This window comes from Echiichthys vipera, assembly GCF_963691815.1.
Source record: "Echiichthys vipera genome assembly, chromosome: 19".
Taxonomy (NCBI): Eukaryota; Metazoa; Chordata; class Actinopteri; order Perciformes; family Trachinidae; genus Echiichthys; species Echiichthys vipera.
Window position 1 is genome coordinate 24,341,403 of NC_139844.1, and position 72,089 is coordinate 24,413,491.

General features: G+C 47.3%; 1 protein-coding gene across 1 annotated transcript; it reads left to right on the top strand.

Annotated features, from left to right (window-relative positions):
* Window positions 1-2,163: 2,163 nt before the first annotated feature.
* Window positions 2,164-46,770, top strand: ptchd4 (patched domain containing 4; the record flags this gene model as incomplete). Its single annotated transcript, XM_083933988.1, has 3 exons — window positions 2,164-2,763; window positions 22,509-23,004; window positions 45,095-46,770. The coding sequence occupies 3 exons, from the start codon at window positions 2,164-2,166 to the stop codon at window positions 46,768-46,770; spliced, it is 2,772 nt and encodes a 923-aa protein (XP_083790114.1).
* Window positions 46,771-72,089: the final 25,319 nt, after the last annotated feature.

Consider the following 72,089-nt stretch of genomic DNA (forward strand, 5'->3'; position numbering starts at 1 on the left):
ACACACACACACACACACACACTCAGAGCCGTCTCTGCACAGGTTTAAACTACAAATACAAAATAAGGCACTCTGCAGCTTTACAGACATCAGTCTGAACTGAATCTGACCTGATTTATTTACTCAAAATCCTGATTTTTAAAGTGAAATTCAGGCGTAAAATCATCTCAGGGTCTTTTTTTGCCAAATAAACTCATCAGATAATCCATTAAAACAGTTTTTTCCTGTAACAACTATTAATGGAGAGATGCTAACAGCCGGACGTGGCTAACAGTGATTAGCTCGGGGCAGTACGGTGAAGGCATTCAAAGGTCTTTTTTAACCACTAATGCTGCTGAAAATAACAGCAAACCTCTGCAGCAGCATGAGAAGAGTCCCTACACACACAACAAAGCACCAATGGGCTCCTTCCACTGTAATGGACTTTACTATGAGAGGAGCTGGTACAGGGGCCAGTAGGTAAGTCTTTAATGCCTTCACCTAATGCTCTGAGCTAATCACTGTTAGCCGCTGTTAATAGTTGTTACCGTGCGTTCACACCACGCTTCAGACGCTTGTATCGTGCTGCTTAATCATTTTTTGGATCTATTCATGTCTTCCGCGTCATTCGCATCATTCGCACTTGACGCCGGGGGGTAATTCTCAACTAGTGATGCTAACATTTCATAAAGAAACAGGGCCAGCGATGTAGTAAAACAAGCCACGGATCGCTTATAAAACTGACCGGGGAGTCCAGACTCCTCATTGACCTCCACCATCGGGAGAAGAGGCGGTGGCGTGGTGGAGCACCGGTGCCCACACACAGCTACAGTTCGCTTCTCCTCCATGTTGGTCTGAATGTGAACAACAGCACGTGAGGGAAGTGACGTCTACTTCCTGCTTGAACTCGTCACTGATTGGATGTTGTGGCGCGATGTAACTTTTAATACTTTCATCTTTATTCGTGTCACTTCAGACGCTTCTGACGCTCCATTCACGCCGCCTCCACCTGAATCCTGTGTCATCGCGCCATTTACATTGACTTTCGAGTTGTCGCTCAATTCACGTCTACAGCGTTTGGTGTGAACGCAGCTTTATACGGATAAAACTGTCTTAATGGATGATTTGGACTTGTGCTTATAAAGCGCCTTTCTAGTCTTCTGACGACTCAAGGCGCTTTCACACTTGTCACATTCACCCGTTCACACTGACGGCGGTGGACATCTACATACCATCTAATTTAACCATTCACACCACATTTACACACCCATGCACAATTCAGGGTTCAGTGTCTTGCCCAAGGACACTTGGACATGTGGACCGGGGGAGCTGGGGATCGAACTGACGACCCATATATTTGCTGAAACAGACCCTGGGATGATTTTATGCTGGAATTTCACTTTAAGCGTGTGTGTGTGTTGTTGGTTGGAATGATCATGACCTCTTACTGGGGGCTATCTGAAACCTTACCCTGCCCCTGCTCACCACCGTGCCCGGCCTGTAGAGCCACTGTGGCTGAAGCACAACACACGGTGGGTTGTCCCCATTCATGAACACTGACTCATCCCTGCTGTGAGCGCGTTTGGTCATTTCACAACTCACGTCGCCTGTTGCCTGTTCCTAAAATAACCAACCCCCCCACACACACACACACACACACACACACACACACACACACACGGTTACAGTTCAGTCCGTGGCTCAGGCGCCGCCGCTGTGAGCTGTGGAGGCGCACAGACAGACAGCGGGCGCACACATGCACCTCACGCCGCCGCGGCTCGTCGCTGCAACTGCAGCCGGTGCGGCGAAGGAGACTCGCGGCTCGCCCCCGTCACACGGAGGCGGAATGGCTTGAGATCACGCGACGCGGACTCGTCTTGATTCGCCTGATGCGCGACGGTTTTTCTGACTGTCTGCCCGTCCGTGCGCGTCCGTGCGCGTCCGTGCGTCTTGCAGGGAATTGCTGCAGTGCTTTTTTTTTTCTCCAGGTGTTGTGGTGTGTGTGTGTGTGTGTGTGAGTGTGTGAGTGAGTGAGTGAGTGAGTGAGTGAGTGTGTGTGTGTGTGTGTGTGTGTGTGTGTGTGTGTGTGTGTGTGTGTGGACGAACGTGTGTGCATGGTGGTGAAGCCCGGTGTAAATTCTCTTACGAATGGGACTAACGCCGGGGAACGGAGTCTGATGTCACATGTGCTTCATCGGAGGAGACGGGGCATCTGCGAGCTGGATTTTGTGGAGGATGCTGCGGCAAGTGATCCACAGAGGGCTCAAGGCTTCGTTCTACTGGCTGGGCTTATTCGTTAGCAGGCACCCCGTTTTCTTCCTCACCGTCCCCGCCGTCCTCACCATCATTTTCGGATCTACCGTGCTCAGCCGATTCAAGCCGGAGACGGACCTGGAGGTGCTGGTCGCCCCGACTCACAGCCTGGCCAAGATCGAGCGGAGTCTCGCCAACAGCCTGTTTCCCATCGACCAGTCCAAGCACAAGCTGTACTCGGATCTGCACACCCCGGGCAGATATGGCAGGCTCATCCTGCTGGCCAAGTCCGGGGGGAACATCCTGGAGCTGGCCGACCAGGTCCTGCAGGTCCACAAGCGGGTGCTGGATCTGCGCGTCAATTACAAGGGGTTCAATTACACGTTCGCGCACCTCTGCGTGCTGAGCCACAGGGACAAGCGCTGCCTCCTGGATGATATCATCACCATCTTCGAGGACATCAGACACGCCGTGCTCTCCAACAGCACTTTCCATAAGGTGCCCGTGAACTATCCCAACACGACATTAAAGGTGAGATCTGATTGAACACATGCTCTCTCCCTCTGAACACCCTACATGTCAGTCAGGCCTGTGCACACTGAGCCCCCCCTCCCCTCCCCTCCCTCCCCCCCCCAGCCACGGTGACAGTGCAGCAGCAGCAGCAGCAGCAGCAGCAGTGTATAGCTGTAGCCTCAGAAGTGGCCATCATTTCTGAATGAACGCAGTGTGCTTGTGTTGCGGGGCTGCAGATTGCTGCATACATCAGCCGGCGGAGGGAACCCTCTCCATAACACACACACACAGCCCTGCAGTTTTTTCACCCTTCTTTGCAGGTGAATTGATTGGCTGCATGTAGTGCCTGCTCTCTGCTCCTACACACACACACACACACACACACACACACAGAGAGAGAGAGAGGGAGAGGGATATCCTGTTTTTTTTTTTTTTGATGCAGTGTCTCCCTCCTCTCTCCTTCCTGGCTGCACATGCAGCATGACATGGCTACAGTAGCTAACAGACTCCCAGGTACAGACTCGCTCGCCTGGATTCCTCCTCTCAGTGTCCCAGATGTGACCACGTACGAGTAGCTGTGTCCAACGCACACACCTTTAGCAGCAGTGACACACAACAACACACTTTAAGATGCTGCATGGAGAGTAGTGATAGACTGATACAGCAGCAGGCCGATATTATAGGCCGATATTTGCGTTTTTAGGCGATGTGGGCTTCTGCGTCCGCTGACAGGCATGCACAGGAAGCTCCATGTCGCTGCAAACGCCTTTTTTAAGTTCAATAAATGTTCCTTTGTTTAAAATCAAGACTCGTAATATTTGTTATCATCATTGTGTAGTTTTTATGATGACTTGAGGGAGCAAAAGTAACATCGGCTCAAAAAAACCGTCAGTCCGTATCGGTCATCTGTGAAGGCTGATGGGATGAAACAGTATCAGCATCGGCCCTCACAAATCCATATCTGTCGACCCCTAAAAGGAAACGTCGCCCGCCTGGATTCTTCCTCTCAGGGTCCCGGTGAGATGCGACCGCATACGTGCAGCTGTGTCCACCTCACACGCGTTTAGCAGCAGCGACACACAACAACACGCATGTGGAGATGCTGTGTGCAGACACACAGGTGCACGTTCTGAAGGCCGACGAGTGCAGATGTGCTCTGCAGACGGAGCCCGGTGCTGCTGGTCTGATCAGGTGTGAGGTGAATCTGTGGCACACATGCATCAGCTGCAATAGTTTTGTTTTGTGTGTGTGTGTGTGTGTGTGTGTGTGTGTGTGTGTGTGTGTTAATGCAGATGAAACCCATTCCTGTGTGTAAGATCACAGTTTTATTTTGAATTTGCTGCATGATGTGTGTTTTTTAGGGCTTTCTCCAAACAGTCGATCAAGCATTAGTCGAACGAAATTGATTTGGTCGATCGGTCGCAGGACAAAAAAACATTTGGAGCCGTGTCTTCAAAATTAAGTATCAATGTGACTGACAGATGGCCTAAAAGGCTGGAGGGCTTTTAATTTGAAGGGCTAGATACAGGAAGTCGTGATAGACGGCGGGTCCCTTTGACATCGGGGTTAGACAGTTAATAATTATTATCATGTCGGAAAGACGTCTAAAATATGGGTGAGGATGACCACAAGAAGGTCACATGACCTACCACCTTAAATATGTAACGTTAGACGAACATGACGTACCACCTTAAATATGTAACGTTAGACGAACATGACGTACCACCTTAAACATGTAACGTTAGACGAACATGACCTACCACCTTAAATATGTATCGTTAGACGAACATGACCTACCACCTTAAATATGTAACGTTAGACGAACATGACCTACCACCTTAAACATGTAACGTTAGACGAACATGATGTACCACCTTAAACATGTAACGTTAGACGACCATGACCTACCACCTTAACCATGTAACGTTAGAGGAACATGACCTACCACCTTAAACATGTAAGTAACGTTAGACGAACATGACCTACCACCTTAAACATGTAAGTAACGTTAGACGAACATGACCTACCACCTTAAACATATAACGTTAGAGGAACATGACCTACCACCTTAAACATGTAACATTAAACGAACATGACCTACCACCTTAAACATGTAACGTTAGACGAACACGACCTACCACCTTAACCATGTAACGTTAGAGGAACACGACCTACCACCTTAACCATGTAACGTTAGAGGAACACGACCTACCACCTTAACCATGTAACGTTAGAGGAACATGACCTACCACCTTAAACATGTAAGTAACGTTAGACGAACATGACCTACCACCTTAAACATGTAAGTAACGTTAGACGAACATGACCTACCACCTTAAACATATAACGTTAGAGGAACATGACCTACCACCTTAAACATGTAACATTAAACGAACATGACCTACCACCTTAAACATGTAACGTTAGAGGAACATGACCTACCACCTTAAACATGTAAGTAACGTTAGAGGAACATGACCTACCACCTTAAACATGTAAGTAACGTAAGAGGAACATGACCTACCACCTTAAACATGTAACATTAGACGAACATGACCTACCACCTTAAACATGTAACGTTAGAGGAACATGACCTACCACCTTAAACATGTAAGTAACGTTAGAGGAACATGACCTACCACCTTAAACATGTAAGTAACGTAAGAGGAACATGACCTACCACCTTAAACATGTAAGTAACATTAGATGAACATGACCTACCACCTTAAACATGTAAGTAACGTTAGACGAACATGACCTACCACCTTAAACATGTAACGTTAGACGAACATGACCTACCACCTTAAATATGTAACGTTAGACGAACATGACGTACCACCTTAAACATGTAACGTTAGACGAACATGACGTACCACCTTAAACATGTAACGTTAGACGAACATGACCTACCACCTTAAATATGTAACGTTAGACGAACATGACCTACCACCTTAAACATGTAACGTTAGACGAACATGACGTACCACCTTAAACATGTAACGTTAGACGAACATGACCTACCACCTTAAATATGTAACGTTAGACGAACATGACGTAACACCTTAAACATGTAACGTTAGACGAACATGACCTACCACCTTAAATATGTAACGTTAGACGAACATGACGTAACACCTTAAACATGTAACGTTAGACGAACATGACCTACCACCTTAAATATGTAACGTTAGACGAACATGACGTACCACCTTAAACATGTAACGTTAGACGAACATGACCTTCCACCTTAAATATGTAAGTAACGTTAGACGAACATGACGTACCACCTTAAACATGTAACGTTAGACGAACATGACCTACCACCTTAAACATGTAACGTTAGACGAACATGACCTACCACCTTAAACATGTAACGTTAGACGAACATGACCTACCACCTTAAACATGTAACGTTAGACGAACATGACCTACCACCTTAAATATGTAACGTTAGACGAACATGACCTACCACCTTAAACATGTAAGTAACGTTAGACGAACATGACCTACCACCTTAAACATGTAAGTAACGTTAGACGAACATGACCTACCACCTTAAAAATGTAAGTAACGTTAGACAAACATGACCTACCACCTTAAACATGTAAGTAACGTTAGACAAACATGACCTACCACCTTAAACATGTAAGTAACGTTAGACAAACATGACCTACCACCTTAAACATGTAACGTTAGACAAACATGACATACCACCTTAAACATGTAACGTTAGACAAACATGACCTACCACCTTAAACATGTAACGTTAGACGAACATGACGTACCACCTTAAACATGTAACGTTAGACGAACATGACCTACCACCTTAAATATGTAAGTAACGTTAGACGAACATGACCTATCACCTTAAATATGTAAGTAACGTTAGACGAACATGACCTACCACCTTAAACATGTAACGTTAGACGAACATGACGTACCACCTTAAACATGTAACGTTAGACGAACATGACCTACCACCTTAAAACATGTAAGTAACGTTAGACGAACATGACCTACCACCTTAAACCTGTAAGTAACGTTAGACGAACATGACCTACCACCTTAAACATGTAACGTTAGACGAACATGACGTACCACCTTAAACATGTAACGTTAGACGAACATGACCTACCACCTTAAATATGTAAGTAACGTTAGACGAACATGACCTACCACCTTAAATATGTAAGTAACGTTAGACGAACATGACGTACCACCTTAAACATGTAACGTTAGACGAACATGACGTACCACCTTAAACATGTAACGTTAGACGAACATGACCTACCACCTTAAAACATGTAAGTAACGTTAGACGAACATGACCTACCACCTTAAACCTGTAAGTAACGTTAGACGAACATGACCTACCACCTTAAACATGTAACGTTAGAGGAACATGACCTACCACCTTAAACATGTAACGTTAGAGGAACATGACCTACCACCTTAAATATGTAACGTTAGACGAACATGACCTACCACCTTAAACATGTAACGTTAGACGAACATGACCTACCACCTTAAATATGTAACGTTAGACGAACATGGCCTAGCACCTTAAACATGTAAGTAACGTTAGACGATCATGACCTACCACCTTAAACATGTAAGTAGCGTTAAACGAACACAACCTACCACCTTAAAACATGTAAGTAACGTTAGACGAACATGACATACCACCTTAAACATGTAAGTAACGTTAGAGGAACATGACCTACCACCTTAAACATGTAAGTAAAGTTAGACGATCATGACCTACCACCTTAAACATGTAAGTAACGTTAGAGAAACATGACCTACCACCTTAAACATGTAAGTAACGTTAGACAAACATGACCTACCACCTTAAACATGTAAGTAACGTTAGACGATCATGACCTACCACCTTAAACATGTAAGTAGCGTTAAACGAACACAACCTACCACCTTAAAACATGTAAGTAACGTTAGACGAACATGATCTACCACCTTAAAACATGTAAGTAACGTTAGACAAACATGACATACCACCTTAAAACATGTAAGTAACATTAGACGAACATGACCTACCACCTTAAACATGTAAGTAACGTTAGACAAACATGACCTACCACCTTAAACATGTAAGTAACGTTAGACGAACAAGACCTACCACCTTAAACATGTAAGTAACGTTAGACGATCATGACCTACCACCTTAAACATGTAAGTAACGTTAGACGATCATGACCTACCACCTTAAACATGTAAGTAATGTTAGCCGAACATGACCTACCACCTTAAACATGTAAGTAACGTTAGACGAACATGATCTACCACCTTAAACATGTAAGTAATGTTAGACGATCATGATCTACCACCTTAAACATGTAAGTAACGTTAGACGAACACGACCTACCACCTTAAACATGTAAGTAACGTTAGACGAACATGACCTACCACCTTAAACATTTAAGTAACGTTAGACAAACATGATCTACCACCTTAAACATGTAAGTAATGTTAGACGAACACGACCTACCACCTTAAACATGTAAGTAACGTTAGACGAACACGACCTACCACCTTAAACATGTAAGTAACGTTAGACGAACATGACCTACCACCTTAAACATTTAAGTAACGTTAGACAAACATGACCTACCACCTTTAACATGTAAGTAAAGTTAAACGAACACGACCTACCACCTTAAAACATGTAAGTAACGTTAGACGATCATGACCTACCACCTTAAACATGTCAGTAACGTTAGCCGAACATGACCTACCACCTTAAACATTTAAGTAACGTTAGCCGAACATGACCTACCACCTTAAACATTTAAGTAACGTTAGCCGATCATGACCTACCACCTTAAACATGTAAGTAACGTTAGACGAACATGATCTACCACCTTAAAACATGTAAGTAACGTTAGACAAACATGACCTACCACCTTAAACATGTAAGTAACGTTAAACGAACACGACCTGCCACCTTAAATATGTAAGTAACGTTAGACGAACATGAGCTACCACCTTAAACATGTAAGTAACGTTAGACGAACATGATCTACCACCTTAAAACATGTGAGTAACGTTAGACAAACATGACCTACCACCTTAAACATGTAAGTAACGTTAGACGAACACGACCTACCACCTTAAAACATGTTAGTAACATTAGACGAACATGACCTACCACCTTAAACATGTAAGTAACATTAGACGATCATGACCTACCACCTTAAACATGTCAGTAACGTTAGACGATCATGACCTACCACCTTAAACATGTCAGTAACGTTAGACGATCATGACCTACCACCTTAAACATGTAAGTAACGTTAGACGATCATGACCTACCACCTTAAACATGTAAGTAACGTTAGACGAACACGACCTACCACCTTAAACATGTAAGTAACGTTAGACGAACATGACCTACCACCTTAAAACATGTAAGTATCGTTAGACGAACATGACCTACCACCTTAAAACATGTAAGTAACGTTAGACAAACATGACCTACCACCTTAAACATGTCAGTAATGTTAGACGAACATGATCTACCACCTTAAACATGTAAGTAACGTTAGCCGAACATGACCTACCACCTTAAACATTTAAGTAACGTTAGACAAACATGACCTACCACCTTAAACATTTAAGTAACGTTAGACAAACATGACCTACCACCTTAAACATGTAAGTAAAGTTAAACGAACACGACCTACCACCTTAAAACATGTGAGTAACGTTAGACGAACATGATCTACCACCTTAAAACATGTTAGTAACATTAGACGAACATGACCTACCACCTTAAACATGTAAGTAACGTTAGAGGAACATGACCTACCACCTTAAACATGTAAGTAATGTTAGACGAACATGACCTACCACCTTAAAACATATAACGTTAGACGAACATGACCTACCACCTTAAAACATGTAAGTAACGTTAGACGAACATGACCTACCACCTTAAAACATGTAAGTAACGTTAGACGAACATGACCCACCACCTTAAACATGTAAGTAACGTTAGACAAACATGACCTACCACCTTAAACATGTCAGTAGCGTTAGCCTAGCTACCTGTCCCACTGGTGACAGAATCACTATACGCACTACTGTAGACTGCTTCACACACACTGGATGCTTAAACTGACACAGGCACATATGTAATGTATGACAGGCGGAGTCTCTCCAGCACGGTGGGCTGTAACATCCACTGAGAGCTTCCACAGCAGAGTGAGCTAGCCGAGCTGAATCAGTGTCTGTGTGCAGCAGTGAGGCCATTTATCTTCCGGTTGCAGACTGTTTGCCTCCTCATATCCAGGTGACGGGATGCAGAGTGTGTTTTTGTTTTACATGGAAAGGGGGAGAAGCAGTTTTTACCCAATAAGCCTCTTTTTAATCCATCTGAAAGAACGATAGCATTCTCTCAAACTAGCCATTAATAAATTAGAATAGCTGTCCAGTGAAACTAAAGCACTGAGTGTTCGTTAATGGGTTTAAGGAAATTCGACCTCTTGTAATAAATAAACCATTTAAAATCTCAAAAGGCAGCGACACAAATATTAATCCGTTCAGACGAAGACGATCTAGAAAGGAAACGCAAAAGTGCCGTTGTGTTCTCACTTTTTATTCCGCGTTTAGACAAGTGTCTTTGGGGGGAAGTCTGTGTGCACACGGTGACGCAAAAGTGTGTAAATTGGATGTAGTGTGCACGTCAGGTGTGTAGGTGGAGCTGTGAAGCGCTGCCACACAACAGCGCCCAGAGCTGGTGCATGCTGGGAAACGCCCTTCTTCTCTCCCTAACAGCGGAGAAGGAGGACGCCGTCCAGTGTGACAGGGATCTGCAGCACGATCTGCAGCCTCCCACCGCCTCGGCTCCCAAAAACGCAGCCGCCGTTGTGGCCGTCGTTGTGGCCGTCGTTGTGGCCGTCGTTGTGGCCGTCGTTGTGGCCGTCGTTGTCGCCGTCGTTGTCGCCGTCGTCGTCGCCGTCGTTGTCGCCGTCGCCGTCGTTGTCGCCGTCGTTGTCGCCGTCGTTGTCGCCGTCGCCGTCATGCTCGTACACCTGCGCACGCTCGTGCTCGTACATGTGCAAACGTGCTTTACAAAAGCCCACCTCTCTCAGGCGGGCTGTGGACGGCCCGCTGGCCGCAGTTATGCACGGAGTGGTTGCACTCACACTGATCAAACGAACTGGGCTTGACCCGAAAAAACGGTATTGGTGCGGAAGGACAGTGTAAGTGCGCCCTAAGTGTGGGGGGGCCCTGTCCCCTTGCTCAGGCTGTTGGGTCGATCGAGCTCCTTCCTCTCTGGCTCTCAGGCGTCTGCACAGACTCTCTGCACTCCCCGTGTCCATGAATCCTTCTTCTCTACGTCCCCGTTTGACGAGCCGTCTGGGCTAATTCATCCGCCTGACTCCTCGTGCCTCATCCTTCTCTTTGATGACACAAGCTGAGTTTATTTCCGTGCTTGTTATCCAGACATAGCCTTCAGAAGAAGTCCTACTTTTACGCTGAACTGAACTTTAGCTCCGTTCCCGGGAGAAAAGGCTGAAAATATAAACTCTTTGTTTTGCTTTGACTGCCGTATTTTTAGCCGTGTGTTCTTTTTTAAACTGTCAGGTATTGGAAAAATAAAAATAGATTAAATAATAAGAAAAGAGATCAAAACAGAGCAAATGGGGCTTCATGAACAGATGCAGTTGGACAACTCAACATATAAAGGAGAACTATATCTTATATAGAAATGGATTGAGACCAAAGTACAAATGAGCGGCAAAATCTTTACCTGCCAGCTCCTGTATTCATCACTACCAGCAACCGCATGACATGCTAATGTGTGATGGTCAATTAGAGCGTGTTGGTCGCTAGGTGATGTGCCAAAGTGGTTAACAGGACAAATGGCAACGCTGGTTTGTGTTTTTCTGACGGTCAAAGGACCCAGATAATGGACAGTCGGGGCATACAAATACAGATTTCTGTTTCCCAATGTTAAAGAACATGGATAAAAAAAGCATTACAGTGAATACGGAAGCCCAGGAAGGCCATGCTCCAATGTATGCTAATATAATATTACAAGATCTCAATTTTAAAGAGATATTTTGCTGATTTAAATCCAGCACAGAGCTCAGAGCATCAGAGGATGACCGAGCAGATCTGCACTGTCCTGCTGTTTGCATGGATTTCTGCATAAATACATCATGGACTGTATAAAAAATGGACGGAGCATTATCGTAGGGGTCCGTTCCAATCGTCTTCGCCCACAGGAGTCTCCATCTGATGATTCTTTGACTCCGCCTTGTTTCCTCTGACCAAAAAAGGGCATGTATGTGACGTTTGGGGGAGGGGCGTACGTCGATCTGGCTGACGAGGAGACCTCCGAGGAGAAGTGAGGGACAGAGGCTAGCTGTCACTCAAGAGGCCACGCCCCTAATTATTCATCAACTTTAACCTCTAATAAAATAAAAACTACCCGTTTGGGAGAGGTGGGGTTTTGTAAAGCGCGTTTGCACGTGTACGAGCACGAGCGTGCGCTCGTGTACGAGCACAAGGCCTACGGCGGTTCTGAGGTCATTTCCTGTGCGCCTGTTGGGACGTAGAAAAAAGAAGGAGGGACCATGCGCGGACATTTCTAACAATGGCGGTGAAAGGTTCACGTTGGTGTGATGCGGAGGTGGAGTGTTTACTGCAGATTTGGTCGATTGAAAGATTCAAAAACAGTCGACAAGACGCACAAAAACTCCGAGGTCTACGGAAAGATCTGGAAACAAAGCCACGCATCGCCATGACGTCATCAATGCGTGTGACGTGTTACGGCGTGATGACGTATAGGCAGCAAGAAGCATTCTCCGAGGCCCAGGTAGTGTGAGTACAAACGGGCCTGGAGGGGGGGACAAGGACCCTAAAGCACGGGGCACGGGACGGAGGCACAGTGGGAGGGCGCTCTAACTGTTCCAGTCTATTATCCTGAGATACCAGTTTGATGTTTCAAGATAACGAGATGATTAAAGACGTCGTCTATAATAAAGGACCTTATAAAAGAGCTGGGCCTCCGTAGATAAAAGCTCTTATGGTTGATATAAAAAGGCAGAGCTGTGCGTCTTCTGCAGTACGTATATATCCTCACACTCATACTATCGTGTACCATTGAGCGCTGGATTGAATTACGTTATTGGGTAGTTTGGGTTGTATGCTGCATAGCAATGTCAGTCTGAGGTCAACGTTTGATTTACCCCCCGTTCTCTTTAATAAATCATAAAATTGGAGGTGAGAGTGGCGGCGGTGAGGCAGGAAAACAGCTGATGTGCAGAAGGAGACGGTTAAAACGCTGCAGGAGAGGAGATGTGATTGGAGACAAGCACAGGAATCGGCTGACGCTGTAAGTTACACGCCTGTCCATAAATGGCTCGCCCCGGGGTGCATTTACGAACATGGCAATAAAAAGCAGTCAATACAATCCTCACATGTCACCTGGAACCGCATTAAACCCCTTAATTAAGAGTTTTCAGCATGAAATACTCTTTAAATTCCTTGTGACGTTGTCGTTGGAGACGCCCCATTCTGCCTGTTTTCAGGGTCTTGTTTGTATTTTGCTTTACATGCTGTGATCTGTAATTAACACATTATGTTTCTCATGTCGTCCGTCGCTGCAGCAGCTCTGTGTGAGCCTCTGTAATGTTAATAATGCTAAATCACGGCCCAGCCCGGCCTCAGTAGACAGAGCGATGCATGGCTCACACTGAAAGAGCATGAGATGAAACACTGCTGTGTGGGGAGCGTCGCGTCAGGGTCATTTATTAATGAAAGACAGAAATCAATAAGAGTTTGATTCAGTGTGATGTCATCAGAAAATGGAAGCACCCAAGGGTGTTTTGGGCTTTGATTGGGCTTTTCAGGCTGTTCTGATCCACGGTCTGGGATCTGGAGTATAAATACTACTACTTTAATCGCAGACGGTCAAATCAAAGTCAAAAAGTGATGTTAATAGAAGAAGAAGAAGAAGAAGAAGAAGGAGAAGAAGAAGAAGAAGAAGAAGAAGAAGAAGAAGAAGAAGAAGAAGAAGAAGAAGAAGAAGAAGAAGAAGAATTCCTTTATTTGTCCCGCAATGGGAAAATTCAATTTTCACTCTATTTTTTCATGTTACACACACACACACACACACACACACACACACACACACACACACACACACACACACACACACACACACACACACACACACACACACACACACACACACACACACAGACAGGACCTATATACATGCAATTAATGGAGAGATGTCAGAGCGAGGGGGCTGCCGGTGCCCGGTGCCCTGAGCAGTTGGGGGTTCGGTGCCTTGCTCAACAGTGCCCAGGAGATGAACTGGCACCTCTCTCAACAGCCACCAGTCCACGCTCCATTCATGGTCCACACAGGGACCCGAACCAGCGACTCGCCAGCTCCCAGCCAAGTCACCTATGGACTGAGCTACTGCCGCCCACAAATATCACCCCTGAATCAGCAGAGGGTGTATCGTACGACGTCGTATGATGGGGTCATGTGCTGCTCTCATTGTATACCCCAGAGTCCCCAGAGTGGGGTTTCATGCTACTTCCCCTTGATTCAGTCCTGAATAGGAGACTCCTCCAGTGCTATTGTTTCAGATGATCATCAATTTACCTTTGAAAAGAGAGCTGAGGAAGGCAAAGCTCTGGATCTACCGCTCAGTCCTGGTTCCTACCCTCACCTGTGGTCATGAAAGCTGGGTCAGGACCCAAAGAACCAGGTTGCGGGAACAAGCGGACGGAGTGTGGGGACAAGTACCCTAAAGCACGGGGCACGGGAACCTGGAGGCTTCTATCTCCACCTCTCTCCTCCATCCTTCCTCAGGAAGCTGGAGAGACGTCACTTCCTCCCTTTTACCGTATCACTCAACTTCTCACAGCAATCACGTAAACACACACTTGCTTTTGTGTGGAACCCCCCCCACACACACACACACCTACTCTCTCTCTCTCTCTCTCTCTCTCTCTCTCTCTCATTCTGCGTCTCTTTCTCTCATTCTGCGTCTCTCTCTCATTCTGCGTCTCTCTCTCTCTCTCATTCTGCGTCTCTCTCTCTCTCTCTTGCATTCTGCGTCTCTCTCTCTCTCTCATTCTGCGTCTCTCTCTCTCTCTCTCTCATTCTGCGTCTCTCTCTCTCTCTCTCTCTCATTCTGCGTCTCTCTCTCTCTCTCATTCTGCGTCTCTCTCTCTCTCTCATTCTGCGTCTCTCTCTCTCTCTCTTGCATTCTGCGTCTCTCTCTCTCTCTCATTCTGCGTCTCTCTCTCTCTCTCTCTCTCATTCTGCGTCTCTCTCTCTCTTCTCATTCTGCGTCTCTCTCTCTCTCTCTCCTCTCTCTCTCTCTCTCTCTCTCTCTCTCTCTCTCTCTCTCTCTCTCTCTCTCCTCTCTCTCTCTCTCTCATCTCTCTCTCTCTCTCTCATTCTGCGTCTCTCTCTCTCTCTCTCTCTCTCTCTCTCTCTCATTCTGCGTCTCTCTCTCTCTCTCTCTCTCTCTCTCTCTCTCTCTCTCTCCTCTCTCTCTCTCTCTCCTCTCTCCTCTCTCTCTCTCTCTCTCTCTCTCTCTCTCTCTCTCTCTCTCTCTCTCTCTCTCTCTCTCTCTCTCTCTCTCTCTCATTCTGCGTCTCTCTCTCTCTCTCTCTCTCTCTCTCTCTCTCTCTCTCTCTCTCTCTCTCTCATTCTGCGTCTCTCTCTCTCTCTCTCTCTCTCTCTCTCATTCTGCGTCTCTCTCTCTCTCTCTCTCTCTCTCTCTCTCTCTCTCTCATTCTGCGTCTCTCTCTCTCTCTCTCTCTCTCTCTCTCTCTCGGTTAGCGTTAGCATACTCAACAGTAAACACAGTTTGCAGGTGACATAGAAACCGTTGCCCTGATTGTGTCTCATTATTCACTGTGTGGCTTTACATGTGAACAGTCACAGCACACACTGGCTCTGTGAAGGATGCTCGTAGACAGACACGTGTGCAGTTACTGTTGAGAACGATGTGAGATGCTTTAGTGAAGTTGGAGAGTCAGTGTGGTGGTGGATTCATTTGAGTTTCGTGCATCAAACAAGTGAAATCAGAGCCAAAGCTTTCTGAGTTCCCTGAGCAATCACCGAGTGATTACGTTACATAAACACACTTGTGCACTGTCGTGAAATGACGGATCTGAAGCACCGAGTACGAGTGTTTGCAGAGGAAATATGTGACAAATTAATATATTAGAGGTAGTCAGTTAAATAACGGCTCTAAGAGGAAACCTGGCTGTTGATTGTTATTAACTATGTGTGTCCACCACACTAAGGGCGCCCTCACACTGTGCCTCCGTCCCGTGCCCCGTGCTTTAGGGTCCTTGTCCCCCCCCTCCAGGCCCGTTTGTACTCACACTACCTGGGCCTCGGAGAATGCTTCTTGCTGCCTATACGTCATCACGCCGTAACACGTCACACGCATTGATGACGTCATGCCGATGCGTGCTTTGTTTCCAGATCTTTCCATAGACCTCAGAGTTTTTGTGCGTCTTGTCGACTGTTTTTGAATCTTTTCATCGACCAAATCTGCAGTAAACACTCCACCTCCGCATCACACCAACGTGAACCTTTCACCGCCATTGTTTGAAATGTCCGCGCATGGTCCCTCCTTCTTTTTTCTACGTCCCAACAGGCGCACAGGAAATGACCTCAGAACCGCCGTAGGCCTCGTGCTCGTACACGTGCGCACGCTCGTGCTCGTACACGTGCAAACGTGCTTTACTAAAGCCCCACCTCTCCCAGACGGGCTGTGGACGGCCAGCTGGCCAAACGCACTAGGCTTTAGCTGAAAAAACCTGTTTTGGCGCGGTGCGGAAGGACAGTGTGAGTGCGCCCTAATCGATCCCACATAAAGCCACAGCAGTATATGTCTTTCCTCACCCCGACTAAGTTGTTTACAGACATTAAAGTGAACAATCCCAGGGATTTATTTATCTACAGCAGAAGTGTGAGATGTGAGATGTGTATCAGGCGCCCCGCTGTGAGTCATCACGCTGTGACGGTCTGATTATGCCGGATTATTGTGTTTATAACGAGATAAAATCACATTTACAATAAGCTGCAAATGAACGTTCACATTGTTCTGGGTGCAACAATGAAGTGGTGTCACGCAGGGGTTCAAACTGACATCAGGATGTTGTGTGTGGGTGTGAATAAGACAGTGTTTTAATGAAGCAGCGACGTCCGGTGTTTAAAGATGAAGCTGAAAGGAAAACTGCAGTTCCTCAAACGGCCACTTGAGGCTGGCTCCAAAACAGAGTCGACCCTACGGCCCCATTTTTACAGCTCCTGGAACAATCACTGAAGTTTTGCGCTGTTTTTGTGCGTAGATGCGTCTCACGTAATAGGGCTCTCTGCTGCTGAGGGTGGCTGACAGGGGGAGCTCTCTGCTGCTGAGGGTGGCTGACAGGGGGAAGCTCTCTGCTGCTGAGGGTGGCTGACAGAGGGAAGCTCTCTGCTGCTGAGGGTGGCTGACAGGGGGAAGCTCTCTGCTGCTAAAGGGTGGCTGACAGGGGGAAGCTCTCTGCTGCTGAGGGTGGCTGACGGGGGGGAAGCTCTCTGCTGCTGACGGTGGCTGACAGGGGGGGAGCTCTCTGCTGCTGAGGGTGGCTGACGGGGGGACACTCTCTGCTGCTGAGGGTGGCTGACAGGGGGAAGCTCTCTGCTGCTGAGGGTGGCTGACAGAGGGAAGCTCTCTGCTGCTGAGGGTGGCTGACAGGGGGAAGCTCTCTGCTGCTGAGGGTGGCTGACAGAGGGAAGCTCTCTGCTGCTGAGGGTGGCTGACAGGGGGAAGCTCTCTGCTGCTGAGGGTGGCTGACAGGGGAGAGCTCGCTGCTGCTGAGGGTGGCTGACAGGGGGGAAGCTCTCTGCTGCTGAGGGTGGCTGACAGGGGGACTCTCTCTGCTGCTGAGGGTGGCTGACAGGGGGAAGCTCTCTGCTGCTGAGGGTGGCTGACGGGGGAAGCTCTCTGCTGCTGAGGGTGGCTGACAGGGGGAAGCTCGCTGCTGCTGAGGGTGGCTGACAGGGGGAAGCTCTCTGCTGCTGAGGGTGGCTGACAGGGGGAAGCTCTCTGCTGCTGAGGGTGGCTGACACGGGGAAGCTCTCTGCTGCTGAGGGTGGCTGACAGGGGGAAGCTCTCTGCTACTGAGGGTGGCTGACAGAGGGGGAAGCTCGCTGCTGCTGAGGGTGGCTGACAGGGGGGACGCTCTCTGCTGCTGAGGGTGGCTGACAGGGGGACGCTCTCTGCTGCTGAGGGTGGCTGACAGGGGAAGCTCTCTGCTGCTGAGGGTGGCCGACAGAGGGGAGCTCTCTGCTGCTGAGGGTGGCTGACAGAGGGAAGCTCTCTGCTGCTGAGGGTGGCTGACGGGGGACACTCTCTGCTGCTGAGGGTGGCTGACAGGGGGAAGCTCTCTGCTGCTGAGGGTGGCTGACAGGGGGAAGCTCTCTGCTGCTGAGGGTGGCTGACAGGAGGAAGCTCTCTGGCTGCTGAGGGTGGCTGACGGGGGGACACTCTCTGCTGCTGAGGGTGGCTGACAGGAGGAAGCTCTCTGCTGCTGAGGGTGGCTGACAGGGGGAAGCTCTCTGCTGCTGAGGGTGGCTGACAGGAGGATGCTCTCTGCTGCTGAGGGTGGCCGACAGGGGGAAGCTCTCTGCTGCTGAGGGTGGCTGACAGGTGGGAGCTCGCTGCTGCTGAGGGTGGCTGACAGGGGGAAGCTCTCTGCTGCTGAGGGTGGCTGACAGGGGGAAGCTCTCTGCTGCTGAGGGTGGCTGACAGGGGAAGCTCTCTGCTGCTGAGGGTGGCTGACAGGGGGACGCTCTCTGCTGCTGAGGGTGGCTGACAGGGGGAAGCTCTCTGCTGCTGAGGGTGGCTGACAGGGGGGAAGCTCTCTGCTGCTGAGGGTGGCTGACAGGGGGAAGCTCTCTGCTGCTGAGGGTGGCTGACAGGGGGACGCTCTCTGCTGCTGAGGGTGGCTGACACGGGGGACACTCTCTGCTGCTGAGGGTGGCTGACAGGGGAAGCTCTCTGCTGCTGAGGGTGGCTGACAGGGGAAGCTCTCTGCTGCTGAGGGTGGCTGACAGGGGAAGCTCTCTGCTGCTGAGGGTGGCTGACAGGAGGATGCTCTCTGCTGCTGAGGGTGGCTGACAGGGGGAAGCTCTCTGCTGCTGAGGGTGGCTGACAGGGGGGAAGCTCGCTGCTGCTGAGGGTGGCTGACAGGGGGAAGCTCTCTGCTGCTGAGGGTGGCTGACAGGGGGACGCTCTCTGCTGCTGAGGGTGGCTGACAGGGGGAAGCTCTCTGCTGCTGAGGGTGGCTGACACGGGGAAGCTCGCTGCTGCTGAGGGTGGCTGACAGGGGGGAGCTCTCTGCTGCTGAGGGTGGCTGACAGGGGGAAGCTCTCTGCTGCTGAGGGGTGGCTGACGGGGGGAAGCTCTCTGCTGCTGAGGGTGGCTGACAGGGGGGAAGCTCTCTGCTGCTGAGGGGTGGGCTGACAGGGGGGAAGCTCTCTGCTGCTGAGGGTGGCTGACAGGGGGATGCTCTCTGCTGCTGAGGGTGGCTGACAGGGGGAAGCTCTCTGCTGCTGAGGGTGGCTGACAGGGGGAAGCTCTCTGCTGCTGAGGGTGGCTGACAGGGGGACGCTCTGCTGCTGAGGGTGGCTGACAGGGGAAGCTCTCTGCTGCTGAGGGTGGCTGACAGGAGGAAGCTCTCTGCTGCTGAGGGTGGCTGACAGGGGGAAGCTCTCTGCTGCTGAGGGTGGCTGACAGGGCGAAGCTCGCTGCTGCTGAGGGTGGCTGACAGTGGGACGCTCTCTGCTGCTGAGGGTGGCTGACGGGGAAGCCCTCTGCTGCTGAGGGTGGCTGACAGGGGGAAGCTCTCTGCTGCTGAGGGTGGCTGACAGGAGGAAGCTCTCTGCTGCTGAGGGTGGCTGACAGGGGGAAGCTCTCTGCTGCTGAGGGTGGCTGACAGGGGGAAGCTCTCTGCTGCTGAGGGTGGCTGACGGGGGAGCTCTCTGCTGCTGTGGGTGGCCGACAGGGGGAAGCTCGCTGCTGCTGAGGGTGGCTGACAGGAGGAAGCTCTCTGCTGCTGAGGGTGGCTGACAGGGGGAAGCTCTCTGCTGCTGAGGGTGGCTGACAGAGGGGAGCTCTCTGCTGCTGAGGGTGGGCTGACAGGGGGAGCTCTCTGCTGCTGAGGGTGGCTGACAGGGGGAAGCTCTCTGCTGCTGAGGGTGGCTGACAGGGGGACGCTCTCTGCTGCTGAGGGTGGCTGACAGGGGGACGCTCTCTGCTGCTGAGGGTGGCTGACAGGGGGAAGCTCTCTGCTGCTGAGGGTGACTGACAGGGGGAGCTCGCTGCTGCTGAGGGTGGCTGACAGGGGGAAGCTCTCTGCTGCTGAGGGTGGCTGACAGGGGGAAGCTCTCTGCTGCTGAGGGTGGCCGACAGGGGGAAGCTCTCTGCTGCTGAGGGTGGCTGACAGGGGGAAGCTCTCTGCTGCTGAGGGTGGCTGACAGGGGGAGCTCTCTGCTGCTGAGGGTGGCTGACAGGGGAAGCTCTCTGCTGCTGAGGGTGGCCGACAGGGGGAAGCTCTCTGCTGCTGAGGGTGGCTGACAGGGGGAAGCTCTCTGCTGCTGAGGGTGGCTGACGGGGGGCACTCTCTGCTGCTGAGGGTGGCTGACAGAGGGAAGCTTTCTGCTGCTGAGGGTGGCTGACAGGGGGAAGCTCTCTGCTGCTGAGGGTGGCTGACAGGGGGACGCTCTCTGCTGCTGAGGGTGGCTGACAGGGGGGACTCTCTCTGCTGCTGAGGGTGGCTGACAGGGGGGAGCTCTCTGCTGCTGAGGGTGGCTGACAGAGGGAAGCTCTCTGCTGCTGAGGGTGGCCAACAGGGGGAAGCTCTCTGCTGCTGAGGGTGGCTGACGGGGGACACTCTCTGCTGCTGAGGGTGGCTGACAGGGGGAAGCTCTCTGCTGCTGAGGGTGGCTGACAGGGGGATGCTCTCTGCTGCTGAGGGTTGGCTGACAGGGGGAAAATCTCTGCTGCTGAGGGTGGCTGACAGGAGGAAGCTCTCTGCTGCTGAGGGTGGCTGACAGGGGGAAGCTCTCTGCTGCTGAGGGTGGCTGACAGGGGGAGCTCGCTGCTGCTGAGGGTGGCTGACAGGGGGAAGCTCTCTGCTGCTGAGGGTGGCTGACAGGGGGACGCTCTCTGCTGCTGAGGGTGGCTGACAGGGGGAAGCTCTCTGCTGCTGAGGGTGGCTGACAGGGGGAAGCTCTCTGCTGCTGAGGGTGGCTGACAGGGGGGAAGCTCTCTGCTGCTGAGGGTGGCTGACAGGGGGACGCTCTCTGCTGCTGAGGGTGGCCGACAGGGGGAAGCTCGCTGCTGCTGAGGGTGGCTGACAGGGGGAAGCTCTCTGCTGCTGAGGGTGGCTGACGGGGGACACTCTCTGCTGCTGAGGGTGGCTGACGGGGGACACTCTCTGCTGCTGAGGGTGGCTGACAGGGGGGAGCTCTCTGCTGCTGAGGGTGGCTGACAGGGGGGAAGCTCTCTGCTGCTGAGGATGGCTGACAGGGGGAAGCTCGCTGGTGACTGGAGCAGGTCCGGGGACACATGCACAGCGTGTCACAGCGATGACAATAACACAACATATTCCTTACCACACTAAGCCACATCATGGCCTCATGGCGCTTTCACACTCGTCACATTCACCCGTTCACACAGACACACACACACTGAAGGCAGTGGACGTCTACACACCATCGGATCCAGCCTACGGAAAAGTGTTAAAGCAGCAAAACCTTTGTTTTCTCCTGCTGCGGCGTGAACTCCTCTCTTGCATTGTGTTTTATTACAACACGTGTAAAAGTCACTATCAGTGTCGCACTTTTTGTAGCTTTTGGAGGAAGAGGAGGTTGAAGGAATGTTCAAACAGTCGAGAACGTCACTGCACGTAAACGGGAACATCAGCAGCTCGAACGTTAGTGGAAGATATAGAAGAGCTTGATAGGAACTTCGTCTTTTTGGGAATAAAAGCAGAAGGCTTGGAAACGCACTCGGCGACTGATGTGTGTGTGTTTGTGTGTGGTGAAGTAGCCATGGTTGTCGTTCACAGGAAGAAAACATGATTGGATTGTGAGATATAAGTATATGAGGATTGCTATATAATTTATGCTATATAATACAGTAGGTGTGTACTGTACTGCTGCTGAAAGGCTACTTCAAAACCTGAAATACTGTAAGTTGTGGCAGAATCTGCAGTGGTACCATGGCAACATTTCCAGCTCGGGCTGCTCGTGTACTAACCTCCGCTCTGTACGTCTTCCTGACAGACGCGCTTTTACTGCCCCGGCTGCCTCGCTGAGCTCTTCAGTGCTGTGCACAATTCTTATTGCACAATCACATTATCTCCAAACTCTGGTCACGGGGATGACTTGCATGCGCTATATAATTAAATGAATTTAGCCGTTACAATAGAGCAGCACATCAACCTTCACAACCGGCTCTGTCCGCAGCTGTAAGGTGAGTTAAGTTAAACGGTAAATCAACACTGAAGCGTCGAGGGCAGAGAACCGCTGCTGCAACCGTCCAGTTTATTTTACAGCTGGCTGCTCCCCAACCACAGGGGTGTGGGACGGGGTGTGGGACGGGGTGTGGGACAGGGTGGAGCAGTTTCAAACAGATGGGATCATGTGTTTTTATGGAAATGTTCATTAGCTAATGTCAGATATCTCTAACCCCCCTACAGGATGGCCGTGTGTCCTTCATCGGCCACCAGCTGGGCGGTGTGTCCTTCTCGCCCAATAGCCGGGACCAGCAGGTCAAGTTTGCCCGCGCGGTTCAGATCACCTACTACCTCCGCAACCACGGACCCATGGTGCAGGATGCCATCGCCAAACGCTGGGAGAATGAGTTTTGCACCCTGGTCAGTCGGTTATCCACGGCAGAGGCACCGCACGGGCCCGACCAGCTCCACATCCAGTCGCTTACCTCCTTCAGCCTGTGGCGGGACTTCCACCAGACGGGCGTGCTGGCCAAGGGGGAAGTGCTCGTCAGCCTGGTGCTGGTGCTCCTGGCCGCCACCATCTCCAGCTCCATGCGGGACTGCCTGAGGGGGAAGCCGTTCCTGGGCCTGCTGGGAGTGCTGACCATCTGCATAGCCAACGTGACGGCTGCAGGGATCTTCTTCATATCGGACGGGAAGTTCAACTCTACGCTGCTGGGGATCCCATTCTTTGCCATGGGTGAGTGGTAGCATGTTGTGACTGTGTGTGTGTGTGTGTGTGTGTGTGTGTGTGTGTGTATGTAGTTGTTGGTTAAGGGGCTTATCAGGGGTTGACACTCACATCGAGTTGATTGGGGAAGGGATTAGTAGAATTGTGATGGGCTTTCCCTCGGAGGGGGCGCCGTCACTTCATTGTAGTAAACAGACAGAGTGGCATGTGTTCGTCCATGTGTTTGTGTGTGTGTGTGTGTGTGTGTTAGTGTGGAACTGCATTTCTGAGGCACATTCTTTAAGGTCAGGCAATTTTTTGAAAGCATTTCCATCATTTAACTAAGCTTCAAGTGTAGTATACACACACACACACACACACACACACACACACACACACACATATCAACCGCAAGAGGAGCAAAAAAAGGCTAACCATTCGAACGTTGAGCGCAGCAGCGGAGAGGCAGATCTGAGCGTGCACGCCGCTACCTTGGGCGCCGCTGTAACATTGCGCGCTGCCGCCTCTTCCATAGGAAATGAATGGAGCGGCCGGCCTAAAGCGTGTTTGTAGGGGCCTTAATATGATGAATGTGAGTTCTTAAAATACCCATCCCTACTTTGGAAACCCTAATTATGTGTGTAATGACTCTTTGCAACAGCTGAGACCTTTCATGATGTAGTTTTGTATCAGAAAGTGAAACAGGAGGTAGAGACAGGGGAGAGGTGAGGTGGTGGGACGTGCAGGGGTCCATATACTGCAGTGGTCTCCAGCTAGGATCACAATGACGGTGTCGTGGTTGTGTAGCAGCCATTAGGCCACCGGAACATCAGGGGGTCATACAAATGAGGATTTAATGACACAATGAATTTGTTTCATGTAGTCCATGGGTGTCAAAGTCAAGGCCCGCGGGCCAGATCCGGCCTCCGGGATGATGTTTGATTAGTATCAGAACCGGCCCGCACGCCACAGCCGCCTGCTGGTGTTTTTCACGCATCAAAACTACATTACCCACAATGCAACAGTAGCCCGCAAACTCACTGCAGCGCTACAAGTGGGCCTTCTCCCCAATAACTGCTAAAGGGAAGGTGGACGATGAGAACAAGGGGTTTAAAGCTCATGTTCACAGAGCTGTGCGTCTTTATCTTGATATTAAGGAACATATTCTTTATTTTATTTTTTGTTGTTTGCTGTTGAAAATGTTTTCCTTAAAATAACGAAAGTCATAAGAAAATCTTGCTTTATTCATTTAATGTACAGGACACGTTTGTTTTTGTCTGTGAGCCTGTTGGAAAATCACTGACAGAGTCGTACAAAAATATGTGATTATTCATTTAATCATTAAATAAAATACGGTGCACTGTGTTAGGTCTTGGTTCAACAGGTTATATGCATCATTTTAATATGTTTAAATAAATGTTGAACCAGTCCGGCCCTCGGCTCGTAGCAGATTTGTTTTTTTGGCCCTCTGATGTATTTGACTTTGACGTCCTTGGACTAGTCCGTTCACTCTCACTAGACTCTAAGGGCGCACTCACACTGTCCTTCCGCACCAGGCCAAAACCGTTTTTTCGGGTCAAGCCTAGTGCGTTTGACCAGTGTGAGTGCAACCGCTCCGCGTATAACTGCGGCCAGCTTGCCGTCCACGGCCCGTTTGGGAGAGGTGGGCTTTTGTAAAGCGCGTTTTCACGAGTACGAGCACGAGCATGCGCACGTGTACGAGCTCGAGGCCTACGGCGGTTCTGAGGTCATTTCCTGTGCGCCTGTTGGGACATAGAAAAAAGAAGGAGGGACCATGCGCGGACATTTCAAACAATGGCGGTGAAAGGTTCACGTTGGTGTGATGCGGAGGTGGAGTGTTTACTGCAGATTTGGTCGATGAAAAGATTCAAAAACAGTCGACAAGACGCACAAAAACTCCGAGGTCTACGGAAAGATCTGGAAACAAAGCCACGCATCGCCATGACGTCATCAATGCGTGTGACGTGTTACGGCGTGATGACGTATAGGCAGCAAGAAGCATTCTCCGAGGCCCAGGTAGTGTGAGTACAAATGGGCCTGGAGGGGGGGACAAGGACCCTAAAGCACGGGGCACGGGACGGACGCACAGTGGGAGTGCGCCCTAAACATCTCTCACTCTGGTCCCCGTATCCTTCCCTCCCTTCGTCCTTCCTTTGCTCCTTCAGATATACTTTGTCTATTTAAACTGCAGTACACCTCACATTTATTCCCCGTGCGCTCCTAAGGTCACTGACTCCCTGGGGCTTTGGTTCAGCTCCGCTGCAGCCCAGCTGACACAACTGAAGTTTAAGTAAGACTCAGGAACAGGAGGCTGGATCCGCTCCTGGTGACCTCGAGGCAGGGAAGGAGAGGAGAAGAGCGGGGGGGGGGGGGGGGGTGCAACGGCGGAGCTGCGAGGTGAGGCTCGAAGGGAAAGTCAAGGAGAAAAGGACGAGGAGAAAAAGACGTATGTGATGTATGGGCATGAACAAGAGGAGGGTAGAGAGGCAGATACAGAGGGAAGAGGAAGAGGAGAGGAGAGAGAGCGAGAGGGAGGAGGTGGAGGAGGGTGAAGGAGACGGAGAGGACTTGATTAAGTCTATAATTTCATGTGACAGTGCCTCAGAGGCAGCAGATGTCCACCCTCCTCTTGGGAAGGTCCTGACAGAGACACACCCCTCTCACTATATCAACGCCACATCAGGGCGCCACCGCTGCAGACACTGACACCGGAATGGTAACTGATGCACAAGCTATTGTGTGGCGCCCCCTACTGAGATGTTACCCTCAGGTTTAAAGAAAATATATGATTTAATAATTATGGGTTTGTTTCGTATGGTTATTTCTTCAGAGCCATATGAGCAGAACAAAAGCAGCAATGCCGTAAACAAAGGTTTTTTTTTGTCATCATATTTTTGATTTCCTCTCATAATATTATTAATTCATCTTCAACCTCTTGTCCCTGTCGGGGTCGTGGGGGGCTGGAGCTGGTCTCAGCTGACATCGGGCGTGAGGCGGGGTCCACCCTGGGCAGGACGCCAGTCTATCACAGGACACATAGAGACGAACAGAGACAGACAACCATTCACACCTACGGGTGATTTAGAGTCATCAATGAACCGAACACCTGCACGTCTTTGGACTGTGGGAGGAAACCGGAGAACCCGGAGAAAACCCACGCAGACACGGGGAGAACATGCAAACTCCACACAGAAGGGCCCCAGCCGGGATTCAAACCAGGAACCCTATAAAGTAAAATGGCTTCACACCATGTTCTTCTACTGCCCTGCCCGACTCATGCCCTTCACACCGGGCGTGAGGTGCCGTTTGGGGATGGCAGGTGTTTCGTGAGATGAGACTTTCTTAGAGCAAGGTTCGTCCCATAAATGTTGCTGAAAGAGATGGTGATCCAGTTGGGGATCAGGGTTCCTCGCGTAATCTCCCCAGCGTGTCGTTTAAAGTCCCCAGCCCAAGCATGGATCATAGGCAGCTCTTTTTAGGAAGCTGAGACACCACACCTTTATTACCACACCCATCAAGATGTGACGCGAAGGGTGCATGGTAAGTGGAGACTTCCTAGGTTCTCCATGTGCGTTGATGGGTGCACGCAGTCGGAGGTAGAGGAAAAACGATGGGCTTGGTAAGTTAAATGAAAGTGTGCACCTCTGTGGTTCTTCAAGACGGGTATGATAAAACATATTCGGATCCCGGCTGGGGCCCTTCTGTGTGGAGTTTGCATGTTGTCCCCGTGTCTGCGTGGGTTTTCTCCGGGTTCTCCGGTTTCCTCCCACAGTCCAAAGACGTGCAGGTGTTCGGTTCATTGATGACTCTAAATCACCCGTAGGTGTGAATGGTTGTCTGTCTCTGTTCGTCTCTATGTGTCCTGTGATAGACTGGCGTCCTGTCCAGGGTGGACCCCGCCTCACGCCCGATGTCAGCCCGCGACCCAGACCCCGGGATAAGCGGTTGAAGATGAATGTAACAAGCAGCACACTCCATAAGCATTAATGAGTCTGGAGTAGTTTACGGATAAAACCAATCACTAGTCGGACCGGACGGATCTTGTTGTTGCATGTGTAAGGATAAAACCAAAGCCCGACGATATGAGGATATTTTCAGACCTCCGCACCAGTGACAGCCACAGCCACGGCCGGAGGCATTGTGTATTTTTGTCGTCCGTCTGTCCATCCAACTCTCATCAACGTGGCGTCTCAGGAACGCCTCGGGGTGTTTTCTTCACATACGCAGAGATGACAACTCTGATTTAGGAATTCATTTATTGGATTTTTGTGGTCAAACGTCAAGGTCACTGTGACCTCACAAGATTCAGAGGCTGACGATGACTGAGTCTCACACGGATGTTTAATAATAAGATTAAATGATGAGAAAGAAATGAAATTTTATATCCAGAAAGGTCGTTAGATCTTGAAGCTATGAGACACACAATCAGGAAGCTCCGTCAGCGTCAGTTCTCTGAGTGTCCACTAGGGGCAGGTTTCATAACAGAGCAGTTTCTCATTGAGCCCCATGTTAAACAGGCCGTTTACACAGCATCATTAAACCTGTTTAAGGACAAAAGAACATTCTAGTCTGTGTGTTTAGATCAGGTCTCCATGACAACACTGAGGGGGAGGGGCTAGTTTTTATTTTATTGGAGGTTAAAGTTTATGAATAATTAGGGGCGTGACCTCTTGAGTGACAGCTAGCCTCTGGCCCTCACTTCCCCTCGGAGGTAAACGTCAGCCAGATGGACGTACGCCCCTCCCCCCAACGTCACATACATGCCCTTTTTAGTCAGAGGAAATGAGGCGGAGTCAAAATCTGACAAAATGGAGACTCCTGTAGGTTGAGAGTACGGACGTCGACGGAGACGCTACGTCCTTTTATATACAGCCTATGGAGGGGTGTAAAGTGGCAGGGCAATGGCCCCTTCCCTACTTTCTACCCCTCCTTGCTCAGATCCCCCCCTGTTGTCAAACCCGGCCTTTATTGTAATCTCAACTACACACCTGTCTCCTCTCTGAGGCTGAACGTGGCTCATTAAATGTAAAGCTGTGTCACGGTTTCCCTTTATCTGCTTCGTCCAAGCCTCCTTTAACATCGTAGAGAAACTAATCCATTACTCTCTGAATAATCGCTCTAATGTCATCTCAGGCCTTTGAATCACGTAGAGGAAGGAGCCACTCGGGGCAGGTACCACCACGTGCGGGCGGACCTTTTGTCGAATACGGAGCGGCTCCTCCTCCTGTCTGTCCCCCCTGCGTCTATCTGCTGTGTCATCTGCAAACCGGCCAATTACCGCTGAGCCGAGCTTGTCGCTTCGTTCTCTCTCTGGATGTGTGAGGGCTGTTAGAAGAGTAGGAACGGAGAGGGCGGAAGGAAGCAGCACTCATGAAACATACATGCAGCGACATCAGGCAGGAAGTGAGTGACAGCTGCGTTGTTCTCTCGCAGCCGGCAGCGGGCCCAAATCAGCTCGGCGTATCGATCCCCTCAAAGTGCATTTTATTTACTCAAACCAACGCGCAGCAATTGTACGTCCCACAGGGACACGGCAGCGCTCCGCGGCTCCGAGGCTCCGAGGCTCCGAGGCCGTAATCCAATCTCTTTCCGTCCAAGTCGCACCGACTCACAGTGAGAGCGTAAATGGTTTCACATGGGCTACCTCGCCTGAACTGTGTGCAGGTGTATTCGTGCCACAGCAAGCAAACACAAACAAGACAAAAGCATATTCATGGAAGGAGCAGCGTGGAGTTTATAAAGCATGGAGGTGCACTGGAGAGTTATAGCACGACCAAAGGAGAACATGCTGAGGGACTGTTGGTTATTGATGAGAGAGGGGTCAAGCCATGTCTTAAAGTGCAATGTTGTGACGCAAGGACCCGTTTGGAACCAAGTTCAATTCAATTCAATTCAGTTTTATTTACATATGTCGAATCATAACCAAAGTGATCTCAGGACACTTTACAGAGTAGGTAAAGACCACACTCTGTGACTTATTTATGATTTACAGAGACCCAACAATTCCCCCGTAGAGTACGGTGGCGTTGAAAACCTTCACTATAACAGACAGGAACGTCAGACAGACCCAGCTCTGTGGAGGACGCACATCTGTCTGCACCGGAGAGAGGAAGAAAAGGAGAGAGAGGGAGAGAAAAGACAGACAGACTTCCAGATCTATAGTAATGTGAATATGACGCATAAGTTAAAATAAAGACAAAATGTATTCTTGCAAGAAGAGAGCGCAGTTCACTTAACACCAGTGTCTCAACACGTTCTGAGGGACGTCCATTTAAACCTGCAGGTGAACAGTAATGGTTGTCATGGTGATATATTTAGAAAACTAAGAAAATAGTAAGTTATCTCGGCTCATCCCGTAATAATCTGCGACTCTCCTGCCGACTCTTTAACGCACTCTGGGAGTAAAGGTCCCTGTGTCACAGTGAAACACAAAACATTAAAACAATAATAATAAAAACTCTGTGAGAAAACATTAAAACAGCAGAGTTCTCACGTAGAACTTTAATCAGTACTTATTTAATTATGCTTTGCATTATTTTATGTAATTCATACATACACATATATATATATATATATATATATATATATATATATACTTTATATCTACAGTACAGACCAAACGTTTGGACACACCTCATTCAAAGAATTTTCTTTATTTTCATGTCTTTGAAAATCGTAGATGCACTCGGTGACACTTTCAAACTTTTCCCAATTTTTCGGACTGACTGACTTCACTTCTTAAAGTAATGATGGCCGCTCGTTTTTATTTACTCAGCTTTACATATATATATATATATATATATATATATATATATATATATCAGGATCCCCCAGTTAGGGCGTACTCACACTGTCCTTCTGGCCGGGGCCAAAACCGTTTTTTCAGCTAAAGCCTAGTACCTTTAAGCCATGTGAGTGCACCCGCTCTGCGCACAACTGCGACCAGCGGGCCGTCCACGGCCCGCTTGAAAGAGGTGGGCTTTAGCGGAGCCGTTTGCACGTGTACGAGCACGAGCACGAGCCCTACGGCAGTAGCGTTATGTGCGCCTGTTCGGACATGTAAAAAGAAGGAGGGACCATGCGCGGACATTTAAAACAATGGCGGTGAAAGGTTCACGTTGGTGTGATGCGGAGGTGGAGTGTTTACTGCAGATTTGGTCGATGAAAAGATTCAAAAACAGTCGACAAGACGCACAAAAACTCAGAGGTCTACGGAAAGATTTGTAAACAAAGCCACACACACGCGATCAATGCGTGTGACGTGTTACGGCGTGATGACGTATGGACAGCAAGAAGCATTCTCCGAGGCCCTGGCAGTGTGAGTACAAACGGGGTTGGGGCGCGGGGGGAGAGGGAGGGGGGGGACAAGTACCCTAAAGCCCGGGTCGCGGTACGGAAGGACAGTGTGAGTACGCTCTTAGAGCTGGTTAATGTGGCCCGGGAAAGGGAAGTTTGGGGTCCCCTGGTAGAGCTGCTGCCCCCGCGACCTGACCCCGGATAAGAGGCTGAAGATGAGATGAGATGAGATGCGAAAAAATCTAATTATATTTTATAATAATGATTAAAACCTTCCCCCTCCGTGCAGCCCCCACTTTGAAAACCCCTACCCTGCACCGGGTCACAATCGTCAAGGAGTGGGTGCAGGGATCGTAATCGGGTCTCACTCAGCGGTTCAGTGCAGCTTTAAACTAATGTTGTTTTTTAAGGTGGTTTAAATTTGCTTCTGCTGCCGCCCCGTCCACATGTACACCCGTACATGGCTCAGCTTCTGTGTCCGGACTCGTGTCTGCCTCTCCAAACTTACGATGTGCTGACTGCCACCTACTGTGGGTAACACTCTGACTATAAGTACTTCATCTCACCCCACTTCAAAAGAGCCAAACCAAGTCGTGGTGATCTGCTTTTCCAACCCTTTACATTTGAGCAGAAGGAGGCTCATTAAAGACGTGCTGCCGCATCCACCTGCGCCTGTGATGTTGCTGTCAGTGCTGCTGCACGATTCACACGCTGTTTGAAGCGTCCTCTTTCTGGACCTTGATGTTTTTACGGAGTGATATTTTTCTCTCATCTGGCGAGGGAGAGATAAATAGTGACACTCCACATTCGCAGGCAGTCAGGCGCGGTGGCCGTCTCTGCCGACGGTGAAAAGCCCTCTGGGAGCTCCTGCCTCTTTCTATACGTAGGGTCGGATGACTGATGATCGATCTATGGATGTTATTGCCGTGAGTGGCGCCGGGATGATGGAGGTATGACAGCTTCAGGGTCGTTATTAAAGGCTGAAGGGAGGAATCATACACCAGGTCTATCCATCAATTAATATGGCTCTACACCATTTCTGGAAGAGCGAGCCGTTCGAAGGCTGCATGGTGTACGCACAATATTTCTACCAGAATTAATGGTTGCCGTGGGAAACAGGACAAACGTTGTTGTTCTTTTTATTCCTGGAACCAGATTTCTCCTTGTTCCCCTTCATCTTGGACCTTTAATGGAAGACTGGGGCTGTGTTTATGGTATAAGGAGCCTCCTCACGGTTTAATCAAAGCAGACAGATTAGGGGAAGTGATAAAGACGCGTTCTGTATAAACTGCATAATGTTCATGCACAGTAACCACGGTAACACGTCCAGTGTGCGGTGGATTGCTTACTCCAGGTAGGGAATGAGTCCTGACCCCAAGTGAAGGAGTTCAAGTACCTCGGGATCTTGTTCACGAGTGAGAGGACGATGGAGCGTGAGTTTGGCCGGAGAATCTGAGCAGCGGGGGCGGAGCTGCAGTCGCTCTACCGCACCGTTGTGATGAAAAGAGAGCTGAGGAAGACAAAGCTCTGGATCTACCGCTCAGTCCTGGTTCCTACCCTCACCTGTGGTCATGAAAGCTGGGTCAGGACCCAAAGAACCAGGTCCAAGCGTGTGAAATGTGTTTCCTCAGGAGGGGGTCTGGAGTCTCCCTTAGAGAGAGGGGGAGAAGTTCAGCATCCGTGAGGAACTCGGAGTAGAGCCGCTGCTCCTTTGCGTTGAAAGGAGCCAGTGGAGGTGGTTCAGGATCATCTGGTAAGGATGAACCCTGGGCGCCTCCCTAGGGAGGTGTTCCAGGCACGTCCAGCTGGGAGGAGGCCTCGGGGAAGACCCAGGACCAGGTGGAGAGATTAGATCTCCACGCTGGCCTGGGAACGCCTCAGGATCCCCCAGTTAGAGCTGGTTAATGTGGCCCGGGAAAGGGAAGTTTGGGGTCCCCTGCTGGAGCTGCTGCCCCCTTTTATCCTGATTATTTTGTTTTCATATTTGTCAGGAGCCAAAATCATAATTGAAAGGATAATTTGTTTAATTGAGTGGGTTGGGGGTGTAATGCTGGATTGAATGAAAGGCCCCGTACGTGTGTAACCGCCTCGTGTGTGTGAGTAGATTTATTCATGCGTCACAGGTGGAGATGTTCTCCAGCACCGCAGCTGATCCTTCTCGTTCCCTATGAAAATATTGATCTTCACATTAATGTCAGAGCTCCCTGGTCAGGAGATACCTGACCTACACACACACACACACACACACACACACACACACACACACACACACACACACACACACACACACACACACACACACACACACACACACACACACACACACACACACACACACACACACACAGTATGCCTCTCATACGCACATACAGTATTCTCTGTATGTAACCAGGAATGGTCATTACAAATAAGCAGGTGGATCCTGTGTGTGTGTCTCTCTCTCTCTCTCTCTCTCACGCACACACACACACACACACACACACACACACACACACACACACACACACACACACACACACACACACACACACACACACACACACACACACACACACACACACACACACACACACACACACACACACACACACACACAAACACAAACACACACACACACACACACACACACACACACACACACACACACACACACATACAGCATTCTCTACTGAACATAACCAGGAATGGTCATGACAAACAAGCAGGCGTGTGTGTGTGTGTCTCTCTCTCTCTCACACACTCACACTCACACACACACACACACACACACATGCAACATTGAGGTACATAGTACAGACTTGGATGCTTAGATCCTCACTTACTCTCATGGACAGGCCGAGCTCACATATCTATATTCATAGCGTCGTGTATTAACTGTAATCTACTGATTTACTAGTTTGTCGTAAACGTGGCAGAATCCTAATCATCACTAAAGGTAACCTCACTGGGTTTCCCATTACTGGTCCCTTCAAGTGGAACATATTACGTGTCATTAATCAGGCAGCTGTATAACTCCTCATTAATGTGTGTGTGTGTGTGTGTGTGTGTGTCGGGGGCCAGTGAGTGCGTTCGGTCTTTATCCTGATAGGAGGGCGCTCTCATGTTCGGCCCTGAAGAGAAGACATGATGATACACGATGATGATATTATATATATAGTGAGATGGCTGAACGATAAATGCTCTTTAAATCAAATTTAACTGAAAACAGTTTGGTTTTTAAAGTTGAAAAAACATTTTGCCAACAACTTTTGCTGAAAAATCAAGTGACCTGAGCTGTCGAACGTAAGCTGTTGGCTGTCAACTAGCTAATGTTAGTACGCGTTGCAAGCTGAGGGGTGAAATACGAAGTGCGTTGAACATCTCCGGGGTTTCTTTGGATCACCTGGGTCCAAAAACATGAAACTCGCAATCAGAGTTAAACGGTTCCACGCGTGTCGCATCATAACTGACAAATGCAGAATTGATCCCAGCAGAGTGATGCTGCTTTATTTGATATTTCAGGGAATGCACAGGTGTAACACGCCACGCTGGACATACTCCCATAACCTTTAGTGAATAACAACGCACATCCCGTGGGAGACGAACCCCACAGGCTGAACTACTGCAGACTGACGCCCTGCCTCCACTCTCCCACCGTGTCACAGAGCTGGAGGTTTACCTTCACCTCAAACACTCTGAGAGGCTGAAGAGCTCTGAAACGTCACCAACACACTGAGCAGTGAGTCGAGCGCAGCTGCAACTCTGCAGATATACGCACACCGTATTTGTCTCAGAGTTTGGGCCTCACCTCCTGAAATTGGGCCTTTGATCCGTAAATTCACGTTAAACACAAAGGGAAAATCTCCTTTACCCACATGTTGTTTCCTTTCTGAGCTTTGCCTCCACGCTGTTAGCACGTCACACGCTTCACTCATCTGATTGGTTGGTTTGGCCCGTATGTCGGTGATAGACCGATGGTTTATCCAATCAGAAACCAGGATTTTCACCCCTTCACTAAGATCTTTACACCAGAGTTCAGATGGATCTGCTGAGACCAGGAGACTCCATCATCTGGAGGAGTCCGGTGACCAAAAATCACCCATATGGTGCATGTACATGTCCCTGTCTCTCAAACTAATTTCCCGTTTGCGTGTGTGTGTGAATAGCATGGCCACTTCCACAGATAAGAATCAATGAGCAGGTGTGTTGGGGGCTAATCCATATTTAATGGAACATTCAGCAGGAAGTGGGGTCTCGAAAGGACTCAACAGCGCTAAATATAGCATCAGAGGGGGGGGGGGGGCTCCTGCATATTTAATGGTCTGGACCAACAGAGAAAACTCTTCCGTACTTCCTGTGACTGTGTGTTTTAGTCTGTTGTGTTGTTTTTGTGTCATTTATTCTGTGTGAACTCTTATCACATCAAAGCAGACGGACTGGCAGCAAAGTCCTCCCGTGGTGTTTCACACTCGTGTTAGAGATGCAGGTTTTCCTCGGCAGCTACGAGAAAACATTTAGAAATAAAGAAAAGCATTTGATTGGTTGTGCGGCTGGGTGTAAACATAAGTGCTCCCTGTGCTCTGGAGGAGCGACGCTTAAGGGAACGAATGCACCCCATAAATGATTCTTTCATTTCAGAATCAGCCGTTTTCCTCTCCTCATTTTCTTTTTTCCAGATTCAGTCAAAAGCCCAAACTGCTCAGCACGACTCCGACACACAGCTGTACAGCAAAAGCAGACACTTACTGCGATGTATCATTAAAGACCAGCGTCTGCAGTGAACGCATTGACTCTCGGGGTCTGATGTAACCGACCTTTCTGCCCCCGTGAAGGGAAAACCACCGACCGTATGGAAAACAGACGTAGCGTCTCCGTCAGGTCCGTTCCCTCAACTTGATCCGATCGTCCTCGCCTACAGGAGTCTCCATCCGTCAGACTTTGACATTCTGCCTCATTGTGGGGCATGTATGTGAGGCTGGGGGGGAGGGGCATACGAAAGGTACAGCTGAAAGGTTTTGACCCATCTGTATTATTGTCCGTGAGTCTGAACCCTATGCCAGTTTAATACAGACTGTTATGTTGATTTAAAGTGTAACATCCAACGACACATCTCTTGTTTAGAGCGATGAAGCGATTTGTTGTAGAAAGAAGCCTTCAGAGTACCTTTGCAGAGTCATATAGGCACAAAATCAGTGCACGATCCACATTTAAAAGGCTGCGTTCACACTGCAGTGACCTGAATCTGATGTGTCCTCTCATGTGTGACCCATATCTGATTCTTTAACAGTGTGAACAGCACAAGTCACACTGAATCTGACATTTAAAATCACAATTAGGACACTTTTAAATGTGATACTGAATCAGATACGCATCAGATTTTTTGAATGAGACCTCAATCTGAGCAGCCAGGACACATTTAATGTGACTTTGACGTCATGGAGGACAGCAGTGAAGCAGGCGGACAGCGGAGGGGGAGGGAAGGTTTAGACCTCATTAGTATTTGCGGTGACACTTCCACCACACACTGTTTTCAGCATTAAGCCATAAAGTCCTACAACACCGGTCGCCGTTGCCACGTTCTCTTCCGTAAACACTGTTGCGGTGTGATGTCATAAATGATTAACTGCTCATGCGGGTCACTTCAGGAGCGTGAGCTGGTCACACAGAAATCTGTAGACACTTAAAGACGTGATGTGAACACACAAACAATAAATCAGATTTGTGCATCAAGACCTGCAGCGTGAACGGAGCCTTAATTTTCCACCATATCAGTAATGGGTTAATTTTTCCCCTTTAAAACGGGTATTGGTATAAATTCCATATAAATTCAAACAGCCAACGTAATGTACTGTTTACTTGTGCTATTTTAGTATTTAGCATTATATGTCATATGACTGATGGAGATGTAGTTGCAGGCAGACACAAGAAGAAACAAAAGCCCTAAAACAAATGGAGAGAAGCATATATATATATATATATATTATATTAAGTTTGAAGTGGTATTTTTGAATAAATGCAAATCAATAAATCAATCAATGCAAGCCTCATTTAGCCATAAAGTCCTACAACACCAGTCGCTGTTGCCACGTTCTCTTCCTTAAACACCTTTGTGGCGTTAAGTCATCAATGATCAACTGCTCATGCGGGTCACTTCAGGAGCGTGAGTGTAGACAGGACACATTTAAAGATGTGATGTGAACAGACAAAACATCAGCATTGTGCATCAAGACCTGCGGTGTGAACGGAGCCTTAATTGGCCGCCATATCAGTGATGGGTTAATTTTTCCCCGTTAAAATTGGTATTGGTATAAACTCCATGTCGGTCTGGCCCTAATCTTATTAAACAGCCGACGTAATGTACTGTTAACTTGTGCTATTTTAGTATGGGGTCATATGACTGATGAAGAGAAGGAACAAAAGCCCAAAGATAAATGGAAACAAGCATATATATATTATATTATATTATGTTTGAAGTGGTATTTGTGAATTTTTTAAGTTTCCATTATTTTAAAACATTTAGATTTGCGTGTCGTGTGTATAAAAGTCTCCACGGTCTCGCTCCACCACCACCACTGACTGAGTCATACAGAAAAGGACTCTGGAGGGTCTGAGCACCAGGGCTCGTGTCAGAGGAGACTGTGAGATCCCACACAGGTGCACTGCGTTTGGGAAGAACGTGTCGTCTGTTGTAGGGGCGGGAAACCTGGAACAGTCTTCCCTCCACAATAAGAGCACGCCCACATGTTCCTCTTTCAAAGGTTGACTCAAAAAGTGGCTTCAATCAAATCAAAAGTGCGACCACTGACTCGTCTGTGTCATATTTCACATGACGTCTTATGTCATTGTTGTATCCTGTGTGGGTCTGGGGTCCTCCTGACTGTGTCATGTATCGTGCGGTGTGTCTTGTCTCTTCTATTTGTATTTTATTAATTTTTTTAGCAGGGACTACGGATGCAAATTAGCATCTTTGCTATAATCCGGCACTTTTACACTGATGCGTTGTATCGTTGTTCATTAATGTGCACTGCCCCTAACAAATAAAGGATTGATTGATTGACTGAATAAATGCAAATCAATTAATCAATCAATGCAGGCAGCTCATTCACCCACAGATAAAAAGAACCACTCAGCGTAGCCTCAACACTTACTCAGCAGTAAGTCCACGTTGCCGTGTTATCGCTGACTTCCTGTGGTTACACCGTGTGCACTTTATTTGACTTTTTAACAACAAACTTTCTGCTGGAGAGAGACAAAGAACAACCACCGGGATATGAATTCCGTGTTTTGCTGCAGAAGAGTAGCAGCAACATACTTTTCTTGCAGAAGGAGAGAAATTTAAAATGCAAATGACCAAATGTGCTGTTTCACACCCGGGGGCAAACCCGGCCAGACGCCCACTCAAAACGCAGTGGGATGGGATGTAGCTGCTGCTGAACTGTGAGTCTATGTGGGTCACATAGCATGCAGAAAGATTTGCATCACAGAAAAGCTTGCAGATATTAAAAGCAGAGCAGCAGAGGAAGCAACGCTCAGGACTGGACAGCAAAGCACAGTAATCTGAAGCAGGTAGCTAAAACACAGGGAGGTTAGCTTCACAAGCTAAGCACAGAAGCCAGGATCCAAACAGCCACAGAGACTGACTGACGATCTTGCAATGAGCAGGAGAGAAACCAGTGGCTTTATGGGAGACTTGATTGTAGAGTGAGTTCACCTGCGGAGCAGAAGCCACGCCCACACACACACACACACACACACACACAGACAGGAGGAATAATACAGACAGGGACACAACAACACACACAAGGGAAACTCAGGGCTGCCGTGGTGGAATCATGACACCGAGCCTGATTTCCTCGCTCTCACACTCTTGCTGTAAGTTTCTTCCAGTGTGGGTAGGGAGGACTGGATGGTCCCTCTGCAGGGCAGGGCAGCCCGGTCTCACGCGGTGCAGCTTCCGTACCAGGCCGAGATCCAACCTGTGAGGATGCTCTCGACAGCTGCAGAGTAGAAGGTCCTCAGGATGGAGGGAGGGGGAGACCTTGAACTTCCTCAGCCACCCGAGGAAGTGAAGCCGCTGCCTTGATTTGAAAATCAGGTGGTCTTTGTGCAGAGAGAGGTCCTGAGTGAGGTGCACCCCCAGGTACTTAAAACCGGGGACCCTCTCCACAGACCTCTCTCCGCCCTGCTTGCTCCTGAAATCCACCACTATTGCCTTAGTCTTTGTGACATTAAGGGCCAGTTAACACAAGTATTAACGGAAAAATCCAGGAGAGATGCTAACATCCGGACGTGGCTAACAGTGATTAGCTCAGGGCAGCACGGTGAAGGCATTCAAAGGTCTTTTTTAACCACTAATGCTGCTGAAAATAACAGCTAACCTCTGCAGCAGCATGAGAAGAGTCCCTACACACAAAACAAAGCAGCAACAGCGTAGTTAGTGAAGCCAGAGTTCATTAAAGATACTTACCTACTGGCCCCTGTACCAGCTCCTCTCATAGTAAAGTCCATTTCAGTGGATTACCAAATAAACCGTGCATGTTGAAAAGCACATTTTGATTGTTTTTGTGGGTTGACGTTGCTGATAACAGGCTGTTATTATCGGGACACAACCCCCAATCACTTCACTCAGCTGTGCACAGACATAGAGGACGAGGTGGCGTAAGCTTTCACTGCATCTGCCGCAAAATGTGTGTTACACCACCTGCAGTGTAGAAGAAGAAGGGAGGTGAAAGGAGGCAGACGAGTTCATTTGCTGTCTGTGTGGAGCTGTTTGTTCCAGAGTGTTTATGTGTGGGGGAAGATGGCGAGGGCAACACCCCTGCAGACTCAGCCGTGGCTATAAAGTTCGAAGAGCAAAGTCATACCGTGTGTATGTGTGTCTGTGTATGTGTGTCTGTGTGTGTGTGTGTGTGTCATTGTTTAGGGGGCATCTGTGTGACACTGGTTAACTTTTATAACTGCAATAATCAGGAATGCGACCTCTCTGTTGCCGTGTTACCTCACCACCGCTCGTCTTTCATCATCCATTTGTATTTCCTAAGCGCCACAGAGGCCAGAGTCTAAATTTGGACGTTCAGTTTTGCATTATCAGCATTCAGACATTCAGAGGATTGTCAGTTTCCTCAAAATCGTATTAACATTGAGCGGCAGCCATGCTTCCAGCCGTGTGCTCCCGACTGCTGCTTTCACTTTGTCATCGATTGAAGCCCCCACACTGTCCACACTGTCCACACTGTCCACACTGTCCAGACTTCTTTCAGCTTATGTCCTTTATTTGCCAGCTGTATGAAAGTTTTTAACATCTGGATCGGGTTGCAGCAACTATTCATAATACTATTACTATTTTTGTGTGCAGAGTCCTTCCTAAGATTCAGTGACTTTACTAGCTTTTTATTGTTGTAACATCATTTACAAAAATAACAGTTTAAGGGGATCAAATTATGCATTACACTCAAAGATTGAATATGGAGAATGAGCAGAACACCGCCATCTAGTGTCTCAAGATTGTCGTCCTAACAACAAAAAAGAAGTCCAGCAGTGGGGTTGCCAGGTTGGTCAGACCCGGCCCAGTAGCTCCAGGAGAGCGGAGTCTGTTTGAGCCTGTTTGAATCGTCCCCTCCAGAAAATCACAGCATCAAAACAAGGATTAGAGGAGTTTGACTGACAGTTAGCATTAGCCGTTAGCATTAGCCGTTCCAGCTAAGTGCAGATGAAAGTGATGTTAGCATCAAGGAGCAGCGTAGCCATGTGGGCGTGCGTTTGAATGGCGTTCCTCTCCTTTCTCTCAGTCCATGGAGTGAATGCTTGGCCTATAGTGACTCTGGTTGTTGCCCGTCTCTGCTCACTCAGCTGCTGGGACAAAGAACGCCCCCTTCACTGAGGCTCCCAAGCAACTGCAGGATTGGCTAACTCCATTTCACCCAGTGCCAGCCTACAGTAGCTGCACCCAACAACAGACAACCCTGGCAACCAGCAACGCCCAACGCTGTTGGCTGCTACCATGGAAACACAACAGGACAGGAAGTCATTGTCAAACCAGTCAAAATTTAAATCGAGCTTCTAATAAAGATTTTACAGATTAATTTAACTTTTCAAAGGTTTGTAAATGTATCTACCAAAGGATAAACCGTTCATGTGAAGGCTACATTGGACTCCTGTCCTGTTTAATAAACAATTGATTCCCCCAAAATAATATTTACTCTCTTCTGTTAGAGTGAAATCATCCTCTTCTGATAGACTAAGGGAAACATGTAAGAAAGAAACACTTCTATATTCACACTTTAGTTCAGCTTGCTGCCCACTCGTGGGTCTTACGTGGGTGTGAATACACCACACCAGCCGGCGTGTTGCTGATTCTGGTCTTTGCGCGCTCTCTTTCAGTTCTCTCTCATCCCTTTAATTGGGATTATTTTCACTTTGGAGCACGGAGCTGAAGGCAAAAGTAGTTTCACACAGACACAAGACAGGTGTAAAGTCTCCCAAGCATTTGTTATTGACAGTAATGAGTTCACAGTCCCAACGCCATGGCACTATGACCTAAATGCTTCTTAGGGCGCCCTCCCACTGTGCGTCCGTCCCGTGCCCCGTGCTTTAGGGTCCCTGTCCCCCCCTCCAGGCCCGTTTGTACTCACACTACCTGGGCCTCGGATAATGCTTCTTGCTGCCTATACGTCATCACGCCGTAACACGTCACGCGCATTGATGACGTCATGGCAATGTGTGGCTTTGTTTCCAGATCTTTCCGTAGACCTCGGAGTTTTTGTGCGTCTTGTCGACTGTTTTTGAATCTTTTCATCGAACAAATCTGCAGTAAACACTCCACCTCCGCATCACACCAACGTGAACCTTTCACCGCCATTGTTTGAAATGTCCGCGCATGGTCCCTCCTTCTTTTTTCTACGTCCCAACAGGCGCACAGGAAATGACCTCAGAACCGCCGTAGGCCTCGTACTTGTACACGTGCGCACGCTCGGGCTCGTACATGTGCAAACGCGCTTTACAAAAGCCCACCTCTCCCAAACGGGCCGTGGACAGCAAGCGGCCGCTCCTACGCGCAATTTCAGGAGCCCGGTCCATATTCAACAGAAGGATCCAGAGAACAAAGAGTTAGTGAGCGGCTTGCTCCATAGCTGCTCATCTCATCCGTGGAAGCCTCCATGTTGTTTACACTCAACAGTCTCTTCTGTTTCACTTCAATCCACCAAAGAAACCAACGCTGATTGGTTCGGTCGCTTGGCTCTCTTGTTCTCGCGAGGGAATCTTTTAACCGCTAAAGGCAAAAAGACAGGAAATGAAAAACAAACATGTAGCGATTTCATGGGAGCTACTGCGTGATAACAGTGTGAGCTCATTTGCACACCTGCTCCTAAATACATTTTCCAGTTTGAACACATTTATTTTTAGGCTCAAATGCGAGCGAATCCTAGAAAACGACACGTTACCTAACATCTTATTCGGTAACGGGTGGAGGGAAACGTTTGCGTCCGCCCCTGGTGTCATGAATTCCCTTTTTCTCCACACCCTCTAAACCGACTGACACTACCTAATTGACTTGCAGCACAGCTTAATAAGACTAAAAGCAGGAAAAGCCATCTAGCCAACTCATTACAAAGGCCTAATCCTTTATCCTTTATACTTAATTAACTTTTTTTTCCTCTCTGTAGCCGACACATTTACAACGCTGTCAAGGGTAGCAATCCCTCTTACTTCCCTGTCCACCTGCTGGATTTGAAAAGTATATTTCAAAGCCAGAAACAGACACATGGGCCAACTCCAGTGTGCACTTGCACTGAAACAGTTACACAGGAACAATACATCGATCCTAGTGCTCAGAGATGTATAGCACATTCCCTCGCAGCACTTTCCCCCTCAACAGAAATGCAGCTTCTGCATTTTACAAATAAATGAACAGTGTGCTTGGGTGGGCGGGTGCTCCTGCCTGTGTGGGAGATTTTGCACTATGCCTTTGAACACTGTGTATTCATGTCTATATTTTCAACTGGTGAAAATCCCACAGATTTGACTCACATGAATGGGCCTAGTGCAGACCGATTTGGATGCTGCTTACTGATGCAGGGCAGAGAGGACTGTGTACAACTCTATCTCAGATATGGCGAAGCTTATATAGTTTTGTAGAAGAAAGCAGCACAGAACATGGTCTGTGCACGCACATCTTTGCACGGCCTGGTTAAAATTATTGCTGCTGCGGCCGGGTTGGATCCTCATCTGTGGTTCAATTCAATTTAATTCAATTCAATTTGATTTATAGTGTCGAATCATAACAAAAGTTATCTCAGGACACTTTACAGAGTAGGTAAAGACCACACTCAATGACTTATTTATGATTTACACAGACCCAACAATTCCCCCGTAGAGTACGGTGGAGACGAACACCTTCACTATAACAGACAGGAACGTCAGACAGACGCAGCTCTGTGGAGGACGCACATCTGTCTGCACCGGTTGGGGAGGAAGAAAAGGAGAGAGAAAGAGAGAAAAGACACACAGATGGACAGAGAGAGACAGACAGACACACTTCCAGAGATGCAAGCAAAGCCTAACAGTAACTATAATATTATAGTAATGTGAATATAACGTATATGTTAAGACAGTTAATACAACAGAACAGTAGAAACAAGCACAGCTAAGGTGACAGAATATGAAAATGATAATAATTATGGTGGCAAACATGATCAATGATGAGTAGTGGCAATAGCAGCTACGATACAGCTACAAATTTTTTAGTTTATTAAACTAGTGATAGTATATATGAGTAACAGTGATAATAGCAGCAGGAAGCGTCATGTAGGACCACGGCAGCAGGCACCACCACGATCAGCAGAGACCTGCCGGTTCTTTGCTGATCACCGGCGATTTAAACCCATTTGTAGCCTCTTAAATCCCTCTGGGGCCTTTTTTTGTAATGGAATCACAGCGATTGGCCCTGAAACTTTACCCTTATAGAAACACACCTGTAGTGGTTGAGACTAAAGAGTGTAATCTGAGTGAACTCTAAATGTTGTGGTTTGGACTTTGCCCCTTGTTAAAGTTATAATCCGGAAGATTTTCATCGAGTTAACTGTCTTTTAAGTTCCTATCTATCAAAACTATGGTGATTGTTCACATGACGCCTAATGAAAGCACTTGTATTTGCTGCTTTGCTTAAAAATTCCCACGCAAAATTCAAATGCAAAGCACATCTGACCCGCAGGCCCTTTGCTGCATGTCTCCCCCCACCCCTCTCTGTCTCTCACCCCATTTCCTCTTTTTGGAGTTTGGATGGCTACTACAGGGATTTCTGAAGACATTCTTTGACTGCATACCGCAGAAAACAGTTTTAATATGTAGGTTGATGCCCGTCATGTTGGTCCATGTGGGGTAATACTGCAGATTGATGGGTTGGGTATTGACAGACCTCTGGGTCTCTTCTATAAAATATTTAGCAGACACCAACTAAACTATTCAGTAATGGAAAAAGAACTTTTGAATAAAGGTTCATGGGAGTTCAGGGCCTGTCGTCCTTGTATCAAACCTCATCCCTTTGATGTTTTTGAATGCACTCCGCTGTCCTGATCAAAGGCTGATTAGGTGGTCTTTTATTTCTATGAAGTGTCGTACTCTTAGTTTCCCATCCAAGTATTGGAACTGTTCCAACTGCAGGACACATTATTCAGACTATGAACAGCCTGTGAATGTGCTCATTTGTCCAGGTCGTCATTATCCCTAAAGCAATTTCAGTCAAAAGCAACTGGACTTGGTTCTTTGTCTAGGAAGACGTTTCACCTCTCATCCAAGAGGCTTCATCAGTTCATGTACGCATCTGACCAGGACCAGGACCAGGACCAGGACCAGGCTGGGACATCTTGCATGTCTGAAATAGTTGCTGCCACTCAACTATACAACACAACAGAGAATGCATGCAGACCAGGGAAAACTTTGGGGGAGAGAAAGGGGGTATGTCAGGCAAAAAGGAAATCAGCTGAGATTTCAGCCATGTGGTACATTCCTCAACCATTATATATTTATTTTAAAGCAGTTGTTATTGTCGCACAAAAGTTTAAATATGACATCTAAGTTCCAGTCTGCAACATTTGTTTGATCGAGTTCACTAAAGCCGACACTCAGCTCTGATAGAACAACGCCAATCGTGCGGTTTTAGAAAAAAACGTGCCTCTACGTGCACGCAGAGCCTGTTGTGGGTATTTTTGCAAAAATACACGGCGCCTGTATCATCCTGTCCACTCAGCACAGAGCTGACTCTCAGGCACAGTTCGTGCACACGCCACATACCTCCCGCCCCATCCCCCCTCGATTACATTACAATATCACATGCACGCGCCTCAAGCAGGCATATGCTAAATGACGTTAGCAGTTGCTATCATGGAGTAAGTTAGCCAGCCTACCTTCATGTAGCGTGTACTCTATGTTGTTTTTGATGAGAGAAGACACGGGTGCATTGATAGGGATCTGGTGCACGTGCACTGACGAGCACTCGATGGTAGAGGGGGAGGGGCGTGAGAGTTGTAAACATTCTAAATTTGACAACAAGTCAACTCGATCTGCCAGACGTGCCGACTGCAGCTTTAAAGAAATCCAGATCTCCCTAATGTGCTTATTCAAAAAGTCATATTTTTTCATTCCTCTGTTGATGCTGCTTGAGGAAATCATGTTTCCTGTATTTAGAAGTCTGGACTTTTTCACATCCTAGGAATGATTCATTGATGCGAATAGAACAAACATCCAGACCATATCCCTTTTGATGTACACACTGATAACGTGGCATTGCAAACTGAATTCTTACAGCGTTGTCTCTCTTTCCTTCTAGGCCATGGAACCAAAGGGGTGTTCGAGCTGCTGGCGGGCTGGAGGAGAACAAGGGAAAACCTCCCCTTCAAGGAGCGCGTGGCAGATGCGTTTGCCGACGTGATGGTGTGCTACACAATGACAAGCTCGCTCTATATCATCACCTTTGGCATGGGAGCTAGCCCTTTTACCAACATTGAGTCGGTAAAAATCTTCTGCCAGAGCATGTGCGTTGCCATCCTGGTCAACTACTTTTACGTTTTCTCTTTCTATGGCTCTTGCCTGGTGTTTGCCGGACAGCTGGAGCAGAACCGGTACCACAGTGTTTTCTGTTGTAAGATCCCCTCAGTGGAATACCTAGACCGCCAGCCCACGTGGTTTAAAACCATGATGAGCGATGGCCATGACTTGTCCACGCACCACGACAGCGTCCCCTACCAGAATCACTTCATCCAGCACTTCCTGCGTGAGCACTATACGGAATGGATTACCAACACCTATGTTAAACCCTTTGTGGTCATTCTATATCTCATCTACGCCTCTTTCTCTTTCATGGGATGTTTACAAATTAGTGATGGATCAAATATTGTGAACCTGCTGGCTAGCAACTCTCCAAGTGTTTCATACGCTCTGACCCAGCAGAAATACTTCAGCAACTACAGTCCTGTGATTGGGTTTTACATTTACGAGCCCATCGAGTACTGGAACTCCACGGTGCAGGAGCACCTGAAGACTCTGAGTCATGGCTTCAACAAGATCTCATGGATGGACAACTTTTTCCACTACTTGCGAGTGGTGAATGTGAGTGCATCAACCAAGAGCGATTTCATCACCATCCTCAAGGGCTCCTTCCTGCGCAGCCCGGAGTACCAGCACTTCACCGAGGACATCATATTCTCCAAGAACCGCGAGACTGATGAGTTCGACATTATCGCCTCACGGATGTACTTGGTGGCGCGGACGACAGAAAAGAAGCGAGAAGAGGTGGTAGAGCTTCTGGAAAAGCTTCGTCCGCTGATGCTGATTAACAGCATCAAGTTCATTGCCTTCAATCCTACATTTGTGTTCATGGACCGCTACAGCTCCTCCGTCATCTCACCCATCCTGACCTCAGGCTTTAGCGTACTCACAATGCTCATCCTCACTTTCTTCCTGGTCATCAACCCCCTGGGAAACTTCTGGCTCATCCTCACAGTGACATCCGTGGAGCTGGGCGTCTTGGGTTTGATGACCCTTTGGAACGTTGGCATGGACAGCATCTCAATCCTGTGCCTTATTTTTACCCTCAACTTCGCCATGGATCACTGTGCACCACACCTGTACACTTTTGTGCTAGCTACCGAGCACACAAGGACGCAGTGTATCAAGTTGGCACTGGAGGAGCACGGGGCGGCCATCCTGCAGAACACATCCTGCTTCGTGATCGGGATCATGCCCCTGGTGTTTGTGCCTTCCAATCTGACCTACACACTGTTCAAGTGCTCCCTCCTCACTGCGGGCTGCACCGTGTTGCACTGCTTTGTCATCTTGCCCGTCTTCCTGACCTTCTTCCCGCCGTCCAAAAAGAGACACAAGAAAAAGAAACGGGCCAAGCGTAAAGAGCGGGAGAGAGAGCGGGAGAGGGAGAGGGAAAGAGAAAGGGAGGAGATAGAGTGCATTGAAGTCAGGGAGAATCCTGATCATGTGACAAACGTCTGAGTAGTTTGTAAATTTAGCAATGAGTATCACTGGTTATCCGTCAGTTATTGGTGGATTAGAGGTATTCTCCAACGGTGAGGTGCCTCTTGAGGCGCAGGGGAGTCCGAGATGTCCCCTGAAGAGTGGGAACTGGTCACTCCCAACCAACAGCAGCTAAGCTGGCCAGAGTAGAGTGCAGCCCCACTGGTCAGTCATTCAGTCCTTCAGTCTGGACAGTGTATCTCATTTGCACAAACCGCAACACGCTCATGGTTCTGAAGCTCTTTCCCAACTATTTGGTTAATACAAACAAGTTAGTTCCTGGAACGTATGCTTGCTAAATCTGTAAGTAAATTCTAAGCAAGCAGTATGTTAGGCCATTCAAATATTAGCAATTCTATGTTCATCTCCCGCAGCCCTTATCTCAGAAGATGTGAGTGAGGAATACAGCAGTCTGTTAAGCCAAGGACACTCAGACAAGGTCGGTGAAAGTGGTTAGCGTGATCATACAAAAGTGTACAAATTAAAATGTGCATAACAGCAAAAAGAAACAATACCAAATTCTGTGAAAAGAGAGAAAACGTGGAAAGCACACCGCATGCTTTTCTGTGACATTAAAAATAGCTGAACAGGGCGGATGGCATACACTGTGTCCATTACGAAGTATTATCTTGCACATTGCGTTGTGTGAACAGAACTGTCAAGGTTTATGTCTGCAGGAGACTAATATTTCTGCTTTACTCCAGAGTCATATAAGGTTGTAGGCAAAGGCAAAAGGAAGTGCAGTGGGCTGCAGCATGTGTAGAGGAAGTGATAAGTGACTGTGGTGCAGCGGTGTTTGAAGAGGCAGTAAGCCTGAGCTTGACTTAAGCAAATCCTAAACTGCTTTTGCACCAGACCAGTATAACCAAAAGTGAAAGTGTGTTTCCGAGGCTTGAGATATCGAACTTTTCTAGCAGGTTGATAACAAAGGAAAGTCTCTGTGAGAGTATGAATGTCTCTATGATCCACTTACAAAAAGCTTACTGGCATGGCACCGGGGATTGGAAAGTCTGAATGTGGTTCAAAAATAGCAGTGGTGCCAAATAGTGTACACAAAAAAAGTCTCACAAAGGTCGAACTTTGATATGAATTAAACATGAATTATGAATCATTCAAGCTGATTAAAATGATTGCTGTTTAATGTTGTGCAGGTTTGTGGAGCAGGCTTTATATTAAGCAGTGAGGCACTTCTTGTTCAGTACCAAGAACACCTACTTCAAAGTCATTGACATTTCTAATAAAGCAAATGACTATAAATCTAGCTCTACAACATGTCATTTCTATGTTGTTTACCTGGTTGTATAGATAAGGATACTGGCCCTCATTTGTCAATCTTGCGTGAAAACGGGCGCAGATCTGAGCGCAGAATTGGTCGTAGGAAAGGACTCACGTGTGATTTATGAAACATTCGTATCGGACCGATCTCAGCGTATGAATGAGCGGGCCTTGATAAATGCGGCAGCTGAATTCGATCGTCATTAACATGTTACGCCCTTAAATATTCCTGGTTCGAGGCCTCGCCCACTGAGGTCAAACACGGCGAGACGAAACACTTGTAAGAAAAGAAACTTTTACGACACAGAGATCGGCGTCCTGACATCCGAGATGGAGCAAAATAAAGATGTGCTTTTCGTCTAAAGAGTGGAATAAAAGGGGCCCATCATAAAAACGCTGTATGGAAAAGAATAACGGAGGCAGTAAACCCAAAGCCGCGCTCCACTGTGACCCGTGTGCGTGTGTGCGCACTGTTGAACCTGCGCTCCTGCTCTGTAGCGAGGTTTGCCAGCGGGGTTATTAGGTATTGCGTTAGAGGGTAACCTTTGTCACCTAGAAGAACCATACCAAGATGTTAATCATCTGATACCTTGTTTGATTTAATGCAATTTATCGAGGGGAGCCACGACAGAGGAGATGACTTTAGCTCTGCAGTGCGCTTTCCTTTTCGTTCATTCATCTTCAACCTCTTGTCCCTGTCGGGGTCGCGAGGGGCTGGAGCCGATCTGTTTTGAAATATAAAAGTTGGTTTGATAAATGAGGGCCAGTATGTTTAAAAAAAAAGCCATTGTTTATTTGGTGTTTGTGTTTTTACCAGCTTTAAAGCTGCACTGGGATTAAAAGACAAAGTGTAGACAAATGGGTCAATCATAATAATGTGACCACAGAGAATTACCACCTAACTCTGCAGTACACCTCAGCCCTGCGGAGCGTTTTAGTGTCTTTTAGCCCGTTTTTTTTTTGGGTCTCTCTCAATACTCGTTTTTAGCAGCAGGCAGCTCTTTTCTGTTAAAAAGCTTTGGTATACCGTCTCTTTGCTACCTTCCCAGCAGCAAACAGCAGACATATAACGTGGATACAATGGAGCGTTTAGCGGCTAAACACCCCGAGTGATCGTCAGAGACCAAAACAGAGCTTGAAGAGTGAATATTGGACTTTCATTGGTCAGGTGATCAGAAACACAATGCTGAATGATTGTTAATGTTGTTCCGTATATGCTGGATGTGTAAATAAGCAATTTCTTACAAGATGTGTTTTTTTAGCATGTTGCCCTCACATGACACACCCCCTACATCCCCCCTCCCAAAAAAATGCTGCTTTAAAACCATTGTCCCAAGCCTAAGACCATCATAACTTAATATCAATAGCTTGACAGACTGGATATGATAGACTCTACCGTAGCTGAGGGAGAAACACTTATGACGATGTATAATATGCGCAAGGCCCATGCTATAAAAATGTCATAATTGTAACAGTTTCTAAAATGTTAACCAATCAAGCATTTGACTTTTCATCGTCAAGGGTTCGAACGCTAGTAGCCAGCACTTTAAAAGGCACTCATTTTCAGATTTAGAGCATGGACGGGACTCAGAAGCAGCAAAGCATCTCACTTTCTCAGAAAGGCCAGTTAAAGACACCCTCAGTGAGAGTTTCCATTAAGTTATGAGAGCGAGTGGAACCACACCTCGCCTGAAAGTGACACCAAGACTTCAGCTTTCTATTCGGTACATTGCAAAAAGTGCAGACCACTACTGCCACCTATAGGGCTGAAGCCGGTCTTGTCCTCTTCATAAATACATATACTGCATTTCAGAATGTTTGTAACCAACAGGCGTCAGGATCGTGTTGTGTTTGGGGTTGGCCCTCCGGACACACAGCTAACGGTGAAGGGTTTTATCGATTTCCTTCAGAAAATACTAAATTTATCAGGTGTGTGGGTGAGGAGGTTAAAGAGAGGGGACGTCGTCAAGTACCAGCGCTACGTACAGAGAAGACCGCAAGACTGTGGAGGAGGGGTAGCCTCTTCTAACGGGGCAGACGGGGAACAAACCTCCATCATCGTGTTTGTGGAGACGAGAACAGATCTGTGTCTGCAGACGACAGTTTTTGTCTAAATTTGAACCTACAAATCTAAATGATGGTGTAATGTTCAGAGTTAATTTAATGTTTTTAAACTAAAGTCTAACTTCTTCTCTTTGGAACCAAATCTGGTTTGAACGTCCTGATTTATCTTTGTGTGAACCAGAGCGCTCAAAAGGACGCTAACATGCTAAAACGCTAACACGCTGAGTTAGCCGTGTGCTAACCCTTTAGATCTCCTCTCCGTAAACACTGGAGCTGCTGCTCGTCCACATTCACATCAATGTTGTCCAAACTTCAGTCCTTCACAATAAAAGCCCATCAATGTTTTCCAAACATCTAGGACCAAACTTCAGTCCTTCACAATAAAAGCCCATCAATGTTGTCCAAACATCCAGGACCAAACTTCCGTCCTTCACAATAAAAGCCCATCAATGTTGTCCGAACATCCGGAACCAAACTTCAGTCCTTCACAATAAAAGCCCATCAATGTTGTCCAAACATTTAGGACCAAACTTCAGTCCTTCACAATAAAAGCCCATCAATGTTGTCCAAACATCCAGGACCAAACTTCCGTCCTTCACAATAAAAGCCCATCAATGTTGTCCAAACATCCAGGACCAAACTTCAGTCCTTCACAATAAAAGCCCATGCTTTAACAGCTCTAAAATAAACCGTAAAGTCTTCTTCATTTCCATTCTTAATGTAAACCAACACATGATTTAGGCTGAGCGTCGCTCTTACTGCTTTTTAATCTGACGTTTAAATGCTCATGTACAAATATGAAATTTCACTTGCAGATTCTTTAAAGTGTGTAAATAAATTCTACTTCTACTTCGGTGCAGATCACCCAGTAATTCAAGACATTTATTCTGGTCAGATGACACGGAAGGGTTTGTTTACTAGCTGTACCATCGAGAACGCTTCGGCTTTTGCCACCTGGAAGAACGTATGTTATTGTTATGACGCCATATTTTGCCCTTGTACCTCAAATAACATCCCATTAAAAAAAAAAGGAGTTCTACGCCACAAACACTCTTCATCAGTATTCAGTCTAAAATGTCTGCTGTCTCCCCAGAGGGTAAACTTATCTACGTGTGCTAAAGCCCGATAAAAATCTCTGTTGCAATCCCGAAACACACTCAAGGTCAGCAGCTCTGACAGATACCGATCTCACAGTGACCTCTTGCAGGCAGATCTTAGCCGGTGGTGTGTGATAGAGAGGACCCATGTGTGAGCAGATGTGACCGACTGCAGACCAGTCAATACCTCGTTAGGGGATTTATCGGTTCTTTGGGGGCTGTCATTGAGGGGACACTACTGTCTTGTCTCTTTGTGGTGTTACTGAGAAAGTGAATGGTGCTCACAGAGAACAGGTACTTCAGGGGGAGATAAGGATGCTCATATTGGAGCAAATATCAGTTAAAAATATGTGTTTGACAAATGGTTCAGGATCATCTAGTAAGGATGAACCCTGGGCGCCTCCCTAGGGAGGTGTTCCAGGCACGTCCAGCTTGGAGGAGGCCTCGGGGAAGACCCAGGACCAGGTGGAGAGATTAGATCTCCACCTGGCCCTGGGAACGCCTCAGGATCCCCCAGTTAGAGCTGGTTAATGTGGCCCGGGAAAGGGAAGTTTGGGGTCACCTGCTAAAGCTGCTGCTGAGTCTGTAAGGAAAGAAGATTGGCATTCAGTATAAAGAAGCAAAAAGGCAATTTAAGCCGCTTTCTGTGTGAATTAGAGCGAACAAATGAGATGCAAAGGTGGAAACGAATCCCTGTGCACCCTGTCATACCACAAACACTCTTCCTGCTTTTGTGGAGTTAGAAAGTAAGTGCTGAAACCTTATAACTGTCTTCAAACAAACATTACCCTGCTAAGAAGGGAGAGTTTTTTAGCCCAGCTACTTCCTGCAGCTGCTGCAGTGAACGCCACATTGTGTAAACGCCATGTCATATATGTATAGCAAGAAGGCATGACATGTTTGAAACACGGGAAAGAAATGCAAATCTTAAATTATTTACTTCCCAAAATGAACTGTTTGCATGGCACTGTATTGTATGTATGTATGTATGCATGTATTTAATTTCCATGTATGAAGTCTGCATATTTTTTAGTTCTGCTACGCTGCAGTAACTTATGTTTGTTGTTTCGATGCATACTCTGTAACACCACGTGCTGCAAAAGAACAAACGTAGTCATACCTGTTCCAAAAACAAAAGCCAGAGGATAATTCATGTGTAATATAACTGTAAATGACTCTTTTCTATATTTTTAAGACAAAAAAATATACTATAGAAAGATTTTTAATGACAGAATTTTCTTAAAAAAAGAATAAAAAGGGAAAAAGTTGAACACAGTAGGCCAGTAATAAACAGTGGAATGTTACCCGTATACTAGATCTTATTCCTTGCACATAACAGTGTCAATGTTTGTTGATGATTCACTTTTTTATATGGGAAACTGGGCCACCATTTTATTGTTTGTTTGTATGTCTTGACTCCTATAAATGATCCAATTGGCCCTCGCAGTTACCAAGCCAATCATTTTGACCAACACTCCACCGGGTTTTGTAATGATGTGAACAAAAACACGGGTTTGAAATGTACAGAAACATCGGAAATCACCAATTTACGTCTGAAATACAACAATTACAGTTAAGCTTGGCAGCAACAATGTCAATATTTAGCATTCCTAAATTACCAGTGCTGATGCCATATGATTAGGCTCCCTATGTATTTATACAACATTAGAAATTAGTAGAACAGTGTCTTAAGTTCTGCAAAAACACGGCTCAAAGTACGAGCTTGGCATTATCCAATTGTTTTCCCTATTGTCAACAAAATGGCCTGAAAATACCAAAACCCTGCTACAGGATTAGATCCAGATTGGTGGTTTTGGTCTTTTCATTGGAGATTTTAGCTCCGTTCACACTGCACTGACCTGAATCTGATGTTTCCGCTCATATGTGACCCATATCTGATTCTTTTGACGGTGTGAACAGCTGGGAAGAGGCCTCGGGGAAGACCCAGGACCAGGTGGAGAGATTAGATCTCCACACTGGCCTGGGAACGCCTCAGGATCCCCCAGTTAGAGCTGGTTAATGTGGCCCGGGAAAGGGAAGTTTGGGGTCCCCTGCTGGAGCTGCTGCCCCTGAGACCCGACCCCGGATAAGAGGCTGAAGATGAGATGAGATGAGTGTGAACAGTACAAGTCCCACTGAATCTGACATTTCAGGATCAGGACACTTTTAAATCTGATACTGAATCAGAAACGTATCAGATCTTTTTTGAATGCAGCTGTAATCAGGTCTCATTTAATGTGACTTTGACGTCATTCTGAGCTGCGCTGCATTCACTCATTCATCTCCATCCTCTTGTCCCTGTCGGGGTCGTGGGGGGCTGGAGCCGATCCCAGCTGACATCAGGCGTGAGGCGGGGTCCACCCTGGACAGGACGCCAGTCTATCACAGGACACATAGAGACAAACAGAGACAGACAACCATTCACACCTACGGGTGATTTAGAGTCATCAATGAACCGAACACCTGCACGTCTTTGGACTGTGGGAGGAAACCGGAGAACCCGGAGAAAACCCACGCAGACACGGGGACAACATGCAAACTCCACACAGAAAATTGTAAGTTAATGACAAATGAAGTTGATTGAAAAAGAAAAGTGTGCCACAGGAACAGGATCCAAACAAAGATGGCAGCAGTGAAGTAGGCGGCCCGTGGAGGGAGAGGGAAGGTTTAGACCTCATTAGTATTTGCGGTGACTTCACTTCCACCACACACTGTTTTCAGCATTAAGCCATAAAGTCCTACAATACAAGTTGCCGTGGCCATGTTCTCTCCCGTAAACACCGTTGTGGCGTGTTTTCATCAATGATTAACTGTCCATGCGGGTCACTTCAGGAGCGTGAGCTGTTCACACAGAAACCCGTAGACATTTAAAGACGTGATGTGAACATACAAAACATCAGAATTGAGCAATGAGTCAGAATTGTGCGTTGAAACCTGCAGTGTGAACGGAGCCTCTGATGGTGACATACACACCATTACCAGCTTATATGGTGAACCGGCCTGGGGTGATTTGTAACCAAATTTGATGAGGTAACAGATTCACTTGAAGGTGACATGCTTTGTTTCATGTTTCTGTGCCTGACTGACTGTTTGACATTGTTGGAGTGTCATGAATTCTGTTTATAATCATGTAAAATCTAACCTTCACCGATAAATGCAGCATTTATTTTCAAACTCGGATGACGGTGACCATATACCTCTTCAAGTGTTGCACATGGTACAAATCAGTTTCATTGGATCCACTCTGTAAGCTGTGTGGCGTGTTGTTGATACCATTACTAACATGTGTGTGATACTGTGACATTACAGCTAAAATATCCATATAGCAGACGGCATAACACAGGGCATGTTAGGTGAGACCGCCTTGGAATCACTAAACTAATGAGTACGTGCATGATCAAAACCCCAAAACCACAAATAGAAATAAATATGCTTAAATCTTTGGTAGTATTTTGAAAGTCAATGTCTGGGCAGGTAGATTGGTGTTCTGTCCTCTGACCACGCACCAGCACATATTCAGTTTCTACAACCAGGGACGGCACAATATTTCCACAATACAAGGCAATAAAAGTATGCAATCATCACTTTGCTTGTTCTACATTGCATTCTACATCTACAGTCTACATCGCGACCACAGCCTTGGAGGACAAATTACTCTTTTATTGCAACTCATCAATCTTGTTTGTCGACTAACTAAGCCCCAAAAATAGGCTCATGTTGCCCCCATTCATCAAACTTGTTATTTAAATGGCATCTAAGGCAACATTTTTCAATAAGTTTCAACATTGGGCCGAAGGAAACAAGCTCAAAGTGAGGTAAAGTTATTTAAATAACCTTAGTCCCATTTGAGTGCAGTTCAAGTTAACTATCCTCAAAGCAACTTCAGTCAAAAGCAACTGGACTTGGTTATTTGTCTAGGAAGACGTTTCACCTCTCATCCAAGAGGCTTCATCAGTTCATGTACGCATCTGACCAGGCTGGGACTGGACCAGGACCAGGACCAGGACCAGGACCAGGCTGTGACTGGTCCAACTACCTTGTGTATAGATCCAGGTATTTAACCTTTCACAAGGCCGATGATGTCACTGAAACCCTTTGTGCTCCAAGTGCCAAGTGGCAGTCGTTGGTGGGAATTAGGTTTGGACTTCGTTAGTGCTGGTCCAGTCCCAGCCTGGTCCTGGTCCCGGTCCAGTGGTTGGTGGAAGTAGGTCTGGACTTTGTTAGTGCTCTATTGAGTCTTAACGACAGTCGTTGGGGTCACAGGAGGACGTTTGTGAACAGTTGTTTTTTGAGGTTAGATCGTTGAATGAAGGGATGAAAGGGCAGCATTGTAAACTGGAGAGAAGTGGAGTCTCAGACCTCCTCCTCTGTTCAGCGATGGTTTCTCTACTTTTACAAAGATGGTTTCTTTTCCTCCTCTTTCAAACCACCTGTCCTCTGTTTGTTGAAGATCCTCCTGATCAAAACGTCTTCCTTGACAAACAACCAAGTCCAGTTGCTTTTGACTGAAATTGCTTTGAGGATAACGACGACCTGGACACATGAGTACATTCACAGGCTTATTCAAGTTAACTAGCTATCTTTATGTAATGATTTGTTTAGTTTATTATTCAATTAAAACGCTGACTTATGGCGGTACCTACAGGTTTATGTTTCCCTGTCCTTACCCATACAACATTGTCCAGCCAGTGGTGTTGTATAACTGACCTGGAATAATGATTAAATACATGAGTATAAAGTGTCCATGTAACTGTGTCACAGCACACGTGGTTGTTTGCTCTTGTTATTTCATGAATTTGGAGGATTCTGACCCGTTTGACTTTGCCAAAGTCTGAGCCTTACATACTGTGGCTTAAAAGGTCATACCACAAGAAAGTACATATGCTATGTGGGCCTCTGGAAAGCCCATTACAGTCCTTATTAGCATGGTCAGCTCTCCCTCAAACCACAGAATACCCAGAAACAATTGTTGCTTGCAGGAGTTTTCTTGAAATGCGTCTTTTTTTTGGAGGTGTCCACAGCGGCACTGCTTTGCTGCGTGTGCACTGTGGAGCATAAAAGTGCAAAATGGGGCTTGAAGATGTAAAGACAAAAATATAAACATTCATTCATCTTCAACCTCTTGTCCCTATAGGGGTCGTAGGGGGCTGGAGCAGATCGCAGCTGACACACAGGAGACTTATTATTGTGCGGGTTTGGACTTTAGCACACATTACCTCAGGGCGTACTCACACTGTCCTTCTGGCCGGGGCCAAAACCGTTTTTTCAGCAAAAGCCTAGTACCTTTAAGCAGTGTGAGTGCACCCGCTCCGCGCACAACTGCGGCCAGTGGTTGAAAAGGTGGGCTTTAGCGGAGCCGTTTGCACATGTACGAGCACGAGCGTGCGCACGTGTGCGAGCACGAGCACGAGCCCTACGGCGGTAGCGTTATGTCCGCCTGTTCGGACATGTAAATAGAAGGACGGACCATGCGCGGACATTTACCAACAACAACAATGGTGGTGAAAGGTTCACGTTGGTGTGATGCGGAGGTGGAGTGTCTACTGCAGATTTGGTCGATGAAAAGATTTAAAAACAGTCGACAAGACGCACAAAAACTCAGAGGTCTACGGAAAGATTTGTAAACAAAGCCACACACACGCGATCAATGCGTGTGACGTGTTACGGCGTGATGGCGTATGGACAGCAAGAAGCATTGGCCGGCCCTGGCAGTGTGAGTACAAACGGGGCTGGGGCGCGGGGGGAGAGGGAGGGGGGACAAGTACCCTAAAGCCCGGGTCGCGGTCTGGAAGGACAGTCTGAGTACGCCCTCACACTCCAGTCAGTGCAGGACATTTACCCAGAGCTACCAGAGAAGCACTTTTTTCTACAGCGCCCAGAGAGAGAGCTAGAAGACGACAAATACGCCACCATAAATCTGGTTTGCCTCTGGCATGAGGGTGTCTTACAGAGTACTTCTTAAAGTTGAAAAACTTTTTATAAAAACAACTTTCTGCTTGGCCAAGGGGGTCTCTCTGGGGGGGTCAGAACCAGCAGTTAGCCTGTTAACTGCTATCTCCAACCAGTGACCAAAAAGAGCCCTGCGCCTCACCCCATCAAAGCATTTATACAGCGATAAAGTTCATTGTGTTGTTGTGATTGGTTCAGATTGTTGCTGAGGCGGTCCCTGACTGTCAATCACTCCCAGACTGGCTCTCATTCGTTCACGAGTTGAATCCTCCGCCCTCTGGTCACATGGTTCCTCCAATGAACCGCCACTTCCTGTAGAAAGATCATAGATATCAGATACAAACGTGCACACATGTTGCCGGGGCGTACGCTTCAAAGAAGGAACAGGAAATTACCAGTTAGGTCGCATTCTTAACTCTGTTTTGCTAATCTGTGCCTCTTACTGAGCAGCTTGAAGATTTAACCTCATTTGATTGAAGTGACACATGGAGAAATAAAGGGGGGGGGGGGGGGGGCTGAGAGGACATGTAGGCAAGGATGTGAGAAGTATTAGGGGGAGGAAGAGATAAAGAAAAGGGAGGCTGCCAAAACAGGAGGTAAGCCCTCATTTGAATTTGAGCAGATTCTAGCAGTCGGGGAACGGATGCAGACTTAGAGAAGTGCTCATGCTGAGTCTTTTGCTGATGTCATGGGTTTCACAGGCTTATTTTACTTACTTACAGCGCATGGAAGGTTTGAAAGCTGTCAGTTGTGACACTTGTTTCAGAGGAAAGTGACTCTAAGTAGACAGTAAACAGTCTCTGGGTCCGTCTCTGTCCTCTCACGCAGCAGCACTGTTGTTGTTATGTCACGCCGCGGGGTCAGAGGTCGGAGTTCGGAGATGGGGCCATGACGCCGTCCTTTAACAAAGTCTGAGCTTTCACCGTCCAGACCACAACGCCATGGGGGGCATTTACAATCTGCACACTCTGGGACCTGGTTTCTAAAGATCCTGTTTTCAGGCTCTGATAACGAACCAGACTTAACCAGACTGAACCAGACTTAACCAGATTGAACCAGACTGAACCAGACTTAACCAGACTTAACCAGACTGAACCAGACTTAACCAGATTGAACCAGACTGAACCAGACTGAACCAGACTAAACCAGACTGAACCAGACTAAACCAGACTAAAGCAGACTGAACCAGACTTAACCAGACTGAACCTGACTGAACCAGACTAAACCAGACTAAACCAGACTTAACCAGACTAAACCAGACTGAATCAGACTGAACCAGACTGGACCAGACTAAACCAGACTGAAGCAGACTGAACCAGACTGACCCAGACTGGACCAGACTAAACCAGACTGAAGCAGACTAAACCAAACTGAACCAGACTAAACCAGACTAAACCAGACTGAACCAGACTGAACCAGACTAAACCAGACTGAACCAGAATGAACAAGACTAAACCAAACTAAACCAGACTGAACCAGACTGAAGTTGTTACAGGAAAACGCGTCTCTGTGTGGACGAGCCTTTCGGGTCCAGGGCTCTTCGGGACCAGGGCCCTTCGGGACCAGGGCTCTGAGGCGTCCAGGGCCCTGAGGCGTCCAGGGCTCTTCGGGACCAGGGCTCTGAGGCGTCCAGGGCCCTGAGGCGTCCAGGGCCCTGAGGCGTCCAGGGTCCAGGGGCAGTTGCTGGCTGTAAACCAGCTTTAACACTATGGCTCTAACCCCGAAAACACCTCATAGGCCTACCACTCTTCCCATAATGAAACTTTGCATTTTTCATAATTGTGTGTGTTATCGTCCACTCTTGCTTGGTCAATATCATTCCTTCCTTCCACATCTGGTTGTGTTGTTAATTGTGTCGGCCTGGTGAGAAAGCAGATGGACTTCTACTGCCTGACACTGGAAGTTTCACTGTTCACAGCCACATCACAGAGGCTTTTTATAATCCCCCCAACGTTTTACTTCCTGAGCTGAGGGAGACAGGCAGCAGGAGTGGCTGCTGTCCTGTTGTGCCGCGTTGCAGCGTCATTGCGCCAAGCTGCCTTGGCTGGGGATATTTTTGGCTCCCACTTTGTCTTAATCCTGTCGTGATTCTCCGATGGATTATTCATGCTTCCTCTCTCCCCCTTCTGCTTACGCCACCTTCTTCCCCTCTCACCACACCTCCTCTTCTCTCTCACCTCCTCCCTCCTTCCCCGTCCTCTCCTCCTGAACACCTTCCTTTAACACCAACGCCAGTCTTTGTGTAATTGTCATCATTATTGCGCATGCATGATCCCAGCCTTCGAGTGCGTGCTCCCACGGTGTGCAGCAGTCAGTTCTATATAATGTATTTGATGGTTATATAATATCTCTGCAGCTCTTCCTTAATATATAAATATATATATCTTAATGAATCAATACTCTTGTTAGCACCACTGCCTGCCTTTTTAATGCCTCCCTCCACTCGATCCCTTTCATTTCGTTGGGTTTTCTTCTCGACCGATTAAAGTTAAAGTAGTCTGAACTCCCCGCTGAGGACTTCTGTGATAATTACTTCCACAGAATTTTCCCTTTTGCTTCTTTTTCTAAAAACAGATCCTGAAAAGGAAATTAATTGAATTGAAAAGTACCGTATTCGTATCGCTCCGGAGTCTCACCGGCCGAAAATGCAGAATAAAGGAAATAAACATATATAAGTCGCACTAGAGCATGGGTGTCAAAGTCAAGGCCCGCGGGCCAGATCCGGCCCGCAAATGAATGATCTTGGCCCCCAGGATGATATTTGATTAGTATCAGAACCGTCCCGCACTGACATCAGGCGTGAGGCGGGGTCCACCCTGGACAGGACGCCAGTCTATCACAGGACACAAAGAGACGAACAGAGACAGACAACCATTCACACCTACGGGTGATTTAGAGTCATCAATGAACCCAACACCTGCACGTCTTTGGACTGTGGGAGGAAACCGGAGAACCCGGAGAAAACCCACGCAGACACGGGGAGAACATGCAAACTCCACACAGAAGGGCCCCAGCCGGGATTCAAACCAGGAACCCTCTCGCTGTGAGGCGAGAGCGCTAACCACCACATAATCTAATGACAACTCTGAGACGTTGTCATCGACATCATTCACATTACAAAGTAAACTACCAGGAATTTGTGCGTACACATATTTGATTGGCCAAGCAATCGTATTACGGGATGATGTCACATTGCAGTACGGTAAGTGTTGGATCGTCTGTGTCATCCCCACGGCTGCACCACTAAAGAGAGCTCCGTTAGATGAATGAGGGGACAGCATGTACACGGAGCTAATGTGGGTCTGAACATGGCTTCATTATGGAGGGTTAACAGCTTTAGGTGACCTTGGTTGAATAGGCTTTACCGTTTTTCATCAGGTTCCTACGGTTTTGATGATGTCATGCTCAAGGTCAGGGGTGTCAAACTCAGGCCCGTGGGTCAAATCTGGCCCGCGGTGTAATTATATTTGCCCCTAAGATCATATCACGGTTCTGTGAGAGCTGGCCCGTGAGTATAAAGCACACACACGTCTACTTTTCTGTTCACACACATGAGCATCCATGCTACCAGTCTCTGCAGACACACTGAATCCACCCCTCCCCAAAAACGACCCAAAGAAAGATGGAGGACAGGAGCTTTCAGCAGATGATCTGTGTGTGAAGGTAAAGAGCTGTTTGTCACCGTGGCTGTAAACAAAGAATCAAACAGAAGAAACACCACGACAAGAACAAGGACCTGCACTGGAAAGGGTCAACGTTACACATCTGGAGAGAAACATGCAACAAATACAGAGTTTGGCCCAAAACTTTGCCCCGGTTCTTAAATTTGGCCCACTGAGAGTTTGAGTTTGACACCGCTGCTCAAGGTCAATCTCTTTTGAGGCGTCTGTCGTCTGTCGTCAGGCGTAATTTTTATACGTCTTCTGGCAACCATACGATTGCTGGCTTGGGGAGAAAGGAGTCTAGTAAACCTGACGGTGTAGCTTAGACGTACAGCAGCTGATGCAAACTGACGGATGATCGCTCCGTATTTTACTGTAGTCAACAACAGGCAGACACCGCAACCAACTTCCATGACTCAATGAATCAGGAGAGGAAATAAGGCTTTACAGTACATCATTATTTAAATTTTTTAATCTTGAGCGGTGTTATTATAATTATGATGGACATAGTTGGCCTACGCTTTTTCATTGTTGTAGAGCACGGGTGTCAAAGTCAAGGCCCGGGGGCCAAATCCGGCCCGCAAATGAATGATCTTGGCCCCCGGGATGATATTTGATTAGTAGTAGAACCGGCCCGCACGCCACAGCCGCCTGCTGGTGTTTTTCATGCACCAAAACTACATTACCCACAATGCAACGGTAGCCCAAACTCACTGCAGCGCCGCAAGTGGGTTTCATTATTCATCAGCATTCAGGGCAGATGTCAACGTTCAGGGACCCCCCTCCCCACTGTGTTAGGTCTTGGTTCAACAGGTTATTCGCATCATTTTAATATGTTTTAATAAACATTGAACCAGTCCGGCCCTCGGCTCGTAGCAGATTTGTTTTTTTGGCCCTCTGATGTATTTGACTTTGACTTCCCTCTTGTAGAAAGTAGATTACAGTTAACGTTAGTGACCTTAGCTGTGTTTGAAATCGTTCCCTCATCCACTCACTCACTATCCCCTACAGTGTTTATTAAATAGTGAACTATGAAGGGAACGACCAAACGAGATTTCGGACACTTCACAGGAATCTTCTAACAAAACGTTGCATCAGTAGATGCGTCGGATATACAGACCTGTGTGACAGATATATGTATGTGACAGGAGCCGGTGCGTCCAGCATCATGTAAACAAATCCGTTTTTCAGTCTGTTTATGACAAACCTTCACTCAAAGGTTTTACGGATGTTGCTGTTGATTTTAATGTTAAATCACAAATAAATTGTTGACATGTCGATGGTGTTAAAGTGTGTTTTCGTTAACAATGGTTGTGTGTCCTGATGCAAGCTGTAATACGGTTCAGGGTTAATTTATTTAATGAGCGAGTAACAGTAGTTACAGTAACAGTAGTAACAGTAGTAACATTAGCATTATCAGCAGTAACAGTAGTAACATTAGTAACAGCAGTAACGGTAACAGTAGTCAGTTAATGAGTAATGGCTGTTGGTAACTGCAGTTAGCTCTCAGATACCTGGCTACCGTTAGCATCTCTTCTGCTTGTATGTTATGATAAGAGTCTCAGAGATGAGGGTAGATTCATGCGTAAAGTGTGACGTCACAAAATAAAATCAGCAGCATCAACAGCTGCTCACGACTTCCTCATTCAACCCATTACATCCATCAAAGTGTCCTTTAGCAGATGAACTGACTGCTCCAGTGGTGCTGCGTGCTCTCTGACAAATGAAAGGAAACGGAGGCTTCACTGGGCACGTGTGAACGTCTCCGATGATTAAAGTGGGGAGTTGGAAGATGCTGAAAGAGGTCGTGTGCCCTCAGCAGAGCTGGGCTGGATAAATCAAGGTTAAAGGCATTCATAGGAATATACTCACATTATACACTGGGTTATCAAAGATTTAGACTATATACACATGAGGGGGGGGGGGGGGGGGGGCACAGGTGGAAACAATCAAGGATCAGGGGGTAACGTCAGACCGGTGACACAAGAGGAAGGGCAAGTGACCTGAAACGAGAGGAGAGTTACTTTCAAAATAAAACATGAAACAATGTCTTTGGGGAACCCATGGACTCTGAAGACGTTTGTCATCATGACCTCTGCCGTGTCTTTGGTGGAGGGTAGCTTAGGTAAGGCGATGAATCTGGCCATCTTGGAAAACCTGTCGACCACGGTGAGGACGGTGGTGTTTCCTTGGGAGACCGGGAGCCCTTTGATGAGGTCGATGGAGATGTCTGATCACGGTCTGGAGGGAATTGGAAGCTGTTGTAGGCGACCCATGCAGGACCCTGAAGAGGTCTTGTTTCGTGCGCAGACCGAACATGCCTCCACGTACTCCCGCACCTCCGGCTCCATGGAAGGCCTCCAGAACCACCGGGACATGACGGACATAGTCCTTTTGACCCCCCGATGACATGAAAGCAGCTCGGTGGGGACAAACAGGCGATTAACGGGGCATCCACTAGGTGATGGGGCTCCACCATTAGCTTGCTTTACCTCTGTTCCTATTGGCCAAGTCACCGCCCCAACCACACAGTTCAGTGGAAGGATGGTTTCTGGTTCCTTGGCTCCAGGCTCGGGTCGAACACTTGTGACAGGGCGTCAGGTTTGACGTTGCAGGACCCCGGCCGGTAAGAGAGGGAAAAGGAAAAACGTGTAAAGAACAGCGCCCACCTGGCCTGGTGAGAGTTTAGCCTTTGTTGATATATTCTAAGTTTTTATGATCAGTCCAGACTATGAATGGATGGTCGGCCCCCTCTAGCCAACGCCTCCATTCCTCCAATGCAAGTTTTACTGCCAGCAGCTACCGGTTACCAACATCATAATTCCACTCGACCTTGGACATCCTTCGTGACAGGAAGGCACAGGGGTGCATCTTGCCGTCCCGCCCAGAACGCTGCGAGAGGACTGCTCCCACTCCTTCATTGGAAGCGTCCACCTCCACCACGTATTGGCGTCGTGGGTCTGGCATGGTGAGGATGGGGGCTGAGGTGTAGCGTCGTTTGAGGGTCTGCCAGGCCTTCTCTGCTTCTGGCGACCAGCGGGACTGCATCTGGGTGGAGGGAAGAGCATGGAGAGGAGCTGCTATTGCGCTGAAGCCTCTGACAAATCGCCTGTAAAAGTTAGCAAATCCCAAGAATTGCTGAACCTTCTTACGACTGTAAGGTGTAGGCCAATCTGCCACGGCGCTAACTTTAGCCGGGTCCATCTGTACCTTTCCAGGGGCTACAATGAAGCCCAGGAAAGATATGGTGTCGGCATGAAACACACTCTTCTCTACAGGTGATTCTCTAGCAACCTTTCAAGAACCTGAGTCACATGATCATAGTGTGTGTAGATCGGGAGAGTAGGGGCGATGAGGAGGGCGCGAGAGAGCCTTTGTCTTGCTGGAGACTCTTCGGAGGCGGTGGTAGTGAGACGGGACCGAGCTCAGGTCCGGGTACTCAATGTGTGTGTTTTTTCTGCTGACTCAGCTGTATTTCATGGTGTCTCCATCGAGTGTCGCTGATTCCAGAGTCAGAAAAACTTTGTGGGAGCTCTACTAGTTGGCGTAGGAACACGCACGCTTTTCCGCAAATCATTTTCCTATAAACACCAACGTTTGCCACCACACAGTTCTGCCCGTCTACGCAAGACTTTTGTGTGCATCAGGCTTTATACACGAGGCCCCAGGTCACCTACAATGGCCTAAAGTTTTAATCCCTGACCTCAGTGTGAACCCATGTGTGCAGACATTTTTGGTTTAATGAAAGCATCTGCATGAGATTGAAAGAAAACAGACTAATCCAGATGCACTGGTTCGAAAATACGATGATGTGACTCATGCATTATCGAAAACAAGTTAAGGAATATATTTTAAAAAGAAGTGTGATCGTCCCTCTAGTAGAGCGCCACACACTGACTTCCCGTTGTGTCGGTGATCTGCAGACGCTTTTATCGCAGCTGATCACCTGCAGAGAGAACAGGCGCAGAGTCATTCAGAGTCGAGTTATTACAAAAGTTTAAATGACAAGTGGTTCTCCAGTCGTTAGCACCGTCGCCTCACTGCAAGGAGAACGGTCTGGGGCCCTTTTGCGCGGCGTTTGCATGTTCTCCCCGTGTTTGCGTGGGTTCTCTCCGGGTTCTCAGGTTTTAGGTTATTTGATAGCTCTATTGTCGTGAATGGGAGCCTCGATGGGCCCTGTGATCGACTGGCGTGACACTCTATGACACTTTTAATTTGCATGTTTGCGTCTGCATCTTTGAACTGTAGCGTGGCAGAGAGAGGAATGGCGTCCGCCCATCTGCCTCTAAATTCATTACATTACAGGGAAACTCATCGGTACTAATTACAAAAGCCAATCAGATAATGAGAACGGTCCATCTGGCACCGCGGGAAAGAGCTGAACCACGCAGTAACAGGCCGATGAGTGAAGTGAGAGGAACAGGAGACAGAGATAGCAGCTGAATTTCTCTAAATCTGCCACTTTTCTCTCTGCGAACTCCTTCTCACCCTCTCCCGCCTGCTCGCATCTCTCCACAAATGAAATATTCATGGGAGCCCTGGATTTTATCTGCTGCTTATCGTGGTGCCAGCCTCCTGCTCTGCTCTGCTGCTGCGGCTGTGATCGCTGCTACAATCGCAGTGAGGCCTCCACCACCGCCGCCACCGCCGCCGCCTTCATCGCCACCATCACCTGCTGCAGGTTCACACTGGTTCTTTGAAGAGCTCCTGCACATATGCAAAGGCCATCTCCTGCTCCACTCACCCTCCTTTTCTCCCCCCCACTCACACAGGGAGATAAGAAGAAGAGCAAAATGGTGAAATGTAAAATGAGGGGGGAAAGGGTGCAGATACAACAGAGATGGAGAGAAGGGACGGAGGAGATGAGTGGAGGTGCAGCATGGTGCACTGGTACGAGCACCATTGTGTCCTGTGATGTTTTTACCCACAGAGAGAAAATGTGAGAATATCTAATGTTATTGTTGGGGGGGGGGGGGGGGAGTCAAGCACTGACTCAGTGTTCAGAGCATGAACATAAATTCAGAGATTCGCTGTCATTGGAGCTCGTGGAGCTGAAGCTTCACCAGCTTTGGAAGTTCAGAGAAAGAGCAATGGCTCCCCCTAGAGGATCTGTGCACTCAGCTCTGACATTCATGCTCAGCACTGAAACTCTCATCACTATCCATTAGTCATTTATTGTTGTGATTGTCGTATTATCGTTGTGTTTGTCTCCCTCTGTCGGTGTTTTCCTGTATGTGCTCTCTTTCTGTTCCCTGGTTTTGAGTTTGTTTTCCTTGCAGGTGTTGTGGGAACTTTGTATATTTGTGATTCATAATCATAGTTTTGTCAGGTCAGACGCAGTTCAGTGTCTCCTCTGTCTCACCCTCTTAACGGATAATGTAAATAACTAACTCATGATGGTGTAACGGCGTATGTGTGCATCTGTACGCTGTGTTAGAGACCTTGTGATGAGAGAGGTCCAGACACCTGTGGTTATTTTAATCCTGCATTGGAAACTCTCACACTCATGTTCAGAGGAGTGTCAGGTGTGTTGATCCACCACTAGGTGCTGCAGCAGGACCAGACACGGGCCGACACAGAGAGGAGCCGTCTCCTCAGACACCACAGGGGAGGAGTGGGGAAGCGTTGGCATGTTGTATAATGAAGCACAGGATCACAGAGTATGGAAAATTAACTTTCAGTGCTACGATATTACAAATTACTTTATTTTTTACATTACTGTTAGTTATAACTTTAGCTGTTGCTGTGTAACAACAAAAAGATCATTTGTTGTGCAAATTAAACAAAACTGCGAAAATAATAATAATAATAATAATAAAATATAATAATAATAAAATACAATAATAATAATAATAATAGAATAAATAAAAATAAAATAATAATAATAATAAAAATAATAATAATAAAATATAATAATAATAAAATACAATAATAATAATAGAATAAATGAAAATAAAATAATAATAAAAATAAAATAATAATAATAATAATAATAATAAAATATAATAATAATAAAATACAATAATAATAATAATAATAGAATAAATGAAAATAAAATAATAATAAAAATAAAATAATAATAATAATAAAAATAATAATAATAATAATAATAAAATATAATAATAATAAATACAATAATAATAATAATAGAATAATAAAAAAATAATAATAATAACAAAAATACAATAATAATAATAATAAAATAAAAATAATAATACAAATAAATAATAATAATAATAATAATAATACAAATACAGAAAAATTTAATCAAATTCAATTCAATTTAAGTCAATTAATCTGATAGTGAAGGGTTTTGTTGCAACCGCACCAACCTTCTCCCTGTGAGGCGACAGTGCCCACTACCCCACCGTGTCGCCCACTTTTTTGACATTTACATTATAAACATAAAAACCTTCACTGTGGTAGCTCCCTGCACATTTTGCCATGATGACACACACAGACTCAACTTGAATACCAGCGTTGCTGCGACTGGTTGATATCAACACATTATGTAACTTTTCATGCATCCATACGATGTTCAAACAAGGTCGTGTCCAATCAGGAGACTGGAAATGCACCGTTTACCATTTCCTTCCATTGGCGCAGCTTGAAATGCGCTATCTTTAGAACAGCGAACCTTTGGTATAACTGTATAAGTTTTACAGTAACATTTTTAGTTAGAAACTGTTATTGTTGTCATTTACAGTGCAGAGGACCTCACCCATCTGTGAAGCTGCTTGTGACCTTGTACCTTGTAGTGCACTGACCAACTGTACCGTATTGTTCAGCCGCAGACGCTCGAGAGTCACATAATCACAGCTCAGAGGATAATTGGACCCCCCCCCACACACACACACACACACACACACACAAACACACACACACATATTGTCAAAGCTGCAGCTCGACCCCCACCGTGTCCTCGCTCTGCGTCCTCTGTCTGCTGCTGACTGCCGGGCGCCACAGCGTGTTAAAGCCACACTTCCATGTTCAAACCAGCTTCTACCCGAGAGTCATCGTTGAGCTGAACTCCACACAACACCGTCCCATGTGACCCACCTCCACTGCTCTGTAACGCTCTGATCAGAGTTACAGCAGCACATTTTACAGATTGACCTATTTTCCTTTAACAGAATCTTTATGTTTTCCAAACAGCGTTACTGATTGGTGTCACGGGGTTGGGAGTAATTACATTTAACATTTAAATAGCCTGCCGTTCACATTCAGTGCTTTCCACTTAGATGATCTATGGCGCATGGGCTCAAGTGCTGCGGGTGTGTTTTGGGAATGTCCGACTCCGCTCCAGTCAGACAGCACACGATCTGGGCACAACGTAAGAGGTGTGTTGGTTATATTTAGTTTCTTAATTAACTGCTGCACTTGTGTGTGTCATAAGCAAGATGCATGAACCATATCCACTTGTTCAGTTGATTAGCATTAATTGGGGTCACCCCTACGTTCCCCGACCCTTTTCCCCCATAAAGGGTCACATGTTCCCCGGTCCCATAAGCCTGTGTCTCTGCTGATTGTGTTAGGGTCAGAGGTCAGAGGTCAGGGTTAAAGTTTGGATTCAGTTTTGATTTGCTGGGTTTCAGGTCGGTGATGTTGTTGAGAGTAGAAGGGTAAAGTTGAGGGTTCGAGGGCTGGTGAGACGAGCTCAGGGGAGATGTTGTGATGGAGCTGGCAGAGCCCTCCACAACTGACTAAAATGAACTTTATCAATAGTCAAATGAGTAGTTGTAGTAGTAGTCGTGGGTGTCTTGGTCTTAAAATAAGATGTGATCAGGCTCAATGTTGGTCTTAAGGGCGTCCGTCGTTTCCTCGTACTGTTTCCTGACCGTCCGTCGTTTCCTTGTTCCTGTTTCCTTGTTCCTGTTTCCTTGTTCGTGTTTCCCGCATTCCTGTTTCCTCGTCCCGTCCGTCGTTTCCTCGTGCCTGTTTTCCTTGTTCCTGTTTCCACGTTCCTGTTCCCTGACCGTCCGTCGTTTCCTCGTTCCTGTTTCCTCGTTCCTGTTCCCTGACCGTCCGTCGTTTCCTTGTTCCTGTTTTCCTTGTTCCTGTTTCCTCGTTCCTGTTCCCTGACCGTCCGTCGTTTCCTTGTTCCTGTTTCCTCGTTCCTGTTCCCTGACCGTCCGTCGTTTCCTTGTTCCTGTTTCCTCGTTCCTGTTCCCTGACCGTCCGTCGTTTCCTTGTTCCTGTTTCCTCGTTCCTGTTCCCTGACCGTCCGTCGTTTCCTTGTTCCTGTTTTCCTTGTTCCTGTTTCCTCGTTCCTGTTCCCTGACCGTCCGACGTTTCCTCGTTCCTGTTCCCTGATCGTCCGTCGTTTCCTCGTCCCTTTTACCCTCGACGGTCTCGTCTTCAGTGTCTCTGTTTCCCCTGTATTGTCCCCGTTTCTGTCGTGTTTATTAAATATATGTCTGTACGTTTGCGCCGTGTCCGTGTCTGCAGCTGGGTCCAGTCCCTTTGTGTTATTTCCCCCCACCGTTCATGACACCAAGAGCTTTTTCTTTCCTGTTGTTCTTCATTTCTCTCGGTGTCAACAGAAACCGTCACAAGAGCAAAACCAACAGCTCCGTCTTTCAATACTCTCAAACTTCCCTACGCTGTCTTTCCCTTCAGGCCTAAGCCCCAGCTGATGATATACATCTTTAATAACATTCACAAATATGCAGTTAAATGAGTTTAAATATACTTTTCTACGGATCCCTGAAAGGTAAGGTCGGCTAAAACGTGACCTTTTGGGGCAAAATGCATCTGTTGTGAGGGCGAGGGAGCTGAGGAGCTGTGCATGAGCAAAAACAAAAGCTTTCACCTTCTTAGTTCACGACAAACGTCTGTAAAACATAACGGACCTGTACACACTGAAGTTAAACCAGGGTTTTTCAACCTTAGGGCCCCGACCCCACGTGGGGTCGCCTGGACTTGAAATGGGGTCGTTGCAAATGTCCAGTAATTGATCAATTAAATCCTAATTAAATATTCATATTTTTTAATTAAAACACTACGAATAATCTTTAATAACTGTCTTCTAGTAAACTTTGACTTTTCTCAAGTATAAAACGTGTAAAATAAAAATGGAGCGTATAAAAATGAGAGAGCAGGCGCGTCTTTGACCGCCGTGATCACACTGCACAGGTACGCTACCTGAGTAACCCACGCTTCAACCAAACCTGCAGTCAGAGTAGGGGGGGGAGGGGGGGCAAAAACAATTTGTGCCCGTCTGACTCTGCAAAGAGGAGGATCCTGGAAAGCACATGTTCGCTGTTCGGTAACGTCCTGTCTGCCGACGGTATGAAACCCAACAATCTCAAACTCGAGACGACACACAAAGAGCATGTCGGCAAACTGACCGCAATGATGTGACTGCAATCTGAGCAGCCAGGTCGCATTTAATGAGACGTTGGCGTCATTCTGAGCCGCGCTGCACTGTTTTGTAAATAAAATCTAAATAAAGTTTATTATGAAAAAGTGTGCCACAGGCGGGAGCCAGGCACAGAATCGCACAGAGCCGTCATCTCTGTGGTTTGCAGGAAAGTTTGATGACAACATTATTATTTCTTTAATGCAGAGTGTCTGTTTCTGTTTTCTGGGTCCATTCATATAAAAATATAAATATAAAGTCTTTTAGGTTTTTCAGGTCATTTACAAATTTAAAGTCTGAGGTCACATGAACGCAGTCGACCCGCAGCTCCACTTAATATCTGTTTAAAACGCCGTTTCACACCAATTCACTCCAGTAACTCATGACCTCAGCACCAATGTGACGTCAATGTACCAAGAAAACAAAATTAAGCTCATTCATTTTCAACCTCTTGTCCCTGTCGGGGTCGCTGTGGGGGCTGGAGCCGATCCCAGCTGACATCGGGCGTGAGGCGGGGTCCACCCTGGACAGGACGCCAGTCTATCACAGGACACATAGAGACGAACAGAGACAGACAACCATTCACACCTACGGGTGATTTAGAGTCATCAATGAACCGAACACCTGCACGTCTTTGGACTGTGGGAGGAAACCGGAGAACCCGGAGAAAACCCACGCAGACACGGGGACAACATGCAAACTCCACACAGAAGGGCCCCAGGAACCGGGAACCCTCTTGTTGTGAGGCACCACTACGCCACCGTGTCGCCCCCCAAAATGAAGTCAAATGATGTTGAAGCGTGAATCCAGCTGCACATTTGAATAAAGTTTATTCCAGTAAATATTCGGTGTTCATGGATTATGGTGCGGTGATATAAACAGACAGAGGTGATACACAAAGACAGAACCATGGACCACAGGATTTAAATAAGCAGTAAATTTACATTATGAGTTCAGTACTTTACGCTATAACACAGTTTTGACACAAACGTGACTCCACACATCCTGACCAACGGACCGGAAACAGACCAAAACAACTAAACAACCAATACCTGAGATTCAGTTTGATGCCGATCGAGGACACCATCGTAGTCTCCGTCGTTAACAACCGCCCCGGCTGCTTCACCCTCAGTGCAGGACGTCAAATGTGTATTTTTTGTGAAATCTTAAGGCTTAAAAGCACGCTGATGGTTATTAATGGAACTATTAAAGGATGTGACACATGAACTGTGATAAAGCGTCCTGGATGCATAAACAGCAGTGGTATCCGTCCTGATGCAGTGTAACATTACCGTGTGCTTAACTCGGAATCGAACTTTGTTACGCTGGCATCAACCTCGTACAGACAAGTCACATGACATCCTGTGAGCCACCGACACAGGAAACAGGAACAATAGACTTAATTATTGACAGAGTATTTAGATGCAAGCAGCAAGTGAAGGTAGACAATATATAAATATGTATATATGGGAATGAGTCCTGACCCCAAGTGAAGGAGTTCAAGGACCTCAGGATCTTGTTCACGAGTGAGGGGACGATGGAGCGTGCGTTTGGCCGGAGAATCGGAGCAGCGGGGGCGGTGCTGCAGTCGCTCTACCGCACCGTTGTGACCAAAAGAGAGCTGAGGAAGACAAAGCTCTGGATCTACCGCTCAGTCCTGGTTCCTACCCTCACCTGTGGTCATGAAAGCTGGGTCAGGACCCAAAGAACCAGGTCCAGGTCCAAGAGTCTGAAATGTGTTTCCTCAGGAGGGGGGCTGGAGTCTCCCTTAGAGAGAGGGGGAGAAGTTCAGCATCCGTGAGGAACTCGGAGTAGAGCCGCTGCTCCTTTGCGTTGAAAGGAGCCAGTTGAGGTGGTTCAGGATCATCTGGTAAGGATGAACCCTGGGTG